The 55,437-nt window shown below is 33.6% G+C and overlaps 2 protein-coding genes and 1 pseudogene across 2 annotated transcripts; all 3 read left to right on the top strand.

The window, feature by feature from the left end:
• Nucleotides 1–17,801: 17,801 nt before the first annotated feature.
• Nucleotides 17,802–20,824, top strand: LOC112100766 (probable terpene synthase 11). Its single transcript, XM_024190267.1, has 7 exons — nucleotides 17,802–18,336; nucleotides 18,472–18,748; nucleotides 18,893–19,265; nucleotides 19,344–19,562; nucleotides 19,671–19,809; nucleotides 19,904–20,152; nucleotides 20,255–20,824. Exons 1-7 carry the CDS (start codon nucleotides 18,166–18,168, stop codon nucleotides 20,540–20,542), a joined length of 1,716 nt encoding a protein of 571 aa, XP_024046035.1. The 5' UTR covers nucleotides 17,802–18,165; the 3' UTR covers nucleotides 20,543–20,824.
• Nucleotides 20,825–22,481: 1,657 nt separating this feature from the next.
• LOC112100960 lies at nucleotides 22,482–45,103 on the top strand (annotated as a pseudogene).
• Nucleotides 45,104–50,463: 5,360 nt separating this feature from the next.
• Nucleotides 50,464–52,612, top strand: LOC18053095 (xyloglucan endotransglucosylase/hydrolase protein 9). Its single transcript, XM_006447384.2, has 4 exons — nucleotides 50,464–50,749; nucleotides 50,938–51,038; nucleotides 51,526–51,719; nucleotides 52,080–52,612. The coding sequence occupies exons 1-4, from the start codon at nucleotides 50,590–50,592 to the stop codon at nucleotides 52,498–52,500; spliced, it is 876 nt and encodes a 291-aa protein (XP_006447447.1). The 5' UTR covers nucleotides 50,464–50,589; the 3' UTR covers nucleotides 52,501–52,612.
• Nucleotides 52,613–55,437: the final 2,825 nt, after the last annotated feature.

The following is a 55,437-nucleotide window of genomic DNA, read 5'->3' as shown; positions in this document are numbered from 1 at the left end:
TTCCGAGTAATGGCAGCAACTTTATAACCGGCATTTATCATCATGATCACAGATAATCACAACATTTCTCATCATCATCACAGATAACACACATGCAAAAGCTACATGTAATAAAATCTGTTTTTTTTTTCAAATGAAACCATCCAGCATTAGTACAATAGCAGCAGTATCAGTTATGGCCACTTTAAACAACTTTCAAACATCAGGCAAGAAGAACATTCATTTGTTTCACTTTTACAACTGATAACCCAACATGTGTTGTGCAAATTTTATTGAACTCGCAAGTGCACGAATCTATTGTAGTGTAGATCAATAGTGACGAGTGTCGATCCCACGAGGAGGTGGATTTTAATTGTGTGTAGAATTAATTTTCTAAATGAGTGGTTGGATTTGTGGTGAAAATGATTTGGATTATCCTAAAATTCGAATTAAGATGGCAAGAATAAATTGAAGTGAAAATCTATTAAATTGATGTACTTGAATATCTGGATCCGTATCAACATGCATCACAGGCTAAATATTCCTTATTAATACCAATTAAATCATGAGGGGAGAATCCACACCTCATGAACCACATTCTAATCAATATGGTGCTAAGGACTTATCGTGCCAAATAATAATAACCTTGTACTAGAGAGCCGATAAAACCAGGGCGGTATCTAGACAAGCTTATTATTATTTGTCAACGAGAAGTCAAAACATCCAAAAAAACTAGAGGGGAAGAGAAAATAAATTTACCAAATAAAGCCCATGACATATGTTGAGACTTCACCTTCAACCCAAGCTTGAAAGAAAATTAGCTACTTATAATTGAACTAGGGGCAAAATGAGAATTTATTAAAATACGTAGAAAATACAAGATGGAGAAGGAATTCCAGAAAATGGAGTCCAAAAATGGATTCAGAGCTATCAAATTAAGGGGGGAGAGCCCCCTTTTTATAGATACATTGAGTAAATCATGGTCATTGGATCAAAAACATTTCGGACGCTCAGGATTGCACCACGTCATCAGTCAATGACCCGGCTTGAACAGTGATGCGGTTTGGTTGAAAATAATCATGTGTAATGCATGTACCATACGCGAGATTTTTGGTCCATTGATATGCTGCCATGTCATCGATCAACAGTGCATAAGAATTTTAGTCCAACAGGATCGTGACACCTCATCAGTCAATGCCACATCATCGGTCAATGCCACGTCGTCGATCCGTCTATGTGAACAGTACCGTACATGTGAATAGTACTGTACATGTGAACCGTGCTATTTTTCCTTTTATGCTCCTCCTAAGGTTTTCAACTGTCCTGAGTTTAAAAGTTATGTCCGTTTTACCGTCTGATCTCTCGTTTATTGTGAAATGATTATGATGCCCCTAAAATACATAAAATACTTAATTATAATACAACACACATAATTAAATGACAAGAAGTTTAAATACATAAAAGTAAGGGTGTTAGTAAAACTTGAAGTGTAAAATGACGATTTTCTCCTTTATAAATATACATTTTCTAACACTCAACACACCTCCCAACCAGCTTATTGCTAATCCCTAGCAAATAAAGCGAAAATAAAATTCAAATCCAAAATGATTTTTTTTTAACAATCATGTTTATTCAAAATTTAAAACAATACTTGTTGATTTCAAAGTTCTCAAAACTTTTCAATATAAATTATAAACTTGAAAACAACTAATTTCATAAGATCATTTTCTTGTGTCAAAAAACATAATGTGTAATTCATTGTTTATCCCAAAATATATGGTTTATTATCATCAAAATCAACATTTTATACCCATACAGGCTAACAGCCTCCCTTTTTTTTATGATGACAAAACACATTATAAAAGTTTGATTTACTTATGAAAATTTCCCCTTAATAAATGGAAGATTAAAAACTGATTTGAAAAAAATTACAAATCATATCTCCCCCTTTATCATACAAAAGAGTATAATGCTCCCCCTATCAAGCATAAAAAACTCTAGATAAGTTTATTAGCTCCACATTATCTAAAACATAAGTGAAGGAAATAACAACCACCATATCAAATCCACATAATCCAAAATAGATACAAAATCCAGAATCATAACAAACATTCGTAAACACCCACATAATCTAAAATAGAAAATAAAAGAACATAAAGCAGTAAATGTTGGTGTGTCCAATCCAAGCATAAGAGAGAGAGAGAGTAAACAGTTTTTAGAGAGAGAGAGAGAAGCGGATTGCCGAATAAGAGGAAAAGGATAAATAGGATTAAAAACACGAATCCGGCTAGTCGTTTTCTATTAACCACCTAACCAGTTTCTATCTAGAAAGTGAAAATTGAAAAACGGCTTACCAGTTTTCCTAACCGGTTGATTGGTTGTTGCTAGTGAGGGAGTTTTACAGGAGCGGCTTACCGGTTTGTCTATCAAATTATTTGATTTTTGTCCAATGAGTAACCTTACTAAAACGGCTTGCCAGTTTTCTATATCTAGCTATCCGATTTTGGTCCAGTGAGTAACCATAAGAAAAACGGCTTACTGGTTGGTTACAAGTGGTATGTCGGTTTGGCCTTAGAAATCATTTTGCCTCTTAATGAATTTTGGTTAACTAGTAAACTTGTATTGCACACCAATTTATTTTTGACTTAAAACTTGGGTTGATTTTAAATAATTTTGTGATTCAAAACTTTTCAATAAGTCATTTAATACATGAAACATGAATGCACACAAGAGCAATCATATCCAACAATGATGGCATACAAAGAAAAAATCATAATGTAAGATACGACATTCATCATTCCAAGCTCATATCTTATCTTTATGAACTGCTCTTCACTAAAGGGTTTTATAAAGATATCTACAAGTTGATTTTCAATAGAAACAAATTTAATCATAACATCTCCTTTTTGAACATGATCTCTTAAGAAATGATGTCTAATCTCTATGTGCTTAGTCCTATGGGATTTTTCGATAGATTTATTGCATTAGTATTATCACACATAATAGGAATTTGTTCAAGATTAATGTCATAATCTCTTAGTGTTTGTTTCATTCAAAGAGATTGTGCATAACAACTACCTGCAGCAATATATTTTGTCTTGGTGGTTGAGAGTGCAATCGAATTTTGTTTCTTACTAACCATGAAACAAGTGAATGACCTAAGAAATGATTGTGCAACCGAATTTTGTTTAAGATTAATGTCATAATCTTTTAGTGTTTGTTTCATCCAAAGAGATTGTGCATAACAACTACCTGCGGCAATATATTTTTCCTCGGTGGTTGAGAGTGCAACCGAATTTTGTTTCTTACTAAACCATGAAACAAGTAAATGACCTAAGAAATGACAAGTTCCACTAGTACTTTTCCTATCGACCTTGTAACCTGCAAAATAAGCATATGAATAACAAGTTAAATTTATATGTGTTCCCCTAGAATACCAAAAGCCAAGATCTATACTTCCACTCAAATAACAAAAAATCCTTTTTACCGCAAGCAAATGAGATTCTTTAGGACATGATTGAAATCTTGCACATGATATCAGGTCTACTTACAGTTAAATAAAGTAAAGAGTCGATCATATCTCGATTTATTTTTATATCAACCTCTTTACCTTTTTCATCTTTGTCAAGCTTGATTCTTGTGCTCATAGGAGTGCTCTTGATCTTTAAGTCATCAATGCCAAATCTCTTGAGTAGATCTTTGACATATTTAGGCTTGGTTGATAACGATTCCCTCATTGTTTTGTCTGATTTGAAGTCTGAGGAAATATTTCAATTCTCTCATCATGTCATCTCAAATTCCTTACTTATCCAAGATGAAAACACTTTACACATAGACTCATTAGTTAAACTAAAGATAATATCATCGACATAAATTTTAACAATAAGTAAATCTTAGTTCTTATGCTTAACAAAGAGAGTAGCATCCACTTTTCCCATTGAAAAATCATTATCCAACAAGAAATTTTTAAGCGTATCATACTATGCTCTAAGTGCTTGTTTTAATTCATACAATGCTTTAGACAACCTATAACATGATTTGGAAACTTTTCATTTTCAAAACCAGGGGCTTGTTTCACATACGTTTCTTCCAAAATATAACCATTTAAGAAAACACTTTTGACATCTATTTGATATAAAATGAAATGTTTATGACATGCAAATACTAACAACATCCTAATAGATTATAATCTAGTTATAAGCACAAATGTTTCATCAAAATCAGTTCATTCTTCTTGGTTGTATCCTTAGGCCACTAATCCAGATTTATTCCTTACAACCACACCAAATTCATCCATTTTATTTCTAAATACCTATCTAGTGTCTATAATGGATTGATGCTCCGGTTTAAGAACTAATTCCCACACATTATTTCTCTTAAATTGATTTAACCCTTCTTGCATTGGCATAATCCAAGATTCATCATTTTCCGCATCTGCAAAGAATTTTGGTTCAATTTGGCTATAAATGTAGCATGCTTACATGTATTCCTAAGTGATGATCCAGTGATAACAGTAAGTGAAGGATCACCTAAAATTAAATCCTTAGGATAAGAGAAAACATACCTCCACACCTTGGAGAATGTTTGAGAAGTACCTTCTTGTTACTCCATATTTGTTTGTTCTTCTTATTTATCCTTTTGATTTTCTTGTGGTCTATCCTCTTGTTTATTTTTTGATAATTCTTCTTGTAAATCTTCAATTACATCATCGTTCAATACAACTTTCTCCATAGAGGAAGGGTTAGACTTATCAAATGTAACATGCATAGATTCTTCCACAAATAAAATTCTTTTATTATACACTCTACAAGGTTTGCTTGTGTCTGAATAACCAAGAAAAATATCAACATCAAATTTTGGATCTAATTTGCCAAGATTATCTTTTGTATTTAAAATAAAACATTTGCATCCAAAAACTTTAAAATAACCTATGTTAGATTTTCTATCTTTCCAAAACTCATAGGAAGTCTTATTGAGATAATGTCTAATCAATACACGATTTAAAACATAACAAGCGGTGTTGGCGGGTTCGACCCAAAAATACTTGGCAAAGTATTTTCATTCAACATGGTTCTATCCATTTTTTGGATAGACCTATTCTTTCTCTCAAGAGAATTGATGAACAATGTCAAAATTATTGCAAAAGATTTCAAATACATGATTTTCAAACTCTCCTCCATGATCACTTCTAATGCATGCAATACCATACCCTTTTTTATTTTGAATTTTTTTACAAAATATTTTAAAAGCATCAAAAGTATCATCCTTATTAACTAAGAATAGTGCCCATGTGTATCTAGAAAAATCATCAACAATTACAAAAGCATAATACTTGCCACTTAGGCTAGCATATCTTGAAGATCCAAATAAGTCTATATGAAGTAATTGAAGTGGTTTTGAAGTTGAGACATGATTCTTGTTTTTTAAAAAAGTTTTGATTTGTTTTCCAAATTGGCAAGCTTTACAAATTCTATCTTTTTGAAAACTGATTTTTAGAAGACTTTCAACTAAATAATTTTTTAAAATCTTTAAAATCAAATCCATGCTTGCATGACCTAGTCTTTTATACCATAACCAACCATCATCATGCAATGCTAAAAAACATATATCATTAGTAGATGTACAATTTATATCAATGGTATAAACATAAACACATCTATTTCCTACAAACAAAATTTTACAATCACATACAATCTCAATAACACATTTTGATTTATTAAAGACAACTCTATAACCTTTATCACATAATTAACTAATGCTAAGCAAGTTGTGTTTTAAGTTTTCAACCAAACACACATTTTCATTAAAAGTAGAGGATACATTACCGAAATTACCAATACCAATGATCTTTCCTTTCAAATTATCTCCAAAGGATACAGCTCCACCATTTTCGATCTTTGTAAAGCTTGAAAACTAAGAATAATTGCCTATCATATGTCTTGAGCATCCGCTGTTCAAGTACCATTTGTTTTTCCTCTTCTTTGATTCATGTAGAAGAAATTTCTAAGTTTTAGGTACCGAAAACGTTTTTGGTCCTTGAGTGTTAGCAATGGTTCCTTTTGGAACCTAAACACATTTGATTTCATAATATGCATTTTTCTTAACAGGGAATCTATAATTCATGTGACCATTTCTATTGCAATGATGACAAACAATTTTATGATCACTAGTGGAGGTAGCCTTACAAAGTAATTTTGTAGTATTTTTGTTTTAAGTTAGGCTTATACCCAAATCCTCCTTTATTAAACACACATTTTTTAGAGCTGGACAATTTTTCTAAGTTCTTTTGACTATTTATGAATTTTAACACAATCTTATTGAGTTCATTGCTCTTCTTCTTAAGCTCTTCATTTTCTTTGAACAAATTATCAACATTTGATTTTTCATGCTCATATGAAGTACTTTATTTACCTTTTAAAAATGCAATCCTATCATACAATATTTCATTATTTAATTCTAGTTCCTTAATCTTTTCATTTATTAAATGATTGCATTTATGCAAGGCATCATTTTCATTTGAAAGTTCTAACATTTTCTTATTAAGACATGCATTTTTCTTACCAATTTTCATCATATCATTATGCAGCTCTTTAAAAGTATCATACAATTCATCATAAGTAGGAAAATCATTTACCTTATCATGTTCATCATCTCCTATTGCTATAAGTGCTAGGTTTGACACTTCTTGTGAATCTTCTTCATCATTTGAATCTTCATCGCTATTGTCCCAAGTAGTCACCATGGCTTTCTTCTTCAATTTGTTGAGAAGTGAGCACTCCAACCTTATATGGCCAAGCGTCTTGCATTCATAGCATATGATTACTTCCTTCTTTTCCTTTTGGTTCTTAAGATTTCTGAATTTTCTTCGCTCACCGGATTTCTTGAAAAACTTCCTGAATTTCTGGTCATCATAGCTATTTCTTCATCCTCGAAATCGTTTTCCTCATCACTTTCAGGTTTTGATGCTCTCAAGGCAATCTTTTTCTTCGTTTTATCTTCATCTCCTCTTTCGGATGCCAAATCCTCTTCATAAGAAATAAGAGAGCTAATTAAATCATTAATAAGTAAAGTCTTTAAATTTTTGGCTTCCTCAATGGCAGTTCTCTTAGGTCTCTATTCCTTTGATAGTGACCTAATAATTTTCTTAACTTTCTCGCTATTCGAAAAGATTTTTCCTAGGGCTCCTAGAGTGTTCACTGTATCTGTAAATCTAGTATATATAGAATATACACTCTCATTTTGTTCCATTTGAAACAATTCATATTGTCGAGTGTATCTACTAATTTTAGACTTTTTCTCTTGATTTGTGCCTTCATAAACAACTTCAAGTTTGTTCCAAATTTCATGAGCACTTTCACAACTAGACACTCCATGAAGCTCTTTATTGTCAAGTGCACAAAACAAGGCATTCATAACTTTGGAATTTAGAGAATCTTTTCTTTTTTCCAATTCATACCATTTCCGTAAAGGTTTTGGAATATCTTCCCCTACTTCATTTTTAGTTATAGGCATGAATAGACCATCACATACAACTTCCCAAAATTTCGTAATCTAGTGCTTGCAAATAAATTCTCATCCTATTTTTTCAATAAGAGTAGTCATTACCATCAAAGAATGGTGGCCTAGTTGTAGATTGACCTTCCCTAAAGGTAAAGTTATTTTGGGTTGCCATGGATCTTTTACTTTAGACGGTTAAGTCCTAATAAGAGAACCAAGCTCTAATACCAAATGAAATATTAGTTATGCAATCTAAGAGGGGGCTGAATTGGGTTTTTAAAATTTAAGTTAACCAAACCATACAACAATTTAATCTAATGCCTCAATGAAATAAAAATAAATAAATTTAACAATGCTAAAAAATAAAAGAGCAAGGGAGGAGAGAGCAAACTCAAATATTTTTACGTGGTTCAAGAATTCCCGCCTACGTCCACGCCTCCAAGCAAACCAAGCTTGTGAATTTCACTATCCAAGCCTACCAAGGGTTCAAATACTTACAATTGACTTTTAAGGTGTTAATAGACCATTACAATAAGAGATTATCTCCAATCTCTTCACCTAAGTGTATCCCAACACTTACATCCTCTCAACTTGACTTTAGAAAAATGATTACAACTAAATTTTCTTCACATAATGTGTTTGATTAAAAATGAAAGTCCAGTGTGTGTGAATGAATAAAATGAATACACAAATTCTATGCTCAGATTGCAGAGGAATGATCAATGATAATAATGGTTGTATCTTTTTATTTGAATTTGATTGAAGCCATTTTATAGTTGGAGCAGAAACTAGCCGTTATTGACTTTCTAGTAATAATTGACTTGCTGCCTTGTGTTAACCAAATTGCCGCTTGATGTTACTGTTATATTCAAAGATTTGAATTTTTGAACATCTGGTTTGCTGCTTTTTATTTTGCGGTTAGTTGGTTTTACTGCAGAGAGGTTCTGCTTGATAACCGGTTTGCCGTTTTGGTAAATCTGGTCATCAGCTTGCTACAGTGAAACAACTATTTTCTAAAATTATAATTTGGCCCCAATACCTTATAAAATTATACTATGACCTAAATCTTTATAAAACTTTACAAACACGTCCATTTCCAAAATTTAAAATAACAATTGTTGATTTCAAAGTTCTCAAAACTTTTCAATATAAACTATAGACTTGAAAAGAACTAATTTCATAAGATCATTTTCTTGTTTCAAAAAACATAATATGTAATTCATTGTTTATCCAAAACGTGTGGTTTGTTATCATCAAAATGAACATTTTATAGCCATATAGGCTAACACATTTATGCATAAGTTTTCCAAGCCTATACAAGATAATTTTTTTAAAGTCGTTTATTTTTAAAATAGTGAAGGATTGTTGGAATAGTTTTTAAAATAAAGGGTAAATTTAGTTATACCCCCTTATTAAATTGACACACTTCAATTTACTTTCTAAAGTATGAACACTTTAATTTACCCCAAAAAATCATTATTTTTAACAGTTGGCTGATGTTGACTTAGTAAAATACGAGAATGCCCTTATCCCTAACTAACAGCTCTGTCGAGTTAATAAGGATAATTTTATTTCGTCCCTTAAAGTCTAACATATTTCAAGTTAGATGACAAAAATAAATTTATTAATGAAAATCCCTTATAAAAAATTCATAGAAGACTCTAAAAAATTAAATTCATTTTTGCTTATAATTTAATTTATAAAGCAAATATAATAATCAAGAATTTTATTTACAATATCACCACAATGAAAATTGAAAAAATCAATTTTTATTTCTTATTTCTTTGTCTTCTACTCTTTTTTCTTTTTTTCATATTCGTTTCTTTATCTATTCTTTGTTCTTCTGCTTCTTTCTCCTTCTTCTCTGCATCAAATCAAATAATTTTCTCCATCAATCAACCAACATTATTATAATCAAAATTAGAGCATATAACACAATCAAAAAATTAAATTATCAAAAATTATTAAAAAAGGGAACTTTTTCTCTCTTTTTCTTTCTTCTTCATTTTTTTCGTTCCCTTCCCTATTTATCTTCTTCTTTGTTTATTTTTTCTTTTTTTCTTCTCCTCTTTCATAAAACATGTATTTCTTTGTTAACCCCAACCAAAAACCATTCAAAATCTTCCCACCAAACAAAAGGTTTTGGCTGCAATTGGGGATGTTATTTGCCCTGGTGTGCTAGTTGGAATCGAATGAATCAAATGGTGGGTTGGATTGACGGCAGTGATGGCTAGCTTAGCGGTAGCGAACAAGTGGTAGAGCTCCTAATTTGGACGATTTGAGCGACGCTACTGTTGGATGTTTTCTATTGCTATGGTTGTCAATGTGCAAGCGTACATAACAAATAATATACTAATGAGTATTTATATCGTCCCTATAGAGATTGATATTATCATATTGGCTACAGCAATCTTTACAATGCAATTTTGTTCTAAATGAAATTAAAACAACTAATGAAACTAATCAACTAATTGAAACAAAAATACAATAAGGAAAATTCTCTCGTCAAACACAAGGATGTAATCAATGGGAAAGAAATAGTTGAGGGAATAAACTCATTTAATGGCATTGACTATTTTTTCAATTACAATATTATTATTACAGCATCTACTACAGCACTGCACATAATCTCTCATGCATCATCAGCTGTCGCCTGTTGGATATCTTACATCTAATGCAACCTAACAGTGACCAATTATTATACTAATATAAGACATAACATTTAACATTCTAGGTTATATTTACCCTACAAGGTGAATCCTTATATCTAGTTCTTCACTAATTTTAGATCAAGCATGATCTTAATCAAATTGATATTTAGTCAACTTGGAAAATCTAATCTAAAACCAAATATTTTCTTAATTCGATCCACTAAATCATACATTTTTTAGCCTCTTTTTTACCTAGTATCTACTAAATGGATGGTCAACTGAAATAGAAAATTGTAATAAATACAATTAAGACAAAATGCTAAAGCAAATACAAAACAATATACATATGTCAATCAAACATCCATTACGATCGTTTATCACTCAACCACAATCAAATTTAGTTCATGATTTGTGATAGAATAGTAAATAAAATTGTTTTATCCATCAAATACATTCTCATAAATAAATAGAGAACAAAAAAATAAGAAGAAGAATTGATTTCCACTTGGTCTATGTGATTTCTCCTCTATTTCCTCATTGAATCCTTTGTTATAGCCCTCAAATCTCCCTCTTAATTTTTATTTTCTCATTATTTTCTTTTCGTTAATCTCCTTGGGTGATGGCTCATCTTTTTCTTTTCATGTGTACTCCTTTTATAACTTAGAATTAGGGCAACTGAAAGTGTGTGGCGCACATACTCCATTTTTAGAGACTTCAAATTGCAATCTTTTAGTTATTGCGCGTAAAATCCAGTCTGTCATTAATCCAAAATTGCTACACCAATGGCTACATCATCTTTACTGTTCCAGGCTTGTTTCAGCTCCTCTTTAGCAAAGTTATTTCATTATCTTTGCAGGTTTGTTGTAGCAGCATTCCATCTTTAAAACTTGAGTTTTTCGGTCACCTACAATCATTCACATAATCTAAACACAAAAATTATCTAAAGTAACTCAATTTATTAAAAATAAACTAAAATGGATGCTTATGCAAAATGTAACTAAAATGTAATAAAAACACATAATTTACTCTCTAAATAATATTGATTTAAGTCTAAAAATGTCATTATAATTCTCATTTCATAGAGTTATCAGTTGCCATGGTGAATCAAGGGCAGAAGAAGGTTGGGTTTTGGCCATCAATTGTTGTCGAATTGTCTGATGGTGGAAAGGACGGTTGAATTATGGTGGTGGGAAAATGAAGTGGTAAGGCAAGGTGGCTAGGGTTTTTGGAAAACAAAAAAAAAGGTATTTTTTTCTAAGTTAAACAACAAAAGCTCTTTCTTTGTTCTTTCTTTTCTTTCTTTTTTTAAATTTTAATTCGTGCTTTAATTTGAAGGGTAGAGTTTGAGTCCATTGATTTGGATTGTTTTTTAGAACTAATTTTGATAGCAAATTATATTTTTGTTACATTTCTAAAGGAATCTTTAGTTCTTTGAAATGGGTTTTTGATTTCTAATTGGGACTTGCAAGAAATTTTGTGCACATTGAATCCATTGTTAGAACAAATTAAAGAGGTTGATAAAATGTTATCTAGAGATTTGAATGAAAATTAGAATTGTGAGAATTAAATGGATAATTTTATTATTTGGACTGTTTGAAGAAATCGAGCATTAAAGAAAAAAATTTGCTTTAAAAATTTTTTGATTAAAATATTAAAAATATAAAACTGATAACATTTTAAATTTTTAGTTTTAAAAAATTGGAATTCATTTGTTCAATTTCTTTTTCTCTTTTTCTTAATTTTTCTCTTTTTTCTTTCATTCTTCTTCTCCTGCCTTTCTTCTTCATCATTTTTTTAATTGTTTGTCTTCTTTTATCCTTATCGTCTTCTTTTCTTTCTTTTTCTTTTTTCTTTTTTTCTTACTTCTACTTCTTGTTTCTTCTTCTTCTGTACTATTGCTCTCAGCAGCAACCATTCAAAATTTCAAATGATTGTATATATCGTAAAAGCTTAACAAAAAAATCAATTTTAAAATAATAACTATTTGGGTGTATAGTGAAATTTATTAAAGTATTTAGGTGCATGCTTTAATTTATTGAAACGTTCGACTATGAATAAAAGTAAAAAATTGAGGTTTGACTTTCTTATTTAGTTCAACCTAACAGAAAATGTACAAATACAATTTTATCCTTTGGATCATTCAAATTAACAGAGAGAAAACGACTTTTGAGGGGTAGATTGAAGTTTTCATACTTTTAGAGGGTAAATTGAAGTATGTCAATCTAATAAGAGGGTAAAATGAAATTAACCCTAAAATAAATGATATTTTATTATAAAGACATGTCTAATTAATTGTGCCTTATTGTTGGGTGATTTCTATTACTATAGGTGTTAGTGTGCAAGTGTATACAACAAGTAATATACTGATGAGTATTCAGATCATCTCCACAAAAATTGATATTATCAAACTTGCTACAACAATCTTAACAATGCAGTTTTTTTCTATTTAAAATAAGACAATTTATTAAACTAATGAATTAATTAAACTAAATAAAATTTAGATTTTTTCGTTTCCTTCCTTATCAGAGAGGGGCCCCTTAGGGAGGTATTACTATTACTTAGTTGTGAAACTTACAGACCTCATTGAAGCAAGGTTGTAAGGCGGAGCGAATCCGGAAAGATTGCTGCTGAAAGAGAAGAAAAGGAAAGGTGGTGCTAAAAAGGGACTGCTACCAATCTTAAACAAAGGGCTACTGACCTTTTCGAAACGATTTCAAGCCATAACACGCCCTACGTTCCAATTAAGAAGAGGGGGATCTCGTAATGCAATAAAGAAAATTCTCACTTCAAACACGAGGACAAACTCAATGGGAATAGAGTAGTGGAGTGATTAAACTCACTTAATGATGTTGATTGTTTCTCTAATTAAGATCTTGTTGTTACAACGTCTATTACAGCACTGGGCAAAATCTCTTATGCATCCTCAGCTGTCACCTGTTAGAAATCTTATATCTAAATGCAACCTAACGATGATCAATTGTTATGCTAACATTAGATATAACATTATGCGTTCTAAGTTCTAATTGCCCTATAAGATGAATTCATATGTCTAGTTCTTCACTAAATTTTGATCAAATATGGCCTTATTCAAATTAAGGTTTACTCAATTTGGGAAACCCAATCTAAAATCAAGTATTGTCTTAATTTGATCTACTAAGTCAGACCTTTTTTAGGCTCTTAGCTAATATCCACCAAATGGGTGGTCAGTCGAAATAGAAAATTGCAATAGGTGAAATTAAGATAAAATATTATAGCAAATACAGAGCAAGACACATATGTCAGTCAAACATCCATTAAGATTGTTTATCATTCAACCACAATCAAATTCAATTCATGATTTGCGATAAAACAATAAATAAAATTATTTTAGCCATCAAATATATTCCCATAAATAAATAGAAAACAAGAAAATAAAAAGAAGACCTTAGTTCTACTTGGTCTTAGTGATATTTTCTATGTTCCTCCTCGAATCTTCTATTATAGCCCTCAATATCTCTATTAATTTTTGTTTTCTTGTTGTTTTCTTTTTTGTATGCTCCTTGATGACAGCTCCTCCTTTTTCTTTTCATGCGTGCTCCTTTTATAACTCGAGACTAGGGCAACCGAAAGTGTGTGGCGCATATCCTTCATTTTTGGAAACTTCATATCGAAATCTTTTAGTTATTGCATGTGAAATCCAGTATGTCAATACTACAGCATCTGCACTGTTCTAAACTTGTTTTAACTCCTCTGTAGCCAAGTCCTTTCATTAGCTCTGCAAGTATGTTGCAGCAACATTCCATTCCTAAAATTTGAGCTTTTGGCCACCTACAATTATGTATGTAATTTAAACACAAAATAATCCAAATCAATTCAATTTATTAAAAATAATCTAAAATTGATGCACATGCAAAATGTAACTAAAATACAATAAAAACACATCATTCGCTCTCTAACTAATATTGATTTAAGTCTAAAAGTGTCTTGATAACTCTTATTTCATAGAGTCATCACTTATAGAAGGGGTATCTTTTCACTTAAGGATACATCCATTCATAGTATCATTTAATTTGAAATGGTGATGGTTCAATTTGAACCATTGGTTAAAATCAAATATTGATCCAATTGCCATGAATGAAGGGATATCATAAAAGGTAACAACCGAAACGAAAGGGCACAAGTATATTTATAAATAGAGGTCATGTATAGGCTATTTAGACATAAACATAATGAACCTACACCACTCTTTTTCTTATTCCTCTTTTTTAAAATGAATTTCATTGTATAACACATATTTTTATGCAGCAATATATTGTTTTCTGTAGGAACAATATATTGATTCTTGGCAAGCTTCCAACATTCAAGACTATTTAAGTTTGTTTTCGTCAATGCACAATGCAAATAAACAAATAAATGCTTCATTATATTCTAGAAAACAACATTTGTAACATGCCTTGAATTACACATGATTTTTCTATAGTTTACCTATTATTATTATTTTCTTTCTATACACAAAGTTGTAAACACCTTACTTTATATAATAAAATTCCACCATTATTACTGCAATTCTCTACATTTGTTATTCCCTAAAAGGATATATCCCAACATGCTGTGAAATGAAGGAGGAGTTATCGTGCTTGTTTTCTTGTTCAACTTGTTAGAAGAGGAGGTCAAGTGAATGCGAATCAGAGAGCTCTATGAGCAATACCTCTAATACTTTCTAGCTGAAAGGAGCGACAATAGCAGTGTCAGAGGCATTGTAAAGAGTAGCAGGCGATTAGAGAGCTTAAGGAAGAGTGCCGCAAAGAGCAATGGGAACGTGATAAGGAAATAGAAAGAGAGCAATCTGAAGACATAATAGTGTCCCATGAGACCTGGAGGAAAAGTACTTTTAGCAACTATGCGAGAAGTAAGAGGCAAGGCAAAAGAGGTAGTGCATGTAAAGATGTGAGAGGCAATACCAAAAACAATTAATGAGGAGGACTTGTCGATGATTTTGTTGATGATCAGGGGCGGAGCTCAGGGGGAAATTCTACAGGGGCTAATTTTAAACTTCTAATTTTTATGTTATTATATATAAACTTTCTACATTAATTGTTCAGGTGCCAATATGGACATTTTACACTAACTTTTCATATTTTATTTAAAAATCCTAAAATTTTTTAAAATTCTGCATGGGCCAGGGCACCCTCTAGTCTTATATGGCCTCCGCCCTTGTTGATGATGATGAAGACGGCAATCAGCATCACCAAGATCCAAAGCGGCAATACGAGCAGTGTTTAAAAAAATGTGAGAGGCGGGAGGGGGGAGTAGTAGCAGTGCAAGCTGCTGCGAGAAACAGAAGTAGAAAGAGCAACGAAGAAGAGAAAAAGAGGGAATGTTTAACCCCTCAAGCAACTGGCAGGGATCAGAAGAAGAGCAATAAAGGAGCAATCCTTACTACTTTCACTAACAAAGATTCTGGTATCAACTGAGGTCCAATTCATGTCATATGAGGGTTTTACAAATAAACTTGGGATTTAAGTAAGACAATTTTATATAATGGCAAGTCTAATAAGTAAAAGACCCACCAAGCAAATTAATAAATAATGCTTTTTCCACACGTCTTAAATGTTTTGTTACACATCTTCTAGTTTTGGTATTTTAAGGAGATTGCAATGCATAGTTAGCATATAAACATGTTGTGTAAGCAATAGTTGTGGCCTCTTAACTGACATAGATCGTGCTTTTTAGTTCACTTATGGTGAGTTATAAGAATTATTTTTCATTTCAAACCTTTTTCGTTTCTTTTCTATTTTGTTCTTTGTGCTATGTATGATTATAGTCGGACTTCTACTGATATTTTTTCAAAATTTATACTCCATATACTTTGGATCCTTGTTTTATGTCACCAATATTGCAAGGATAATATTAAGGGTCCAATTATGTTACCGCTATAGTAACATACCACATTCTTTTGTCTTTTCCTTATCAACCGTTAGATTAAACTCAAAACAAGTGCAATGGCTACGATGTTTCTGTTGGGTTATTAACATTAAACTTCCTAATGTTTATTGCAAAATCACAAAAGTAACAAAAATATTGACACATAAGTCCATAAATTTACAATTCATTATTCAATAATATTAAAACATTTTAATTACTTTTAAAATATAATTAAATAATATATTACTTAATTATATTATAACATTTAATAAGTAAAAATTGATTATTATATAATAAGCTAATATAACTAATAATATATACTTAAATATTATATAAAAATAAAATTATAATATTATATTATAGTAATTAATATAAAAATTGATTATTATTTAACAATTTAATATAACTAATAATAAATACATAAATAATGTATAAAAATAAAAATATAATATAATATTATGTTATGTTATTTAATTATATTAAAATAATTAGTGTATAAAAATTAATTATTTTTAAATATTAATAAATTTGAATAATATTAATTTAAAATTAATAGTAATCTAAATAGTGATATAAAATATTATTATATATACTACAGTTCATGTTGCACCAAACCTGGTGTTGTATTACAATTTAATACACCTTAATGACACAAACTGTAATACAATGCAACTAATGCAATACAATTTATTGTGTCAAATGACCTAGTTAATTTCACCGATAAATTGATTCATTCTTATATTTGAATTAATATATTTAAATTAATATTCTTTCTTATTAATTAATTAATTTAATATATAGTAAAACCATGTATTAATTACAAACCATATTTTATGATAAATATGAGTATGAATTTGGTCTCTTGTTCTTAATTTGTTGTTAATATTTTTTTCATAATACTTATTCAATATACAGCAAATAATTTCAATATGCAATAAAAATATATTAATTTACCAGTTAAAAATTTTTTTATTGTTTAATATGAAGGTATCAAAAAGTGAGAGGGGATGGCAACTTGCTCATCATGTATTCTTACATCTACGAGCTTGATGAATAAGTTTAGAAACTTTTAATAAGAATTTGGAGCTAAAGCCATTTTATGCTCCACACTTATTTGAGAATCTGTTTCGTATCTCATGTTCAATAATTTTGAGTTAGTGATAGAATTTAGTTGCTGATTTCTAGTGATATGGAGCTAAAATTAGTAGGCATGTAAAGAATTCAATCAATTTTTTATAGCATTTTAATTTATTTATTTAGTACCAAAAAAAATTAGTTTTATCAAGGATATATTTGACATTTAGGTAAGTGTATGGAGTAAATTTTCTTTTTAAAACTTTGATGATGGGTGTGTGAATTAATAATTAAAAAATACACTCACTTTTTATTTAAGTTTAAAAAAATCAAAATAAGTAGGACTATTGAGTCAAAATTTAATATTATCTAATTTTTTATTTTAAAATAAAATAGGGATTGCAGTGTAATTAACCCAAAAGACAAAAACGTATGGCATGCTCCTACTGTAGTAACATGCCATGATCCTAATATTAAATATAGTGTAGCCGTCCAATTCCACTGTAGTAACATACCATGATCCTAATATTGAATATGATGTCGCTGCCTAATTGGACTTTCTTATGAGGACCGTCAGTGATATATTCTAACCTCATTAATGAGAGGTTTGGCTAGCTGCTTAGCTGGACTTTCTCATAAGCAATGTCCAACAAATTAATAAGCCTAGTTGGTCATATGGGCGAAGATATTAAACATACTATAATCAACTTGACAGAATTCTAATATTGCGAGCTGGACCAAAACTTTGTAGGGTAAATTTAGTTACGATTATTGATCGAAAGTCGCAACAAGAAGAAAAATTTGACTAGAGTTCTGCTCCATTGATGAATTAAGAACATATGGCGAGGAAATTTTCTCAAAAGAATAGTGCTTGTTCGTTTTACAACTATACATGCATGCACGCTTACGTCTTGAACTAACCCAAACTCGCAGCCCTATAAGGAGGTGTAAATACAACGATGTATTATTTCTTAGTAAATATTCGATACTATATATATGTTCACATTCAGCCTCAATATTGCATGTAATACATTAAGCAGCAGTTGATCAAAAACTGAAAATGCCTACAACAAGCTGTGTTTCTTTACGTTTAGGGCCACTGGTTTCACTAAGAACACGTTCATGGCAGCAGGGCCGATCCCTGCATTCAAATTCATTGTCATGCATATGCCAGTTATCGTCTCTGCCGAAGCCATTGGTCACAGATTTCAAAACCTCGCCTCGTCAAAACGTATGTTAATTAAATACTTTTCCACCCCATGTCTTTAATTAAATATTTTTCCATCCCATGTCTTTCTTTTGCTACCGTTAGATATTGCTTTAATGGCTTTAATTTGATTACATTTTATGATGTTGTTGTTTTTAGGTATTAACATATGAAGGTGATCGTGGTACCAAGAGCTTGGAAGAAGAATTGCAAGAGAGAACAAGGAAGGCTCTGAGGAAATCTAGCAATGATCCAACGGCTACAATGAAGTTGATCGACACCATTCAGCGGCTGGGAATAGGGTACCATTTTGAAGATGAAATTATGGAACGACTTGAAAGGTTTTCCGACGGAGATGCAGCCGGTGAAGAAAATCTCTTTGAAAATGCACTTCGTTTTAGGTTGCTGAGGCATAATGGATTACCAGCTTGCACCGGTAAATTACTAAATTAACCCAGTAAAATCACAGTGCCTTTCATCGAAGAGAGTTTTGGTGTTACATTTTTAAGTGAATGACAATGTGATTATGCCCTTGTAAGTTATGATTTCAATTTAATGTAATTTTTTGTTTGGTTAATAGATATTTTCAAGAAATTTATTAACAAGGAAGGGAAGCTAAAGGAGTCCGTGTCGAAAGATACACGGGGTATGTTGAGTTTGTATGAGGCATCTTACTTGGCCACACAAGATAAAGACATATTATTTGAAGCCATGGAATTCACAAAAACTGAACTCACACAGTCAGTATCACTTATGGATTCACAATCCAGTAGGCATGTTGTTCAAGCCTTGGCACTTCCTAGGCACTTGAGGATGTCGAGATCTGAAGCTGGAAACTACATTAATGAATATAGCCAATCATGGAACCATGACCAGACTCTGCTTCAACTTGCAAAGTCAGATTTTAATATGGTTCAGTCATTGCACCAAAGAGAGTTGGCTGAGATAAAAAGGTGGGCCTCTAACAATATCATGATAGATTATTTAGTCAACGTCAACAATTAATTGGTATTTCTGTTATGTTCTTTTAGGTGGTGGAAGCAATTGGGTCTAGTTGACAAACTTGGCTTCGGTAGAGATAGACCATTAGAGTGCTTCTTATGGACCGTGGGTATATTTCCGGAACCATATTATTCAAATTGCCGGATTGAGCTAGCCAAAACCATTGCGTTGCTATTGGTCATTGATGATATCTTTGACACTTATGGCTCACTGAGCGACCTGGTTCTCTTCACCGAAGCAATTCAAAGGTTTGATTGATGCCTCCTGTTTTACATTACTATCTATAATTTGAGCCTCTGCGGCCTGCAATACATAATATTATTCAGCGGATTTTTTGCAATTAATTTATAATGCAGATGGGATCTTGGTGCAATGGAGCATATTCCTGAATATATGAAGATATGTTACATGGCATTGTACAACACCACCAATGAAATTTCCTACAGGATTCTCAAAGATCATGGATGGAACGTTGTTCCGCAATTAAAAAGAACGGTAATGCTCTTTCGGATATGCTGAGATTACAAATGTAATATATTTAAGATATTGTATCATCCGAACTGAGAGGCCCTTTTTTAATTTGTTGCAGTGGATCGACATATTTGAAGCTCAACTTTCTGAAGCTAAGTGGTTTAGTGAGGGATATGTACCCACACAAGAGCAATATTTAAGAAATGGAGTTACAACAGGAGGTACTTATATGGCATTGGTGCATGCTTTCTGTCTAATGGGACAAGACGTTACCAAAGAAACTTTGGCAATGATGGAGCCATATCCTAATCTCTTCTCTTGCTCAGGCAAAATTCTTCGGCTCTGGGATGATTTGGGAACTGCCAGAGTATGTGATTTGAGCATCAACTTGATCAATATGTATTATCAATCAATACATTTGTGTTAGAAAAAATTAAATTTTCTTTTTTTCTTTTTTACCCCTTTACAGGAAGAGCAAGAGAGAGGAGATGTTGCATCTAGTATAGAATGTTACATGAGGGAGAAGACGATTTCATGTGAAGAAGAAGCCAGAAAGCACATAAGGCAGCTGATTCGCAGCTTGTGGGTGGAGCTCAATGGAATGTTAGTGGCTCCGGCAGCATTGCCTGCATCCATAGTCAATGCTTCATTGAACCTTGCTAGAACTGCACAAGTTGTGTATCAGCATGGTGATGATAATACTGTTACCAGTGTCAATGGCCATATAGAGAGACTGTTTTGCAATCCCCTTACCTAGGAACAAGGCCACATCTAAAGAGAAAAGACTTATGAAATCTGGTTTAAAAACTACACTTATTTTAGGGACCTCAGTTGTATATTAATTCATATTGAAGAAGGTTGTATGTACGGAGAGTGATAAAACAACGACAAAATCACCACAAAATCGATTTTATTTCGGTTGTTAATCTAAAAAAATGACAAAATAAAAATGATATCATTTTAATAGTGATTTTGCCAACATTTAGTCGCATCTTTGTACATATATCATCGTTGGTTTTTTAATATATTCATAATATTCCCAAAGATAAATGCTTGTTTATTGTTACATTTTAAATTAAGAATTCATTTAGTCCTTATTTTTTAAAATATATCTTAAAACTTTTCGATTATTAAATATCTTATAATCTTACCTCTGTTTTTTATTTATTTTTACAATAGTATCCTTGCAAAAATCCATACAATAATTTTTATTTACAAATAACAAATCAATATCAAATTAAAAGTAAAAGTAAAATAACAATAAGAAATTTTACTTTAATTATTGTTTATTTTTATAGTTAATTTAATAAATTTATTTTTTCCTTTTTATTAATATCCTTAATATTATTTTAAGGATATCTATTTAAAAATTGAGGAAAAAATAAAGACGAAAATATAATATATTAACAATAGAGATGTTTTGAAATATTTTTTTATATATAAGAACTAAATAGATACTTAATCCAAAATATAAAATTAAACAAACATTTATCCTATTCTCCGTTATAAACATCCACGTGTTTTGAAATACGAATTTAAGGAGACCTTTCTAATTATAGCAAACTTCCTGATGGTTAAACATAATTGTCAATTCTAAACATGCAATTTAAGATATGTATACATACGTTTACATTGAAAAATGTTTACAACAATTAACATATCGTGAATTCGCGCATGAAAGGATTTATTACAATCATTTTCTAGTGAGACGTTAAAATCGAATCGGCAATTCTGCATCCACTTCCTGGATTCAAATTTAGATTCAAGATTCATCTCATCCAATAACAAAATGTAAAAGTATAGAAACAAGCGCTATTCACTTAATGTTGCTGTTCCGGTGAGCCAAGATTCATCCAATAACAAACTTTTCTCCTTCCAGGAACCCGCTCGCCAGTCACGTGACTCTGCTATCAGAAGTACAATAAAAATCAGTTGGTTTCTACTGCCACGCTTCGCAGCTCTCGCTCGCCGCTCGTGAAGACACTGCCGCTGATATCACCGCTGCTGCCTTTGGAGGTTAGCCGTGTTGATTTGTTTTGCTGTTTTGGCTTTTTAGAAATTTGTTAAAAGGGCTTTTTTTTTTTTTCCAAATTCAAACTTGTTGAAATATTGAAGCTGTAAGAAAGTTGAAAATATGACTTCCTGAATGTTAAGAGCACACTTCATGGGACTGCAGCAATTTGCAAATAAATCAAATATCTTTCTGAGCTTTTGGATCATTCTTAGCTCTTTGTAGGCGGAAGAAACAGAAATTAAAAAAACAAATGAAGCAACAGAATGAAGCTTAGATGTTAAGCTGACTGATTTTGACGTGGAAAAGTGCGAATTGCAAATAATTTACGTGTGGAATGCTTTTTGTAGATTCATGTCATTTGCTTTATCAATGAGGAATAATTTAGGAAGAAATCAATATATAGGCCATGATTGTTTTCTAAAAATACCTTAGGGGAGCATTCATGTAGACAATGTAATGTGAAAAGATGCCCCCTGAGGAAAATCAATTGTTTTGATCAAACTTTACACAGATTTACCCAATGTTTGAGATGATTTTGTTTAATGTTGGATGACAGATGGAGAGCTGGCTGAGATAAACATGTGAAATAATTATTTTAGTTGAGAAGGTGGGTTTAATTTCACACTTACTATATATCTTCTGCTTTTACGGCTGTTAATAGAAATCTTATTGAAATTGGTTTTTTGCAATTTTCATTGATGTTTCTCAGCAAAAGGATAGTTTTGAATCTGTGGCGGTGGAACATTTGAGATTGAATGGGGCATAATGGGGGCTGACGACTCTTGATATTTTAGGAAAGCTTAATGCAGTAGATGAAGAAGAAGTTATTTCATGGATCTTGAAGTGTCAAGATGAATCTAGTTTGCACAGAGGATTTTTCTTACACTTATTATTGTATCTTCATGCATCAATAATTATCCAATTTGTTATTTCCTTGGCAAGTTCTCTTGTTTTTGAATCTGACTTTTAAGATCAAAATGACCACGCATTTAAACAATGTAGATCACTTAGTACTACTTTTAGTTTAAATATTAAAATATAATGTGATGGATGAAAGAAAATTTTCTTTGCAGGTGGTTTGCTGGTAATATTGGACATGATCCACATATGTTGTATGCCCTCAATGCTGTGCAAGTTTTGGCCCTTTTTGATAAGTTAGATATTCTTGATGCTGATAAGGTGTCAAATTGTTGGTAGGGATTTGTCAATTATTCAATATAAAGATAATGCTTTGTTTCTTATAAGATTCACAGAAGTAACAACTTTTTTATGACTAATGATTTTATTTTCACATATATGAAATTTCACTTGACTAGAGAGTCTGATTTCTGTAATGTTATAATTTTTATGTTTTTGGCAACTCCAATGGCAATAATAAACAGGCTAGTACATGAGCTGCATTAGATGCAAATTCCTTTTTTAATAAAACATTGCCACTTCAAGCATTCTTGCGGAGCTTCACCTTTGAGTTAGATATGCTGGGCTGCAAAATGGGGGCAACTCCTTTTCTGGAGACAAGTGGGGGAAGTGGATACACGGTAAATTTTACTGGATTCTTAGATATCTACAGCTTGTACTTGTCTTGAAATAATCTCTTTGTACAAATCCATTTTGTATGTTTTCTTATATTGCGATATGTTGCCTCTCAATACTACAGCGGCTGGATAAGATCAATGTGGGTAAGGCCGTGGAGTACATATTGAGTTGCAGAAATCTGGATGGTGGTTTTTGGTACATTGCAGGTGGGGAGTTTCATGCAGGGCAAACTATGTAATGTATTTACTATTTTATGTTACAACTGTTGCATGATAACAAAAATTGTTAGTTGAATTCGGTTCTTTTTGACTCATGAGTTAGTACATCTTCACTTCTTTCAGCCTTGGTCTGAGTTTCCACTTATTTGCATATGCTTCAACTTCTAACCCATTGACATCAAAATGGAATATTGTGAGAGAATAGATTTCTGGAAATTTATATTTCAAGTAATTTTGCAGTCTAGATAGCAATTATATGTTTAAAGATGCGCGGGATTTCTTTAATTTTGTCTAAAGAATTGACAAGTTTCCTTGTGATACGTGCAAATTATGCATGCATGCAATATGTTCGTGGGTAGCCAAAAGCGGCGTTGATGATGAAGCAGATATAGTCATATTTGTTGAGATGGTCAAGACGGTAGACATAGTCAACTTAGTTTGGTAGTTAGACGAATAAGCTGCTTAACTTAAGCATAAGTGGTAGCATGGTTACATGTTTGTTTCCGATTATTTTGCCTTGTTGTTGCAGTTGTTTTGCTACATTATCTGTCACGTTTGTAAGGCTATAAATAGCCAAAAGCATCTGGATAATGGAAAAAACAGATTTTCAGCGAAAGAACTCTTCCTTCCTTTCTTAACTTCTCCGACTTCTACTTCTTCTTATCTAAATTCATTCATATCAGTGGTATCAGAGCATCCAATGATCCATGGCCACACGCAATAAATCCAATGCTAAATTTCGTGAAGAGGTTCAAGAAATCCTTGCTAGACATGAGTCTAATTTTGACCAAATTCACACCACCCTTCAAACAATTCTTACTGAACTTCAATCCTTGCATGTCCAACACACTTCCTAGGAAAGGGAGATCAACCCATTTGCCACAACTCACATCCCTTCACACCAGCCAACCTCACTTTCCACCTCCAACCTAGATCGGTCTCATGCCCAGCTCAAACTTCCTTTTCCAACGTTTAGCGGTGATGACCCTATCGGATGGATTTACAAAGCTGAACAATACTTTGATTTCCAAAGCATTGCTTCAGAACAGCAAGTCAAATTGACCTCTTTCCATCTCGAAGGAATAGCACTCCAATGGCATCGCTGGCTAACCAAATTCAAAGGACCACAAACTTGGACTGAATTTACCAAAGCTATATTACTCCCTTTTGGTCCAACGGATTATGAGGATCCTTCTAAGCTTTAACACACTTAAAACAAATTTCCTCAGTGGCTGAGTATCAGGAAGTTTTTGAAAAGCTTTCTCACCAAGTCGATGGTTTACCTGAAACGTTTTTAATTGGTTGTTTCATCGCAGGTCTTCAGGATGAAATACGACTCGATGTCAAGATTAAACAACCTCGTACCTTGATTGAGGCCATTGGTGTGGCAAGACTAATTGAGGAGCGAAATTCTCTCTTCCGCGGCACCAAACACTTTTCTCAACCACCACCTATTTCCTTCATGCAACCACCAATCTCAAATAGTTCTACGGGGATCTTGGGGCCCCCTCCTAAGGCAAACCAAACAGCCAATGCCAACACTCCTCCTCCTATCCAGCGGTTAACTAACCAAGAAGCACGAGCTCGACGTGAAAAAGGGCTATGTTATTTTTGTGACGAGAAATTCATTCTTGGTCAACACTGCCAAAGGCCACAGCTGTTCATGATTGAAGATCCTCCACCATTCACACCACCCGATACTGGTTAGGGCACTTCAACCTTGTGGACAAGGATCCTTGAAGCGGGGAGGAAATGATACGTGCAAATTATGCATGCATGCAATATGTTCGTGGGTAGCCAAAAGCGGCGTTGATGATGAAGTAGATATAGTCATATTTGTTGAGATGGTCAAGACGGTAGACATAGTCAACTTAGTTTGGTAGTTAGACGAATAGGCTGCTTAACTTAAGCATAAGTGGTAGCATGGTTACATGTTTGTTTCCGATTATTTTGCCTTGTTGTTGCAGTTGTTTTGCTACATTATCTGTCACGATTGTAAGGCTATAAATAGCCAAAAGCATCTGGATAATAGAAAAACAGATTTTCAGCGAAAGAACTCTTCCTTCCTTTCTTAACTTCTCCGACTTCTACTTCTTCTTATCTAAATTCATTCATATCACCTTGTTCCCTACTCCAGTTATACCTGCTTTAAGCAACTGGTGAAAGTTAAAAATGGACTCAAAATCTGATAAATCTTTAAGTTGTGATTGCAGTCTTCTGCTGTGTTGGTGCACTTGCTATTGCCGGGCCTCTGCAACATGTTGACAAGGGCCTTCTTGGATGGTGGTTATGCGAGGGACAAGTCAAATCTGGAGATCTTAATGGTCGCCCTGACAAACTTCCTGATGCGGGTATTTTTCTCTCAGGCTGACTTCATGATGGAACATCCTTGTAGGTTCTCCTTACAGTGCTGTAGTTTAAATACTCAGGTTTGCTGCTCCTTGTGGGTTCTTTCAAGCTTGATCATGATTGGCAGAGTCCCACTGGATCGATACGGACAAGCTTGTTAAGTTCATCTTGGACAGTCGGGTTAGTTTGAGTTGAACCGGCCTTTTCCAAATAATCTCTGGCGACCCAGAATTTGTTAATTTGTTACCTTTTGGAGTTTTGAGTTCCAGAATTGCAGCCAAGACTCAACTGATATTACATTTAATTTTTTAATTTGTAGGACATGGAAGATGGAGGAATTTCAGATAGACCTGATGATGCCATTGATGTCTTCCATACATATTTTGGAGTAGCAGGTATCTATTAGCTTTGATTTTGCTTACTTGACCTCACTAACTTTTATGCGTTCATCCAATTAAGTTAAATCTTTCTTTATTGAATTTGTAAGAGTTTTGACATGGTACCACTTGTGTGAATCCTGGTACTCTTTCCGATTCTTAATGTAGTCTGACTTGTTTCATATGTGGAATCTGCCCTCAGCCCTTCCTACTTTTGCCAGCCTTTCCTATTTAACCCTGGATTACCATCTTCAATCACACACTGCCTCTCCTATATCGGTAATTATAAGAAGATTCTTCTATAAATGTTTTGAAATTCTAAATCTTGAAGAAATGGTTAGGAAGGCCAAATTTTCTTTTTTCATTTTCCTTTATTTATTTTCTGAGGTGGATAGAATGTTCTCTTGTTATTTGACTGTTTGCCTGCCAAGTGATATATATATATATATAGTTCCTGATTTTCTAACTCGGGAATTTCTTCAAAACAGATAATGCCGCCAAAGAAGAATAAAGGTAAAGCAGTTAAACCTTTGCATGATAGGTTGAAAAAGAATCCTGTTGCATGGTCGGATGAACATACCAAAGTTGTTAGGTTAATAAAACAGTCTGTTAAAAACATCCCATGTCTATTCCTTGCAAATCCTGCATTACCTAAAATTGTTGAAACTGATGCATCTGACATAGGTTATGGAGGAATATTGAAACAAAGGGATAATGATAAAAAACAGATAGTTCAATATGTTTCTGCTCATTGGAATGACTGCCAGAAAAACTATTCTACTATCAAAAAAGAAATCCTTTCCATTGTTTTATGCATTACAAAATTTCAAAGTGATTTATTAAATCAAAAATTTTTACTTAGAATTGACTGCAAAGCTGCAAAACATGTTTTAGAAAAAGATGTTCAAAACATTGCATCAAAACAAATCTTTGCACGTTGGCAAGCTATTTTAAGTGTTTTTGATTTTGATATTGAATTTATTAAAGGTGACAAAAATTCTGTTCCTGATTTTCTAACTCGGGAATTTCTTCAAAACAGATAATGCCGCCAAAGAAGAATAAAGGTAAAGCAGTTCTCAAAGACACTGGTTCCCAAGAACCTTCCAAAGAACCCCAGTCAACCCCTTCTAAAGAATCAAATAATTATTTACAATGCTTTATTGGAGAGAAAATGCCAAAACAGTCATCTTCATTATCGTCTCCGAGAGAAATAAAGGGTTCTTCGTCCTCATCTTCGTCTTCATCTTCGTCTTCAGAGGTGTCAGCCACTGATGACTTTGATCGTGAGGCGAGGAGTTGTTCCATAGCTTTGAAGTACTCATCTTCAGTTTTGGCACCTGCCAAAAGAGACTGGTCTTTGGATTTTTGGGTTAAGAATGTTTGTTGGGCTTTAGAGGTGGTTAAGGATGGTTGGAGGAGGTTTTTAGAGGAAAGCCAATCTTTGATCATGTTAACAGTCAGTTTGGACTGTTCATCAAATTTTGACCACCATTTGACTTTAAAGGTTCTTTGGAGGATGACTTGGGAATCCTGGGTATGGAAACGAAGGTTCCATGAACAGACCCAAGGTAAGAAGAAATTTGCACAAAAGTTTAGAAAGGGGGGAAATCTTTTCTCTGAGTCAGAGGGTAAATAATGGGCTTTGAAGAGGTTTAGACAATTTGTGGCATTTGGTGTTAGGATTTGTGGAATTGGGCCAAAATGATTCCACCAATGCTGAAACCAATTTGGAAGGCTTTGAACGGTTATCTTTGTGTTGAAGAAAAATAACCAAGAATGAGATTTTTTAGGGTTTTGGATAAAAAAGGTGTTATACCATGCTTGTTGGTAATCCCAGTAGGAAAAAGTCCGACAATGTGGTAAACGAGTTTCAAAATTTAGAGGGAAGGTTTTAAAATTGTGGAGAAGGTCACCCCACTGATTTGGGCTCAATACTTTGAGGATTGTGGCCGTGGAATAAGCCGGTTCTGGATGGGCTTTGTCAAGGAAAAAATGTTTGAATTTAACTGATTCAGTTATCTCCAAAATGCTTTGATAATAAGACTGGGGTTTTGTTAAATCCCATGGTTTGAAAAACCAGCCTTTGGGAAAAAACTTTGAAATGCTTTGAAAATGATCAGTATGGTAAAATCCATCTTCCATTGAAAGGATATTTTGAAAATGGGTTTTATCAAACCAATCGGAGGTTTTCTTTGAAGGAGTTGGCTGAGAAAGCACAATTTGGGAGGATGAGCTTTCAGCAGAGACAACAACATTTTGGGAAGAGGGTTTTGAAATTTCAATTTCTTTTTGGGGAGAATTTTGGCTTTGAGAAAGGTTTTGGAGGGCGAGCATGAGCTCAGGTGACTTTGTAATGGAACTCATCCATTGCTTTACTTGGTCATCAGAAGAAATAGATTTGTATTGGACTCCATGTTCTTCAACCATTTCAATCCAAGATTTAATGGGCATGGCAGAAGAAAGTAATTTTTCTTTAGAAGGGGTTGACTGGGGTTCTTTGGAAGGTTCTTGGGAACCAGTGTCTTTGAGAACTGCTTTACCTTTATTCTTCTTTGGCGGCATTATCTGTTTTGAAGAAATTCCCGAGTTAGAAAATCAGGAACAGAATTTTTGTCACCTTTAATAAATTCAATATCAAAATCAAAAACACTTAAAATAGCTTGCCAACGTGCAAAGATTTGTTTTGATGCAATGTTTTGAACATCTTTTTCTAAAACATGTTTTGCAGCTTTGCAGTCAATTCTAAGTAAAAATTTTTGATTTAATAAATCACTTTGAAATTTTGTAATGCATAAAACAATGGAAAGGATTTCTTTTTTGATAGTAGAATAGTTTTTCTGGCAGTCATTCCAATGAGCAGAAACATATTGAACTATCTGTTCTTTATCATTATCCCTTTGTTTCAATATTCCTCCATAACCTATGTCAGATGCATCAGTTTCAACAATTTTAGGTAATGCAGGATTTGCAAGGAATAGACATGGGATGTTTTTAACAGACTGTTTTATTAACCTAACAACTTTGGTATGTTCATCCGACCATGCAACAGGATTCTTTTTCAACCTATCATGCAAAGGTTTAGACATCCTATTGATGTTAGGGCAGAAGTCAAGAACGTAATTTAAACTACCAAGAAATCTTTGTAATTGGGTTTTGTCAAGAATTTTGTCTGGGAATTTATCCGCAAACAAAAGTGATCTCTCAATAGGGGTAATAGTGCCTTTGGAAATATGGTGACCAAGGAACCTGACTTTTGTTTGAAATAATGAAATCTTTGTACTTGAAAGAGCCAGGCCAGCCTTTTTTGTAACAAGATGAAAAGTCTTTAAATGTTTGAAGTGTTGATCAATACTTTGAGAAAAAATCAACACATCATCAATATAAACTATACAAAACTCGGAGTAGGGGTTATAAATGTCATTCATGATTCTTTGAAATTCCGAGGGTGCATTTTTTAAACCAAAGGGCATAACAGTCCATTCGTACTGTCCAAATGGAACAGTAAAAGCAGTTTTATAACGGTCTTTTGGATGAATTTGAATTTGCCAAAAACCAGACTTCATGTCAAATTTTGAAAAAATAAGAGCAGAACACAATTTTTTGTTTTTCTTTTAAATCCTTGATTTCAAGCTTAATCTGCTTGATTTCGTTTTGAAGATCTTGGATAGTGGGTGTTGACTTTTTTGTTTTCTTTTTGTCCAAAATCTGAGTAAGATCATAAGAATTCTTTTTAACAATTGGGACTTTAGAAGTCTCGGCTTTGTTAAAATCCAAAGTTTTCAAAAGTTTATCAAGATATTCTTTTTGAAGATTTGGATCAGAAATATGCTTTACAAGTTCAAGAAAAGTTTCTTGGTCTTTGGTCAAAACATTGATTTTCTTTAAAAATGAATCGGATTCAGATTCACTACTGCTAGATGCAGAGTCATCTGAGTCAAAAAGCTCATCAACTTGGTAAGGATCATTATCTCCCGACATGGAAGATTCAGAATCTGAAAATTCAACAAGGAGGGGAGCTAATTTGGAAAGAATGTCTTCATCGAGGTCAAGTTCATGAAGTCTTTTGTTCATTCTGCAAAATTTTGCAGTATGACCTTTCATGCCACATTTGAAACATGTAGCATCTTTGAAATTGAATGGGGTTATAGGTTTGGCTTTAAGTTCTTTCTTTTTAGAGAAACTTTGTCTCTTATAAGGCCTCGAAGGTTTCTTATAAGGAAGTTTCCTAAAATCACGAAAAGGTTTTTTAAAGTGTTTAGATTTGTAATGTTTCCTGCGAGGTTTAGAAGAACACTCACCATTACAATCTTTGGAAATAGAAGTTTTAAAGGGGTCATAATTGAATTGTTTACAGAAACCGCCTAATTCTTGTTTAGACTTCTTAAGCTCCCACTTAAGTCGTTTCTGTAATTTCAAATCTTGACAAATCTTTAAACCTTCTTTGTTGACAAAACTGACAAGTTCACCATAGGTGAGCTCATCATACGGAATACGGTTGTCATAAAGGGCTTTGATAGAATTTCTTACCTTTTCACCCAAAAGGGTAGGTAATCCAGCAAGAAATTTTTCTTTCCAAGTAGTATGATTTGCATCATCTCTTAGAAATAATCTGGTGAAAAAGGAGGTTTTGTAGCTTTGGAATTCACTAAGTTTCCTACATCTCAAGTTATGTAGGAGCTCAGCGTTTTTATCACGGAGGTGAGAAGGGTCACCAATGAAATGGAGGGAAATGGTCAAAATGAGAGTTACAACAGCATCCTGAATTGGATTGTTGAACTCATCAAGAATAGGAGCTCCATTCTCATCGGTTTGGATAGAATTTAGGATGTCTAGTTGTTGCCGATTAGTGAGAAGATGATCCCACCAACCTTTCAATTGACCAGTAAAACCGGCAATGAGGATTTCCGATATGGCACGATCAGAAGTTCCTGCTTGGGTTTTATAGGCATTGGCTGCCATTGTCATTTGTTGCAACAATCCTAGGATATTATACTCAGACATGCCATCGATATTCCACTCGTAGACTGAAGATGCATTATATCGGGATTGATTTAATGCACTTGGCCTATTATCTATTGCTAGATCAGGTGGAGTCTTGATAGTGGGAAGGGCTAATTCCCAATGGATTTTGTTTGCTTTAGGAGTGGATTCCTCTTGGAAGGCTTCAACATCCGAAGAGGCTATAGAAGTTTGGTCATCTTTTTCTAATACTCCAATTTTGCTAGATTGAGGAGTATCAGGAGCTATCTGGGCTTTGCTAGATGAGGAAGAAGCAGCTTCTATCCTATCTAGTTGTTCTCTAATGGCTTTAGCAAAATCTGATTTTGATTCTTGAACAAGCTTTTGGCTAGTTTTCGAAACCTGAAAAGGTTTGAAAATAGGTTCCTTAAGCTTTTTATCAGAATCTGGTTTTGAAGGAATGGGCTTTTGACTAGGAGAAACAGATATGGTTGACTGTTGGAATTGGTTTTCTATTCTAGTCAACTGTTTTCCTATAGTATTTAAGTTAGTATTACAGAAATTATTCTGTTGGATAATACTGCTTAAATTACTATCAGTATCATTAGGTTTAGGAATTTTATATGATGAAGCTCTAATGTCAATGGGAGGTTCACCGTGGTCAACGGTTATACTCCGGAGAGGTGGATGCTCGGAATCGACTGTTCTATTACTTTCGGAGAGTTTCCACTCAGTGGTCTTTTTCCTAATAGTAATAGGATTTGACTCTTTGAAGGGGTAAGAGATGTTGTTATTAGAGGAATATATCTCGAACCAATCAAAAAATAATATATGAACTTTATGAAGATTCACAAATTCATAATAAGATTGTTGGATTTCTTTTCTTTGGTTTAAAAAGTGTTTGAAAAACCAAAGTCTTTTTTCTTTGTTTAAATCAGAATAAAAATCATTATGCAGAAGAGTTTTATCTAATTCAAATTCTTTTTCAATGACACTAATGACATTTTCTGTAACAGCAGAGAACGTAGGAGATGTTGGAGGAGAAGGTTCATTCTCTTCCTGACTTTGAATATGTTGATTACTAGTGTAGATCGGATGAGGAACACTAGTGGTATAATCAACTGATCGGATGGAGGTACTAGGAATATCTGAAGTAGAAAACCTAGGTTGACTTTGAAAAGGAAGATTTATAACAGAAGGGACTTTTGTGAATTTTCTTTCTAATGAAGGAATACCTGAGCACGATGCTTTATCAGAAAATCTGGATGAGGTGGATCTTCTGAACGATAGTTTGACTCTACCATCTGAATACTGAGTTACGTTTTGTAACTCTGTATTTGGCTCAAGTTGTTTTGGAATCGCTGGTGGAGCGGCTCCTTCAAGAATCCATTCTTCTGGAAGATGGACATATTTCCATTAAATAGGTTTTGGAATAACTGTGTTGGCTCTAGACAAATCAGTCTGTAAGAGAAGAGTCTCATCTCTTTTTGACTGGAATTTATGTTGTGTACTAAATGCAGTGATCATTGCCTTATATGAGATTTTAAAAATTAAGGCAACTGGGATAGATCCCTCAATCATATTATAATTATGAGTTTTGATTTGTAAAATCATGCTTTTCAAAATATTTTTGTATTTAAGGGAAATTGTTATATTTGGATAACAATCAAAAGATATGGGACCTTTACAAAGACTAGATTCGATGCTGCTTAGCAAAGAATCATCAAAAGAGATGAATCGCCCATCTCTTAAGATAGCAAGGATAGAAGTATCCAAGCCTTCTTTGGTTAAGGGTTTTATTCCTACTTGAATAAGGCCGATGTGAATATAATTAAAATTCTTTTCTTTTAATTTCTTTAAAGAATGCTCAGAAAACAAGTGAATTGTTTCAAAAGGTTTTGAAAGAGTTATGTCTCGTTCTTCAGTCTTTATAATATAATCATTCTTTAAAAAATCAAGCTTTTTTGTTTTGTAAATCTTTTCTTTAGAAATTTTTGGAAGTTCCCAACAATCAATTGCTTTATCAAAGTTCTCAATAAAGAATTCCTCTGAACTCACAACATGCTTTGAATCACTAGTCTTCCCGGAAGAAGAGCTAGAAAAGGATGATGTTCTACAGTGTATAGGCTCCATGGTTAAAACCGTATGGTTAATCTTTGGTTTGGTCAAAATGGCTACAGGTATGGGTTTACAGCCCTCAGCGGAAAACTTATCCTATAACGGGACTTACTACCAGTAAATATTCACCACAAAACAAAACTTCAAGATTAAACACAAGTCTATGAAACACAGAACTATAAACTGTTTTACACTATCCTTCCCTTGGCTCTGATACCAGAAGGAAATAAAAAGGATTTGCTCCAAAAATTGTGTTCTGCTCTTATTTTTTCAAAATTTGACATGAAGTCTGGTTTTTGGCAAATTCAAATTCATCCAAAAGACCGTTATAAAACTGCTTTTACTGTTCCATTTGGACAGTACGAATGGACTGTTATGCCCTTTGGTTTAAAAAATGCACCCTCGGAATTTCAAAGAATCATGAATGACATTTATAACCCCTACTCCGAGTTTTGTATAGTTTATATTGATGATGTGTTGATTTTTTCTCAAAGTATTGATCAACACTTCAAACATTTAAAGACTTTTCATCTTGTTACAAAAAAGGCTGGCCTGGCTCTTTCAAGTACAAAGATTTCATTATTTCAAACAAAAGTCAGGTTCCTTGGTCACCATATTTCCAAAGGCACTATTACCCCTATTGAGAGATCACTTTTGTTTGCGGATAAATTCCCAGACAAAATTCTTGACAAAACCCAATTACAAAGATTTCTTGGTAGTTTAAATTACGTTCTTGACTTCTGCCCTAACATCAATAGGATGTCTAAACCTTTGCATGATAGGTTGAAAAAGAATCCTGTTGCATGGTCGGATGAACATACCAAAGTTGTTAGGTTAATAAAACAGTCTGTTAAAAACATCCCATGTCTATTCCTTGCAAATCCTGCATTACCTAAAATTGTTGAAACTGATGCATCTGACATAGGTTATGGAGGAATATTGAAACAAAGGGATAATGATAAAAAACAGATAGTTCAATATGTTTCTGCTCATTGGAATGACTGCCAGAAAAACTATTCTACTATCAAAAAAGAAATCCTTTCCATTGTTTTATGCATTACAAAATTTCAAAGTGATTTATTAAATCAAAAATTTTTACTTAGAATTGACTGCAAAGCTGCAAAACATGTTTTAGAAAAAGATGTTCAAAACATTGCATCAAAACAAATCTTTGCACGTTGGCAAGCTATTTTAAGTGTTTTTGATTTTGATATTGAATTTATTAAAGGTGACAAAAATTCTGTTCCTGATTTTCTAACTCGGGAATTTCTTCAAAACAGATAATGCCGCCAAAGAAGAATAAAGGTAAAGCAGTTCTCAAAGACACTGGTTCCCAAGAACCTTCCAAAGAACCCCAGTCAACCCCTTCTAAAGAAAAATTACTTTCTTCTGCCATGCCCATTAAATCTTGGATTGAAATGGTTGAAGAACATGGAGTCCAATACAAATCTATTTCTTCTGATGACCAAGTAAAGCAATGGATGAGTTCCATTACAAAATCACCTGAGCTCATGCTCGCCCTCCAAAACCTTTCTCAAAGCCAAAATTCTCCCCAAAAAGAAATTGAAATTTCAAAACCCTCTTCCCAAAATGTTGTTGTCTCTGCTGAAAGCTCATCCTCCCAAATTGTGCTTTCTCAGCCAACTCCTTCAAAGAAAACCTCCGATTGGTTTGATAAAACCCATTTTCAAAATATCCTTTCAATGGAAGATGGATTTTACCATACTGATCATTTTCAAAGCATTTCAAAGTTTTTCCCAAAGGCTGGTTTTTCAAACCATGTGATTTAACAAAACCCCAGTCTTATTATCAAAGCATTTTGGAGATAACTGAATCAGTTAAATTCAAACATTTTTTCCTTGACAAAGCCCATCCAGAACCGGCTTATTCCACGGCCACAATCCTCAAAGTATTGAGCCCAAATCAGTGGGGTGACCTTCTCCACAATTTTAAAACCTTCCCTCTAAATTTTGAAACTCGTTTACCACATTGTCGGACTTTTTCCTACTGGGATTACCAACAAGCATGGTATAACACCTTTTTTATCCAAAACACTAAAAAATCTCATTCTTGGTTATTTTTCTTCAACACAAAGATAACCGTTCAAAGCCTTCCAAATTGGTTTCAGCATTGGTGGAATCATTTTGGCCCAATTCCACAAATCCTAACACCAAATGCCACAAATTGTCTAAACCTCTTCAAAGCCCATTATTTACCCTCTGACTCAGAGAAAAGATTTCCCCCTTTTCTAAACTTTTGTGCAAATTTCTTCTTACCTTGGGTCTGTTCATGGAACCTTCGTTTCCATACCCAGGATTCCCAAGTCATCCTCCAAAGAACCTTTAAAGTCAAATGGTGGTCAAAATTTGATGAACAGTCCAAACTGACTGTTAACATGATCAAAGATTGGCTTTCCTCTAAAAACCTCCTCCAACCATCCTTAACCACCTCTAAAGCCCAACAAACATTCTTAACCCAAAAATCCAAAGCCCAGTCTCTTTTGGCAGGTGCCAAAACTGAAGATGAGTACTTCAAAGCTATGGAACAACTCCTCGCCTCACGATCAAAGTCATCAGTGGCTGACACCTCTGAAGACGAAGATGAAGACGAAGATGAGGACGAAGAACCCTTTATTTCTCTCGGAGACGATAATGAAGATGACTGTTTTGGCATTTTCTCTCCAATAAAGCATTGTAAATAATTATTTGATTATTTACTTAAAAAAAAAAAACCTAATCTAAATCTGAGAATAGCCCATTAAAAAGAATCAACCACGTTCAAAGTGACTTAACTTTATTTGGTAAAACAAAACTGATTTGGTATATCGGCTGGAAACCCGAACGTGCGGACTATTGATCTGTTCTAAGTCAGATCTGGGTCCAAAGGCTTCACTTTGTGTAGCATCGATCTGGTTTAACAACGCCACGTATCAATTAGTTATTAAAATTGACTAACCGCGTTCAAATTTGTTTGAACATTGTATGATCCAAAGAACTCCATAATCAAAGCTGGTAATTTATTATTTTATAAAATTTGGAAAAGTCGATCCATTAATTGTTTAATTTGAGTTTTAATATTGAAATCCTACGAAAGCACATCCATCCTTCGATCCTATTTCCTTCTGGTATCAGAGCCAAGGGAAGGATAGTGTAAAACAGTTTATAGTTCTGTGTTTCATAGACTTGTGTTTAATCTTGAAGTTTTGTTTTGTGGTGAATATTTACTGGTAGTAAGTCCCGTTATAGGATAAGTTTTCCGCTGAGGGCTGTAAACCCATACCTGTAGCCATTTTGACCAAACCAAAGATTAACCATACGGTTTTAACCATGGAGCCTATACACTGTAGAACATCATCCTTTTCTAGCTCTTCTTCCGGGAAGACTAGTGATTCAAAGCATGTTGTGAGTTCAGAGGAATTCTTTATTGAGAACTTTGATAAAGCAATTGATTGTTGGGAACTTCCAAAAATTTCTAAAGAAAAGATTTACAAAACAAAAAAGCTTGATTTTTTAAAGAATGATTATATTATAAAGACTGAAGAACGAGACATAACTCTTTCAAAACCTTTTGAAACAATTCACTTGTTTTCTGAGCATTCTTTAAAGAAATTAAAAGAAAAGAATTTTAATTATATTCACATCGGCCTTATTCAAGTAGGAATAAAACCCTTAACCAAAGAAGGCTTGGATACTTCTATCCTTGCTATCTTAAGAGATGGGCGATTCATCTCTTTTGATGATTCTTTGCTAAGCAGCATCGAATCTAGTTTTTGTAAAGGTCCCATATCTTTTGATTGTTATCCAAATATAACAATTTCCCTTAAAGACAAAAATATTTTGAAAAGCATGATTTTACAAATCAAAACTCATAATTATAATATGATTGAGGGATCTATCCCAGTTGCCTTAATTTTTAAAATCTCATATAAGGCAATGATCACTGCATTTAGTACACAACATAAATTCCAGTCAAAAAGAGATGAGACTCTTCTCTTACAGACTGATTTGTCTAGAGCCAACACAGTTATTCCAAAACCTATTCAATGGAAATATGTCCATCTTCCAGAAGAATGGATTCTTGAAGGAGCCGCTCCACCAGCGATTCCAAAACAACTTGAGCCAAATACAGAGTTACAAAACGTAACTCAGTATTCAGATGGTAGAGTCAAACTATCGTTCAGAAGATCCACCTCATCCAGATTTTCTGATAAAGCATCGTGCTCAGGTATTCCTTCATTAGAAAGAAAATTCACAAAAGTCCCTTCTGTTATAAATCTTCCTTTTCAAAGTCAACCTAGGTTTTCTACTTCAGATATTCCTAGTACCTCCATCCGATCAGTTGATTATACCACTAGTGTTCCTCATCCGATCTACACTAGTAATCAACATATTCAAAGTCAGGAAGAGAAGGAACCTTCTCCTCCAACATCTCCTACGTTCTCTGCTGTTACAGAAAATGTCATTAGTGTCATTGAAAAAGAATTTGAATTAGATAAAACTCTTCTGCATAATGATTTTTATTCTGATTTAAACAAAGAAAAAAGACTTTGGTTTTTCAAACACTTTTTAAACCAAAGAAAAGAAATCCAACAATCTTATTATGAATTTGTGAATCTTCATAAAGTTCATATATTATTTTTTGATTGGTTCGAGATATATTCCTCTAATAACAACATCTCTTACCCCTTCAAAGAGTCAAATCCTATTACTATTAGGAAAAAGACCACTGAGTGGAAACTCTCCGAAAGTAATAGAACAGTCGATTCCGAGCATCCACCTCTCCGGAGTATAACCGTTGACCACGGTGAACCTCCCATTGACATTAGAGCTTCACCATATAAAATTCCTAAACCTAATGATACTGATAGTAATTTAAGCAGTATTATCCAACAGAATAATTTCTGTAATACTAACTTAAATACTATAGGAAAACAGTTGACTAGAATAGAAAACCAATTCCAACAGTCAACCATATCTGTTTCTCCTAGTCAAAAGCCCATTCCTTCAAAACCAGATTCTGATAAAAAGCTTAAGGAACCTATTTTCAAACCTTTTCAGGTTTCGAAAACTAGCCAAAAGCTTGTTCAAGAATCAAAATCAGATTTTGCTAAAGCCATTAGAGAACAACTAGATAGGATAGAAGCTGCTTCTTCCTCATCTAGCAAAGCCCAGATAGCTCCTGATACTCCTCAATCTAGCAAAATTGGAGTATTAGAAAAAGATGACCAAACTTCTATAGCCTCTTCGGATGTTGAAGCCTTCCAAGAGGAATCCACTCCTAAAGCAAACAAAATCCATTGGGAATTAGCCCTTCCCACTATCAAGACTCCACCTGATCTAGCAATAGATAATAGGCCAAGTGCATTAAATCAATCCCAATATAATGCATCTTCAGTCTACGAGTGGAATATCGATGGCATGTCTGAGTATAATATCCTAGGATTGTTGCAACAAATGACAATGGCAGCCAATGCCTATAAAACCCAAGCAGGAACTTCTGATCGTGCCATATCGGAAATCCTCATTGCCGGTTTTACTGGTCAATTGAAAGGTTGGTGGGATCATCTTCTCACTAATCGGCAACAACTAGACATCCTAAATTCTATCCAAACCGATGAGAATGGAGCTCCTATTCTTGATGAGTTCAACAATCCAATTCAGGATGCTGTTGCAACTCTCATTTTGACCATTTCCCTCCATTTCATTGGTGACCCTTCTCACCTCCGTGATAAAAACGCTGAGCTCCTACATAACTTGAGATGTAGGAAACTTAGTGAATTCCAAAGCTACAAAACCTCCTTTTTCACCAGATTATTTCTAAGAGATGATGCAAATCATACTACTTGGAAAGAAAAATTTCTTGCTGGATTACCTACCCTTTTGGGTGAAAAGGTAAGAAATTCTATCAAAGCCCTTTATGACAACCGTATTCCGTATGATGAGCTCACCTATGGTGAACTTGTCAGTTTTGTCAACAAAGAAGGTTTAAAGATTTGTCAAGATTTGAAATTACAGAAACGACTTAAGTGGGAGCTTAAGAAGTCTAAACAAGAATTAGGCGGTTTCTGTAAACAATTCAATTATGACCCCTTTAAAACTTCTATTTCCAAAGATTGTAATGGTGAGTGTTCTTCTAAACCTCGCAGGAAACATTACAAATCTAAACACTTTAAAAAACCTTTTCGTGATTTTAGGAAACTTCCTTATAAGAAACCTTCGAGGCCTTATAAGAGACAAAGTTTCTCTAAAAAGAAAGAACTTAAAGCCAAACCTATAACCCCATTCAATTTCAAAGATGCTACATGTTTCAAATGTGGCATGAAAGGTCATACTGCAAAATTTTGCAGAATGAACAAAAGACTTCATGAGCTTGACCTCAATGAAGACATTCTTTCCAAATTAGCTCCCCTCCTTGTTGAATCTTCTGATTCTGAATCTTCCATGTCGGGAGATAATGATCCTTACCAAGTTGATGAGCTTTTTGACTCAAATGACTCTGCATCTAGCAGTAGTGAATCTGAATCCGATTCATTTTTAAAGAAAATCAATGTTTTGACCAAAGACCAAGAAACTTTTCTTGAACTTGTAAAGCATATTTCTGATCCAAATCTTCAAAAAGAATATCTTGATAAACTTTTGAAAACTTTGGATTTTAACAAAGCCGAGACTTCTAAAGTCCCAATTGTTAAAAAAAATTCTTATGATCTTACTCAGATTTTGGACAAAAAGAAAACAAAAAAGTCAACACCCACTATCCAAGATCTTCAAAACGAAATCAAGCAGATTAAGCTTGAAATCAAGGATTTAAAAGAAAAACAAAAAAGTGATTCTGATACTATTCAACTCCTTTTACAAAAACAATTACAGGATAATTCAGACAATGAATCTAATCCTGATGATGATGGTGATGATATTAAAGTAGAAAATATTGAGTCAGTACCCAATGATTTTCTGTTTGTTTTAAAACAAATCACCACAAGAAAGTATTTGATTAAAGTCACTCTCATCTTTTCTGATGATTTTGCTATGGACGCCATTGCCCTTTTTGATACTGGCGCCGATTTAAATTGCATTAGAGAAGATATTGTCCCCAAAAGATTTCATGAAAAAACAAAAGAAAAACTTTCTGCCGCTAATAATTCGAAATTGAATGTTAGCTCCAAAGTTGAAGCCTCGATTTATAATAATCAAATTGAATTTAAAACTTCTTTTGTCCTTACAAATGATATTCATCATGCTATCATTTTAGGCACTCCTTTTATAAATCTCATAACTCCTTATGCTGTCAACTATGATGGCATATATTTCAAAGCAAAATCTAAAGAACTGGTTTTCCCATTTATTGAAAAACCAAAAACTAGGAATCTAAACATTGTTAAAGCTTGTTCTGTTTATCAGCACAAAATCAATGCCATTCTTAAATCCAAACAAGATGATTTGTTTTGTTTAAAAAAGAATTTAAACTTCCAAAGAATTGAGAGTCAATTACAAAATAATTTTATTCAAAGAAAAATTTCCGATTTTAAAAGCCTTATTGAAAAAGAAATATGTGCCGATTTACCTTCTGCTTTTTGGAATCGAAAACAGCATTTAGTAGATTTGCCTTATGAAAGTTCTTTTGATGAAAAACAAATACCCACCAGAGCACGTCCAATCCAAATGAACATGGAATTGGAGCAACATTGCAAAAAAGAAATCAATGATTTGGAGTCAAAGGGACTCATTGTCAAGTCAAGGTCCCCGTGGTCTTGCGCCGCTTTCTATGTAAATAAAAATTCTGAAATTGAAAGAGGTGTACCTAGACTTGTGATAAATTATAAGCCCTTAAATAAAGCCTTAAAATGGATTAGGTACCCCATACCTAATAAAAAGGATTTGCTCCAAAAATTGTGTTCTGCTCTTATTTTTTCAAAATTTGACATGAAGTCTGGTTTTTGGCAAATTCAAATTCATCCAAAAGACCGTTATAAAACTGCTTTTACTGTTCCATTTGGACAGTACGAATGGACTGTTATGCCCTTTGGTTTAAAAAATGCACCCTCGGAATTTCAAAGAATCATGAATGACATTTATAACCCCTACTCCGAGTTTTGTATAGTTTATATTGATGATGTGTTGATTTTTTCTCAAAGTATTGATCAACACTTCAAACATTTAAAGACTTTTCATCTTGTTACAAAAAAGGCTGGCCTGGCTCTTTCAAGTACAAAGATTTCATTATTTCAAACAAAAGTCAGGTTCCTTAGTCACCATATTTCCAAAGGCACTATTACCCCTATTGAGAGATCACTTTTGTTTGCGGATAAATTCCCAGACAAAATTCTTGACAAAACCCAATTACAAAGATTTCTTGGTAGTTTAAATTACGTTCTTGACTTCTGCCCTAACATCAATAGGATGTCTAAACCTTTGCATGATAGGTTGAAAAAGAATCCTGTTGCATGGTCGGATGAACATACCAAAGTTGTTAGGTTAATAAAACAGTCTGTTAAAAACATCCCATGTCTATTCCTTGCAAATCCTGCATTACCTAAAATTGTTGAAACTGATGCATCTGACATAGGTTATGGAGGAATATTGAAACAAAAGGATAATGATAAAGAACAGATAGTTCAATATGTTTCTGCTCATTGGAATGACTGCCAGAAAAACTATTCTACTATCAAAAAAGAAATCCTTTCCATTGTTTTATGCATTACAAAATTTCAAAGTGATTTATTAAATCAAAAATTTTTACTTAGAATTGACTGCAAAGCTGCAAAACATGTTTTAGAAAAAGATGTTCAAAACATTGCATCAAAACAAATCTTTGCACGTTGGCAAGCTATTTTAAGTGTTTTTGATTTTGATATTGAATTTATTAAAGGTGACAAAAATTCTGTTCCTGATTTTCTAACTCGGGAATTTCTTCAAAACAGATAATGCCGCCAAAGAAGAATAAAGGTAAAGCAGTTCTCAAAGACACTGGTTCCCAAGAACCTTCCAAAGAACCCCAGTCAACCCCTTCTAAAGAAAAATTACTTTCTTCTGCCATGCCCATTAAATCTTGGATTGAAATGGTTGAAGAACATGGAGTCCAATACAAATCTATTTCTTCTGATGACCAAGTAAAGCAATGGATGAGTTCCATTACAAAATCACCTGAGCTCATGCTCGCCCTCCAAAACCTTTCTCAAAGCCAAAATTCTCCCCAAAAAGAAATTGAAATTTCAAAACCCTCTTCCCAAAATGTTGTTGTCTCTGCTGAAAGCTCATCCTCCCAAATTGTGCTTTCTCAGCCAACTCCTTCAAAGAAAACCTCCGATTGGTTTGATAAAACCCATTTTCAAAATATCCTTTCAATGGAAGATGGATTTTACCATACTGATCATTTTCAAAGCATTTCAAAGTTTTTCCCAAAGGCTGGTTTTTCAAACCATGTGATTTAACAAAACCCCAGTCTTATTATCAAAGCATTTTGGAGATAACTGAATCAGTTAAATTCAAACATTTTTTCCTTGACAAAGCCCATCCAGAACCGGCTTATTCCACGGCCACAATCCTCAAAGTATTGAGCCCAAATCAGTGGGGTGACCTTCTCCACAATTTTAAAACCTTCCCTCTAAATTTTGAAACTCGTTTACCACATTGTCGGACTTTTTCCTACTGGGATTACCAACAAGCATGGTATAACACCTTTTTTATCCAAAACACTAAAAAATCTCATTCTTGGTTATTTTTCTTCAACACAAAGATAACCGTTCAAAGCCTTCCAAATTGGTTTCAGCATTGGTGGAATCATTTTGGCCCAATTCCACAAATCCTAACACCAAATGCTACAAATTGTCTAAACCTCTTCAAAGCCCATTATTTACCCTCTGACTCAGAGAAAAGATTTCCCCCCTTTCTAAACTTTTGTGCAAATTTCTTCTTACCTTGGGTCTGTTCATGGAACCTTCGTTTCCATACCCAGGATTCCCAAGTCATCCTCCAAAGAACCTTTAAAGTCAAATGGTGGTCAAAATTTGATGAACAGTCCAAACTGACTGTTAACATGATCAAAGATTGGCTTTCCTCTAAAAACCTCCTCCAACCATCCTTAACCACCTCTAAAGCCCAACAAACATTCTTAACCCAAAAATCCAAAGCCCAGTCTCTTTTGGCAGGTGCCAAAACTGAAGATGAGTACTTCAAAGCTATGGAACAACTCCTCGCCTCACGATCAAAGTCATCAGTGGCTGACACCTCTGAAGACGAAGATGAAGACGAAGATGAGGACGAAGAACCCTTTATTTCTCTCGGAGACGATAATGAAGATGACTGTTTTGGCATTTTCTCTCCAATAAAGCATTGTAAATAATTATTTGATTATTTACTTAAAAAAAAAAAAAGAGAAAATTCATTTTATTTCTGTATTTTCGGGTGGTCCCCTGGACACAAGTGAGAGCGCACATGTCTCTTCACCCGTATTGTATTTTTCTACAAAGAGTCTACTATTCAAAGCTACTATCCAATTGTTATTGTGCACTTAAAATCCCGCTACAGTGAACAGTGCAACTTTCCAGAGTTTACTGTGCACTTAAAATCCCGCTACAGTGAACAGTTCAAAAAATTTTGTATATAAACCGAGAGGAAGACTTAGACTCCTCAGGTTTTTCATTTTCTCTCTTCAAAGCTTCTCTCTCTACTTCTTCTCCCCCTTCTCTCTAAAAACCTCTCTCTCTCTCTCCGAAGGGTTCCAAAGAAATTTTCTGTTTACACAATAGTTTTATCACAAGAGCTTTGGGTGATCAGACTAGTTCTTTACCTTCAATCTTCCCGTCTTTCAATCTTCCCTTCTGGAAAGATTTGAAAATTTGTAAAGCCAGAAAGTAAAGATGTATGTTTAAATTCAGTTCTTTAAATTTCAATGTAATTTAAATTTTCGTAATTTACTTTAAAGCATTTACTTTTCTGCAATTTAATTTTATGCACATTTAAATTTCAGCAATTTATTTTAAAGCATTTTTCTTTTCAAAGCATGTTAGCAGACTGATCTGTATCAGATCTGCCATATAAATTCTACATTCCTCTGAGGCAAAGAGACCGGATCTCGATCCTCAGTTGTAAATCTTCTCTTCTTCCTCCATTCCTTCAGAGCACCATTTCCGGGATCCGGATCTGGTACTGTGTATGTACCCAAACCTTTAAAAAAAAAACCTAATCTAAATCTGACAATAGCCCATTAAAAAGAATCAACCACGTTCAAAGTGACTTAACTTTATTTGGTAAAACAAAACTGATTTGGTATATCGGCTGGAAACCCGAACGTGCGGACTATTGATCTGTTCTAAGTCAGATCTGGGTCCAAAGGCTTCACTTTGTGTAGCATCGATATGGTTTAACAACGCCACGTATCAATTAGTTATTAAAATTGACTAACCGCGTTCAAATTTGTTTGAACATTGTATGATCCAAAGAACTCCATAATCAAAGCTGGTAATTTATTATTTTATAAAATTTGGAAAAGCCGATCCATTAATTGTTTAATTTGAGTTTTAATATTGAAATCCTACGAAAGCACATCCATCCTTATATATATATATATATCTATATGATCAGAATACAATTCTCCTATAGATATTATATTGATGCACAAGTGAAAGTGATTCAATGTTTGCCGTCGATGCAGGACTCTCACTTCTTGAATGCCCTGGACTGAAACTAATTGATCCAGCCTATGCTTTGCCGGCTGATGTTGTAAATAGAATTTTCTTTGGCAAAAGATGAAGCTTTGGAAGGTGCTTGTTATACAATAGTAGCAGCAAATCAATATGTACTCATTACTCCATTAAAGACTTGGGTACTCTGGATCTTTCTCTATTTGTTTAGCTGACTTTTTTACTGGAATGATGTTCTACTTGGGGGTCACAATCTGCAATGCATTGCTAGCATATAAACTTGTTATGTAAACTACAGTTCTATTAAGCAATCGGCAATTTGTAATCCGTAGTAGAGTTGAATGCTTAAGTTTTAATTTTATGAAATTAACCATGAGACAATACACACCAATGGGCCTTTGATCCAATGAGAGAAGCATTGTACTTACAATGTTGAGTGCAAGAGTTCAAGCCTCCATAAGAGTTTTATGGGGGTTAATTTCAATACTCCCTCAAGAATGCTTAAGTTTTAATTTTATGAAATTAACCATGAGACGATACACACCAATGGGCCTTTGGTCCAATGAGAGAAGGTTTATACTTATAATGTTGAGTGTAAGGGTTCGAGCCTTCATAAGAGTTTTATGGGGGTTAACTTCAATACTCCCTCAATTATCAACATAATTGAGTAGAAACAGTCTCTCCAAGAGTTCAATATAATTGAGTGGAGACAATCTTTTCACTGAAAATATGGGTGGAGACAGTCTCTTCACTGAAAATATGGGTGGAGACAGTATCTCCATTACAAAAGTGGAGACAGTCTCTTCACTGAAAATATGGGTGGAGACAGTCTCTCCATTACAAAATGTGAGTGGAGTAGGCACCCCTCGAATATTAGAGAGGATAATTGAGTGTAGACAGTTTATTCACTAAAAATGTGAGTATGGGCAAGTGTTTCAGTGTAATTTAAAATATATGGATAAGTATTTTAGTGTAATGCGAATGGAGTAGGCGTGCTTTAGTTTGTCAATGTATAGTAGTGGTCCAGTTATATAAAAAAAAAAAAAAAACGATGAGACGATACACACTTTATTCGTTTTACGAGTAATACTAAACATCGGATATGGCGAGTTGGACCGACTGCAAGAACTTCAAAAGTGGTGGGTGCCAAAATCAAACAAATCATAGATCAAGATCTTAAATTAAGACTCAAAACAAATTGATTGCTGGCTCTACTGGGAGAATTGAAGAAAAAATTAAATTAAATAAAACCAAAGATAGAGAGAGAAAGCATCGATACATGGCCAAGAAGCAGCAGCCAAAACATAAGTCCCTAAAGCGAAAGGTGGAGGGAGGCTCGTGAGAGACAGTAGCGACCCTCAAATTCCTACAGCATGGAAATTTGGAAAGCGTCACGTGTTATTTTTAAATTCATTTGCCTTCACCTAAGCCGGCCGTCGTCAGCCGTCACCATATCAACTTGCATTTTTCAAACACATTTCACGTGCAGAAAATGGAATCAACAAATCATAGAATGACACGCCACTCCACCCACCCTCCCATGGAGCGATGTGTACTAATCGCAGTGGCGAAACCATGGCCTTGAAATTGCTACTGGGTATCTCGGATTTTGTCAAATTGTGACGGTGGTAATGTTAAACAATGGCGTCATGTTCGAGAAGACATGTTTTTCGTCAACATGCGTGCCCAAACCTCTGCTCCTACTCCTAGTCCTTCCCTAGGCCTAGAGCCGGGGGTAATGCACAGTCGTTTTTGCCGAATCTGACGTAAATATTGCTATTAGTAATTTCTGGAATTTCTCCGTCTCAAATCTCCATATTAGGTGGATTTATTCACCCAACGTCACCACATAGATTTGCCCATACCCATTCCCCAATCCAATTGCTAAATTTAGATTCATTCATTTCAATTGACCCAAGCCGTATTTCACCTAGTGAAGAAATACAGTAAGCACGTACAGTGTAACACATGCGTACCATTATCATAATCATTAATAGTGTGCGATCAATTGATCATACAAGATTTTTTCCAATATGGCTAAAATTTTCTCCTTTTTATTACATTTTCATTTATCGATTATCAATTATATGATTTCATTTATTAAGATGTTAAAACAAAAAAAAAATTCAAACGAGAATTGTGATCCCTGCTCTATACTCTATTTAGTACCACCTAATACAAGTATTCTTCATTATAATGATAATAATATCAACAAAAAATGATTATAAGGATTTTATATGAGAGTCCTACTACAGCCCAAAACTTATAATTGATAATAAATTTGTTGCTTATTAGTAATAGTATTTCGGCATACATTACCTATATTTTATGGCACACATTGCCAGAATCAGCGACGGATCCAAACTTATGAAGTAGTGGGGTACAAATTAAACTATTTAAAAGAACTTGGTCTTTTATTTAAGTACTTTTATTTAATTCTGTATCTATTCGAATCATTTAAAGTCATTTTGGCGAAGAAAAGGTAAGTTTGTAAAGAATAATTTTATTAAAGATTAAGCTACAGTCTTTTATTTAAGTACTTTTGGTTGAGTGGTCAGGGTTGTTGGACAGGAGTTCGAACTCTCATAAATATATTATGAGGGTATTTATTTTCTTAATTAATATTGAGTGAAGATAATTTTTTTTTCTTATTTAAGAATAAAGAGTAGATATTTTTTAAATATTTATGAACGATAAAATTTGGATAAAATTTTATTAGTATTGATATAAATTAGTCCCAGTAATAATCTGATTTATAAATATAATTATATAAAAAATAGACATTCCTCAAATATTTATGAGAGTTAAAATTTAAACAAAATTTTATTAATATTAATATAAATTAATTTTAATAATAATTTAATTTATAAATATCACATATAATATGAATTATAGTTTGAACAATAATATTATTTAATAAAAAAAAAAGAAAGCAGCAGGGCAGAAACAGTAACCTATCCATATGGCCCCTACACCCATAGGAAAAGACAGAGTAATCATTTTATCTCCACCTGCCAATCCATACACTGTAAGATTTATCTGGGCTACAAGAAACCATTGAATTGATTATCAAAATGTCAATCACCACCTCACCCACCCACCAGAAGCAATAATGAAATCCTGCTTTAATAAATAACGTTAATCAAGAAAAGGGGTGAAAATTAAAATTTAGAATTGCCCCAGCTGTGAGCTGTGTCTCATCTCAGGCCACAGCGGTTGAGTGTGTCCTATCAAGTGTTCTGACTGTGACGGAAGGTCGCAAAATATCTTCATCCACGTGGAGATTTACAATTGGCCTGTCAAATAATATTTCGTGAGGTAATTGGGTGACTGACCGATGACCATGATGCTTTTTGGATGTGCGTGCTTATTTTTTTCATATACGAAAACAAAACACCGTACCGCTGCTGCTTTCATGCATCTTGCAACTCTTTCATTACCCTCTTTCGGTCCTTCCTCTTTTTCTTTTACCCTCTCTTAATATCCCACTAATTGGTGACTACAAGAACAATAATCACTTGAATGCACATAAAGTTGCTTTTAATATGCTTTTATCCTTTTGATAATTTAATCAAAACCCTGAATTTCTCCTCCGTGATGTAGATGCTTTATTTGTTTTATGTAACTACATCAACTTTGTTTTGACCACTATTCTTACTTAAAAAATTATTTGAGATTAAGACTGAATAATTTTAAATTTGGATGAGTCTGATATAGTTTCAAATTATTTGGATTGGAGTAAAAATCATCTGATTCGAATCCTATTTTCAAGCCATCATTTGGATCATATGAATATTTTGGATGAATTCGAGTTCATATCAGTTCATATTTGGATGATATTTCATATTAGTTCGAATTGAGTCTAAATCTATGGTATTTTTGTTAATTTTTGCATAACATTCATGAAATCTATAATTAATTTTATATTTAATTATTTATATTTAAATTTTTTCAATAAGTAGTGCAATTCAATCAAATTGTTCGGGTCAACGCAGATCCAAAATGATTTGAAGCAAATTCGATTGAATATTATAGAATATCTTAATCGGATCCAAACTTATTCTATATGATCCAATGCCTACTCTTGTTTGAGATTTTGATTAACTATATTCAAGTCAAAAGTATTTGTAATTTATTTGAGGATTTTTAGGACTATTTTAAGTATCATTTTACAACTTAAATCTCTTTTTCAAAATTCTTTTGTAACTCTTCTTTTTTTTTCCTTATTTATATATTTTCAGATTTATACACAAAAAGAGTATTTTTAATTTTAAAAAAATGAATTCTATTAATATACACAGGAAAATCAAGAAAAAGTAATGTCGCATACAATTGAAACCATGCATCAATAATTTCGCTAAATTATTAGCTAGAACAAAAGCCTATGAAAAGAATAGTGCTAATCTATCATGACTTTCAAAATAATAATAATAATGATTACAAAACTTTAAAGTTATGAAATTTGGACCCCACAAGGCCACAAGCGCACACGAACATTAATATACGTCTTACTTGGCCATTCCCAACCCCACGGCATTTATTCCATTTCTTGCCAGTTTTAAATAAATCTTCTTATATTACATGCATGTAATTTATAATTTTCTCATATAAATAATAAATAATATAAATTTATTTATTATTTATATAAAAAAATTATGAATTACGTATATATAACTTAACATTAGCCGTTTTAAATTAGTAAACAAATTCTCAATAAATTTGACACACATGACACCTCTAAGATGCAGGAACCAAAAGATTTTAAGCATTTTTTTGGGAATTAAATTCTTTAGCTTTTGGTTTAATTTAATTCTGACTCAAGTGAACGAAAATATGGCAAACGTTGTAGTGCGCTGCTGCGTGTCCAGCTGGCATATTCGTCAGCACAGGAAAACAAAAAACAAAGATAATAAAGTGACCCCAGTTCCAATACTCACCCACTCGCGTCTGCATTTTATTATCACTGTCCGAGCCTGAGATCTGACACGTGGCGTGATCGAGATAGAGAGTATGGGGATTTGTTTACACACGAGGTTGTTGAACTCTGCTGTGTCGAAAGATAAATATCAATGGTTGCGAGTAAAAGAGGGTGCCTTTTAACTCGTACTGCCAGTGACAACTGGACACATAATTGAAACAGCTGTATTCATCCACGAGGCGCGATGTAATTGGTCTAGATCTGTAATTAATCCCATTCTGTTCCCTAAAAAGCGACGTATCGTACAAGTGTGACCATGTGTGACCCCACTCTGTGTACAGTGCACAGCTTTGGCCAGCTATGCTAAAATGGTGCATGGTAACGGCTAAATTTTTTCAATTTTGGCTTCTCTGACAGGTTCTTGAAGTTGGTGTTTTTTTGTCGACGTGGTAGATTACGTGGCAAAAAAGCCGGATGACGTGGCCAGAGGAAGGGGGACGATGGTGCTTGTCAAAGAAGCCAATAGGAGAAGAAATTGGCTATAAAAAGGCCAGTGTCTAGTGAGGTCTCTACAGATCAGCATTTCAAAGTAGAAGCTTCAACTTCCCTCCACTTCACTGGGCCTGCTCTGCTCATTCGCTTACTTCCTCTCCCCGTTCTTCTGTCTTCATTCTTCAATGGTTAAAATGTCTTTGATTTTCAGTCTGTTTGTGGGTCTTTTAATGGTAGGTTTGGTCAGCTCAGCTAAGTTTGATGACCTTTATCAAACAAGCTGGGCATTTAATCATGTTCAGTATGATGGGGACACTCTCAAGCTTAACCTCGATAATTATTCCGGTAAATTACACTTATCTTTATGTATGAAATATTTTTTTTTGAAAGAAAATTGAAGCTTTCAATTCCCTTTATGTAGTAATTTGTTGTTGTTCAGTTAGCTCTTGTTCTGTTCATTGTTCATTGAAGCAGGCCTCAGACCATTGCATTAATATTAATTAAAAAAAAATCTATTGATTTGTTGGTTTCAGGAGCTGGGTTTGCGTCAAAGAGCAAGTATTTGTTTGGGAAAGTCTCCATCCAAATTAAACTTGTAGGGGGTGACTCTGCTGGAACTGTCACTGCCTTCTATGTAAGCACACACTAACAACAATTCTGCAGATAACCAACTCAACTCAACCTGGTTTACTTGGTTAATCATGATGGGGGAGGGGACCTCATTCAATAATGTCACTTACTACTCTATTCAGTATTCTTCATCCAAAGCATTGATAAACTTGACATTTGCAAAATAAATTAAATCCTGGCTTTATATGCAGTCATAAAATAGCAAATGCTAGTAAGTAGTAACCCCACCACCTACCAACAGCTACTGCTGTCTCCCTCGTGAAGCTCATTAAGGTCCATAAATTCTGCATTTACTCTCATAGTCCTCACCAACTCCCACCCCGTGACTCAATAATTTGTTCTCTCCTTACATTTTCCCTTGTTCTATTAGCTTGTGTTACCATCATTGAATACCAAAAATCTAACTAAACTGTGAAATTGTCTGACCCTGACAGTGATGTGGGTTTTATTATAATATCATTTTGACATCGATTTTTATACTTTAATCACAGATGTCATCAGACGGTCCAAATCACAACGAGTTCGATTTTGAGTTCCTGGGGAACACTACAGGAGAGCCATACTTAGTCCAAACCAATGTTTATGTGAATGGTGTGGGCAACAGAGAGCAGAGACTTGACCTCTGGTTCGACCCAACAAAGGAATTTCATACCTATTCCCTCCTTTGGAACCAGCGCCAAGTTGTGTAAGTAACTTGTTTTTTAAAATTTCTAGGGTCCTGAAAAATCAGTGAATAAACGGACAGAGTGACTATCATGAGCTCGGATCATTTCATGTGTTACCTATGGGTGATACTGGGTTTGGTACTCAAATCACAAAGCTCCATAGAAAGAAACAGACCCACAAAATAGGGACCGAAGTCTGAACTCGTGTATATATTTATTGAATGGGGTCCCTACGGATTTTAGAGATACAGATATTTTTCCATCCTCTGTTATGTTACCTGCCGCTATTAATTTGGTTTGTAGCAGTACACCATACAATACGTACACTATACATAATTTGGTATCTGAAAAATCTTTATGTTTCGATCTTTTTTGTTCAGATTTTTGGTGGATGAGACCCCAATTAGAGTGCACACTAACTTGGAGCACAAAGGAATTCCCTTCCCAAAGGACCAAGCCATGGGTGTGTACAGTTCAATATGGAATGCTGATGACTGGGCCACACAGGGGGGAAGGGTCAAGACGGACTGGAGCCATGCACCTTTTGTTGCATCATACAAGGGCTTTGAAATTGATGCATGTGAGTGCCCAGCGTCGGTTGCAGGTGCCGATAATGCCAAAAAATGCAGCAGCAGTGCTGAGAAAAGGTTCTGGTGGGATGAGCCAACATTGTCTGAGCTCAATGTGCACCAAAGCCACCAGCTCATGTGGGTTAGAGCCAATCACCTCATCTATGACTATTGCACTGACACGTCTAGGTTCCCAGCTATTCCCACCGAGTGCGTGCACCACCGCCACTAGCCATGAATGATTGTGAATGACTGAAGGAAAAAGGATTTGCGTTTCTTATGTAAAAAAGTTGAAAAAAAAAGGTCAAAAAAAAGGGAGGGGTGGAAAAAGATCGATCATAACATGTACTCCATGTTGTTTTGTTCATTCTGGTTGTAGATTGTATGATATTATTAATATGATCTTGGATTTCTATTCATCACAAGCTAGATAGACTAAATAAATGGTGTGAAGTAATTTAAAAAACCAACATAACATTTCAACTGAATGGGGACATTCCTAAAATTGTGACCTTGGGGGACCATTGGAATGGTTGAGATAAAAGGAAATTGAGATAACGTCATAGGAAATTGAAATTCTGGTGTGATGTGGACCCTAAGCTTCAGTGATAAAGTGAAATGCTTCATCTCTTCCAGTATGAAGTTTCTGTGCCCCATTGTTCAAGAGTGGGGGTATTGGCCTTTCACTGAAATGGTTCAAAAAGTTAAAAGTCACAGAGAGATGGAAGAGCCACTGCCAGTTCACCTACCCTTGCTGAAAAATTGCGTAATGTTATCCAAAGGCCACCGTATTTGGCGATATGTGAAACTGATTCAGTGTTAAGGTGAGCACAGTACTGCAAAATAGAGGTTGGACAATAATTGAGTGTATGCAGTAGGTTCAAAGATTGTAACTTGTGTTTTGGAGTCATTTCCTTAGAGTCTGCGGTGCTGGTTGATTCTAAGAGCTTATCCATAATGTGTGGTGCGTATGTTTGATTAAATAATAATTAACTTATGTAATGCAGCAAGTAAATGATTTGATGAACACAATAATTAAGGGGTATGCCAAAATTCAAATCTTCTTTTGGAATTATCCACCGCGGCTTTTAGCCTTGTCTAAGAAAAGTCAGTGAAATTTCACATCTGCTGCATTTACTTATGAATCAGACCAAGCAACAGTGAAGCAATTGACACAAAACAATATTGACCATTAGCATGCTTAATAAGCACATATCATTTAATAAAGTTAATATTTAATTTACTAGAAAGTCATAGTTTAATTGTGCATTTACAAACTCTATTAAATCATATGATTTAATAACATGTATGCAAAAAAAAAAATTATAAGGGCACCCCCAAAATAATCTTTCAATGCAGGATTTTAGATTTGTTAAAGTTATCAAAAATTAGAAAATTATTAAGTCATATGATTTAATAGTGTAGTGATACCACGTAGGCTTTAACCCAATGGTAAATCACTACTCTCATAGTTAAGAAGGACTATGAAGATAGTAATTCGAATCTCTATATGCTCAACTTCCCTCAATTATACAAAAAATTATGTGGAGTTAGTTTGTAAGTCTTTCTCTCTTGTGAAATGTGAGTGGAGTAGAGACATTTTTCGTCGGTGAGGGTCATATGTCTGGGCATGTACTTCATATATTTAATGTAATAATGTAAGTTTTAAGTTATATATCTAATTATAAATATCAGTGTAATGTTTACTCTAACAGCAGTTGTAAATATCTATGTAATCGAATAATTTTATGTGTAATCAGTATTAAAAAATAATAAATTTGAGTTGTTAAGACTTGTTTTTAAAAAAAATGGTGTTATTAAATATTAAAAAATAATAAATTTGAGTTGTTAAGACTTTTTTTTAAAAAAAAATAGTGTAGTGACATCATACTATTAAACCCAGTTGTAAATATTTGTGTAATAGAGTAATCTGATGTATAATCAATATTAAAAATAAATAAATTTGAGTGGTTAAGACTTGTTTTTTTAAAAAAAAATAGTATAGTGACATTACACTATTAAACCATATAGCTTAGTAGTTTTTTCAAATTTCAATAAAGTCTAAAATTTTGAACTAAACTAATACTATATATATATGAAATTCTTAAGTGCGGACGCACTCATTTCTTTTTCATCAGTATATGCTATTAAGTTATATGATTCCGTAACTAATTAATCACTATTCTATAAAACTAAATAACTTAATAATGTATCCACGTAAAAAAATAGTGCAAAGAAGACTCGTGCGTGCGTTGATAATGAAGTTTAGGTGGGAAAAAGAGAGGGTATGGAAAACTGGACATGAGGGGATGGTTATCTACTCAGAAATGATGCAGCAGGACCCTCAAAGAATTCACCCAAATGCTTTAACGAGACATGGTATGGCCAGAAAGTTTGATAGTAGTCAATTTTGAGAATTAAATGATGCACTTAAGGGCCCTCTTACGTACAAGAACAAAAGCCACAGAAATATCAAGTGGATTTGTGCCATAAACAGCCACAGCTACATGGTTTTTAATTAGACAAGTAAATTCTATCCACCCAATGGAACAATATTGGTTTAATCATCGCACAGGCTCAATTAATTCTGATAAAGTGAAAAAGAGGATGCATATGTATCACATGGTGTCAATTTTGATTTGGAATGGAGCATTATTTGATGATTTGAGTATCACATGCTGAAAGAAAATCTTCTATTCTGTCGGTAACAGAAGTTTCTCAATCTTGTAACTCTGGAATTAGCATTGAAAATCAACGATAATAGTTTATTATAAGCCTAATAATTGAGTTAATATTAATAACTAAACTAGAGATATATTTTGGTTTTGGCTTTCAATAATCCTTCAAATTGTACAAATTCTGATGGATTGGATGGTATATTACTTGGGGTCTTGCTAAGTTATAATTAATTTAACTTAAAGTTCACTTAAAACAATACAAAAATCAAGTGAGTCTTATTACCATGTTATTTTATTCATGTTTAGGTGGATTGTAAGTTAAATTAATTGTAAATTAATAAAATCCTATTATTTGTATCATTACGAGAATTAGCTTCCCATTATTTTTACGAATAGTCACGAGAGGCATATATAAAGCGTGTCACTTACATAACGTATATGGTGTGTTTACTCGTTACATTGAGGAAAAATGGAAATGACAATCAACAATC

The sequence above is a fragment of the Citrus clementina genome, unplaced genomic scaffold, assembly GCF_000493195.1.
Source record: "Citrus clementina cultivar Clemenules unplaced genomic scaffold, Citrus_clementina_v1.0 scaffold_2, whole genome shotgun sequence".
Classification (NCBI taxonomy): domain Eukaryota; kingdom Viridiplantae; phylum Streptophyta; class Magnoliopsida; order Sapindales; family Rutaceae; genus Citrus; species Citrus x clementina.
Note: the sequence above shows the minus strand (reverse complement) of the source record. Positions and strands in the feature narration are given on the sequence as shown.

Coding starts and splice junctions, on each gene's coding strand:
- LOC112100766 (XM_024190267.1), top strand. CDS start 18,166: ATGCCTACAACAAGCTGTGTTTCTTTACGTTTAGGGCCACTGGTTTCA. Junction 18,337..18,471: donor AAACCTCGCCTCGTCAAAAC/GTATGTTAATTA, acceptor TGTTGTTTTTAG/GTATTAACATATGAAGGTGA. Junction 19,563..19,670: donor TTCACCGAAGCAATTCAAAG/GTTTGATTGATG, acceptor TTTATAATGCAG/ATGGGATCTTGGTGCAATGG.
- LOC18053095 (XM_006447384.2), top strand. CDS start 50,590: ATGGTTAAAATGTCTTTGATTTTCAGTCTGTTTGTGGGTCTTTTAATG. Junction 50,750..50,937: donor TAACCTCGATAATTATTCCG/GTAAATTACACT, acceptor TGTTGGTTTCAG/GAGCTGGGTTTGCGTCAAAG. Junction 51,720..52,079: donor TGGAACCAGCGCCAAGTTGT/GTAAGTAACTTG, acceptor TTTTTTGTTCAG/ATTTTTGGTGGATGAGACCC.